General features: G+C 48.7%; 3 protein-coding genes across 4 annotated transcripts in view; 2 read left to right on the forward strand and 1 right to left on the reverse strand.

Moving 5' to 3' along the window:
- Window positions 1–1,036: 1,036 nt before the first annotated feature.
- Window positions 1,037–26,856, forward strand: Anp32b (acidic nuclear phosphoprotein 32 family member B). Its single transcript, XM_059254304.1, has 7 exons — window positions 1,037–1,422; window positions 11,232–11,381; window positions 15,997–16,119; window positions 21,089–21,317; window positions 23,600–23,724; window positions 25,650–25,719; window positions 26,419–26,856. Exons 1-7 carry the CDS (start codon window positions 1,369–1,371, stop codon window positions 26,484–26,486), a joined length of 819 nt encoding a protein of 272 aa, XP_059110287.1. The 5' UTR covers window positions 1,037–1,368; the 3' UTR covers window positions 26,487–26,856.
- A 16,048-nt stretch (window positions 26,857–42,904) lies between these two features.
- Window positions 42,905–60,586, forward strand: Nans (N-acetylneuraminate synthase). Of its 2 annotated transcripts, none has more exons than XM_059254306.1 (6): window positions 42,905–43,083; window positions 46,895–47,110; window positions 53,807–53,906; window positions 54,773–54,927; window positions 57,490–57,756; window positions 59,264–59,511. In XM_059254306.1, the coding sequence occupies exons 1-6, from the start codon at window positions 42,952–42,954 to the stop codon at window positions 59,408–59,410; spliced, it is 1,017 nt and encodes a 338-aa protein (XP_059110289.1). In that variant the 5' UTR covers window positions 42,905–42,951; the 3' UTR covers window positions 59,411–59,511. The 2 variants fall into 2 exon arrangements, with proteins under 2 accessions (XP_059110289.1, XP_059110288.1); XM_059254305.1 differs by having other exon boundaries at window positions 42,906–43,083; window positions 59,307–60,586.
- A 4,438-nt stretch (window positions 60,587–65,024) lies between these two features.
- The window catches only part of Trim14 (tripartite motif containing 14), a 22,575-nt gene continuing 21,004 nt past the window's right edge, over window positions 65,025–66,595 (reverse strand). Inside the window, exon 6 of the mRNA XM_059254307.1 lies at window positions 65,025–66,167. Within this exon, the coding sequence (XP_059110290.1) occupies window positions 65,632–66,167 (536 nt within the window). The 3' untranslated portion in view covers window positions 65,025–65,631. The remainder of the gene's footprint in view (window positions 66,168–66,595) is intronic.

Below are 66,595 nucleotides of genomic sequence, written 5' to 3' on the forward strand. Positions count from 1 at the left end.
AAACTTTTTCTCTTGAAATGTTATTTCTGAAATTGATAATCCATTTAAAAGTTTGAGCCCCTAAAGCAAAATGGAATAGAGAGAGGCTTCTTCAATTAAAAATCTTAGGGTGACGCATAGGCTTTTTTTTTTTCCCCTCTAGTAAACTGTGCTTAATCCTTGGTACCTCTGGTTAATATCAGAAGCAAATAGGCACCTAATTAACACACTGAACCCTCACCCTAAGGTTGCGCTTTAAATCCTAGAAATTAGGCCTGCCCAGGATTCACGTTAAAGGAGACCAAGAATTTATACACCTTCCATGGGTGCCCCAAGAAGAGATAAAAGTCAGAGGGTGGAGACTGAGGCATCTTTAAAATTGCTAATGATTTCCTTTGCTAGTAGCTCACATTAAAATCTTTAAAAATAGTATTTACGTATGGTTCTTTTGTTTCTTCCTGGCTAGCTTGTAGTTTATGTACCGATGAAGAAATAAAAGTTTTAAGGCATTATTTCTAAAAATATTTAAAACAAGCGCCAAGGGTTAAGTCTCCTGAACTGGGATGCCCGATGCTGCTGCCCGCGTCGTAGTGCAGCCCCTTTGCTGGTGCCACGCGGTACAACACGACCGGGCAGCGATCGCACCCTCACGAGGGTCCTCGAAGGCACTTCCAACATCACTGGACCTAAAAGGCTGTGGGGTCAGGCTGTTAACCCCAGCCGGGGGGATGGGGTGAACCCCAAAGCCACAGCCTCTGAGGGCGTCGGAAGGCTAGGGCGAGGGTCAGCGAGTGGAATTAGGTCCGGGAGACCACCACCCCCCACACCCCACCCGAGGGCGCGAGGCAAAGCCTGGCGCACAGACGTGCCGGCGGCGAGTGGGGGGTCCCCGGGCCCCGGAAGGTCTTACATCAGCCAGCCCACGTGCGACCCGAGGGCCGGGAGGCGCGCGCGGCCCGGGAGGCGGTGCCGCAGTCCGGGCTGAGCTGGAGGCGGCCCCGCCCCGCCCTCCGTGCGCCTCCCCAGTCCGCGCTGCAGCCCGGGTCCTGAGCCGAGCGGCGCCGCGCAGGGCCGAGTGGAGCCGAGCAGCCGCCGCGTCGCGTCGCCGGTTTAAAGCGCAGTGCGGGGCCTTGGCCGGGGGCGGCGGTAGTGAGGCCAGCGCCGCGCTCCAGCCCCCTTTTCCCTCCATGGTTTCTCTCCGCTCCCGCGAGTAACTTGGCTCCGGGGGCTCCGCTCGCCCGCACGCCCGCACGCCGCACGCCGCTCGGGACCACGCCGCCTCCGCCAGCCGCCTCCTTCCGACGGCCCTCGCCGCGCAGGCCGGGTCGCCTCTCCCCCCTCCGCCCCCGCCGCGGAAAGTTAAGTTTGAAGAGGGGGGACGAGGGGAACATGGACATGAAGAAGAGGATCCACCTGGAGCTGAGGAACCGGACCCCGGCAGCAGTAAGCAGAACCCCCTCGGGGCGCCCGCGCCCCCCGATGACTTGCAAGTAATGGTGGCCACCTGCGGGCCACCGGGCTCCGGCCACGGCGCGGGGAAGGCGCTGCTCGCAGCTCGGACGGGGACAGGGAAGGCGGGCGGAAGGCGCGGAGGGGGGAGCGAGCGCGCGGGCATTAACTCTTTGGCGCCCGCGGGCCCCCGTGGCCACGGGGAGGACGGCGGGTGGAAAAGCAAACTTTGAGCCGCTCGCCCGCTCGGTCCTCTCCCGGAGGGGAGCGCGTGTGCGTGTGGCCGGCGGCGAGGGCGGGCGCGGGGGTTGTGTAACGCTGGGAGCCATGTTTGCAGCCTCCCGGGATGCGCGGCCGGGCGGAGGCCGGGCCTGCCGAGGAGCCGCGCCGCGGGGCCGGGCCGGGTTCCACGCGCCCCCGCGGCCGGCGGGGAAGCGGTCCGGGAGGCCTCGCGGGCCGCGCCGAGGAGGGGGTTCGGGTCCCCGAGGGGGCGCGGAGCCCCTCGGGCGCGGCCTGGCGCGGAACGGGGGAGGGGCGGGCCTGGCGGCGGAGGTGGCGCAACCGCCGCCCCTCCCGAGGCCAAGTTTGAAAAAAGGATGCGCTTCCCGCCATTTTTCAAGCCCTAAAAATACAACTCCCCCCCCCCCTCCTCTGCCCGGCTCGCCTTCGCCCTCGGCCTTGCCCACGCGGGCCTCCCGGGTCGGCCGGGCACCGTCACCGCGGCGGCGGCGGCAGCGGCTTCGCCCTCCCCCGCGCCGCCGCCCGGGGCCTTGCCCGAGAGGGAGGCCGGCCCCTCGGTGTGGGCGGCCGGCGGCTCCGCGCGCCAGCCGGGGCGCGCCACAGCGCCATGTTGGCGGGCGCCGTCTTCCTCCGCCGGGTGAGCCGGCCGCCCTCGCGCTGCCTGCCGGGTCCCCGGGCTGCCCCCGCCCCGCGGGCTCGGCTGGGCGCGCACTGGAAGCGCGGCACTCGGCCGCCGCCGCCGCCACCACCGCCGCCGCCGCCTCGTCCCCTCGCGGGCGCCCTCCCCCTTCTTAAAAGGGCAACGGTGGCCGGCGCGGGGCTGGGGTGGCCTGGGCCCCGCACGTGCTCCGCGCGGCCTCGGCCACCGACCGTGCCCAGGCCGCGGGCCCGACGCCGCCCTCGCGCGTGCGCCGCGGCGCGGGTGGGCACGACCCCGGGCCCCGACTGGCGCCCGCCCGCCCGCCCGCAGGTGGCGGTGGCTAACAAGTTGGGAACTTGGCGGAGGTGGCCTGCCTCGGTGCGCCCGGCGTGCCCGAGGCTTTGTGTGCCTGCCACCGGGCCTTGAGGTCGGCACCGGCGAGGTGTGGGGCGGTCCCTGAGGACTGATTGGGTGGTGTCCCTCCCTGTTCCCGGGGCCCTGAGGATTCCGCCGGCACGTGTCCCTTCCATCCCTCAGTCAGACATTTTGTGCCCACCACGTGCTGGGGAATCGAGTTGTTAAAACCAGCTTCTTCCTTCAACTTGAGAAGATGAGTTGGTGATACCTGGAGCCTTTCATTCCAGGCCAGCCCCAGAAAATCAACAAGAGTATGAAATAACTACATTTAGATAAGGGACCCGTGTTCAACTTAAACCCTTTTGCCAGAGTCAGGCCATGGAAATAAAAGTGAGTTTGGGACTGCACGTGTAAAGCGCCCCAAAGCAACAAGTGGTTGGTGGATACAGCGTTGGACATCCTTGGTCTCTAGAATCACCGATTGACTGCATATTTACCTACAGTATGCCAGGGCCTGAGAAACCAGCGTAAACAAGACATGGAGTATCTATCCCCTGCCCTCCTGGGCCTCAGATTCAGGGGCCGCACTGATTCCTCTCGTACCTGGCGGGCCTAGAGGGGCCTTGTGAAAGTATCTTTTTGAGATTGCCACTAAGATTGTAGGTCTGTGAGGGGGAATCTACCTAGGGGGAACCAGGCCATTGGCAGATGCTTTTTTTGGAAGAACTTTGACCTAAAACTGAAGGGTGTGAAGGGGAAGATGCTGTAGATGTGTGTGTGTGTGTGTGTGTGTGTGTGTGTGTGTGTGTGTGTTCCTTTTTTAAGACAAGGTCTCAATAAGTAGGTAGTCTTGCTTCTAAGTCGGCATCCCCTGCCTCAGCCTCCTGAGTGCTGATATAAATCACCAAGCAGTGCTGTAGTTTGGAGGTGACTGAAAAGTTTCACTGAGTGTCATAAGGCAAATGTTAAGTTCCAAGATGGCGCCTTTTAAATGAGCTCATCTCTTTTGAGTGTGGTAGTGCATGCCTTTTGATCCCAGCACTCAGGAGACAGAAGCAGGCAGATATCAGTAAATGTAAGGTCAGCCCGGTCCCATGTAGCAAGACCTTGCCTCAAAAAAAAAAACAAAACCATAGTGTAATGTCTCAACATACTGCAGAAACTTATACTTCCAATTGGTAGGGAGTAAGGTTGGTCCCTGGGACCCTACAGACTTGTCATGGGGTGCCAAAAAGTTCACAGTCCCAGCTGAATGTGCTTTTTAAAAAAATATTTATTTTTCTGTTCATTGATGTTTTGCCTCTGTAAGGGTGTCGGGTTCCCTGGGAACTGTAGTTACAGACAGTTGTGAGCCGCCATGTGGGTGCTGCAAATTGAACCTGGGCCTCTTGAAGAGCAGTCAGTGTTCCTAACCTCTGAGCCATGTCTCCAGCCCCTGAATGGTTTTAGTCAAGTGAGATCTAGGTGAAGGGGCTGAATGGAGATTTGATACTTAAATACATATTGGTGTTTAAAACTCTGTGTGTGTGTGTGTGTGTGTGTGTGTGTGTGTGTGTGTATGTGTGTGTGTTTATGGTGGTTCTTCTTCCGGGTTTTTTGTTTGTTTGAATCTTGGACACCTCTGAAACATTATTTACCATCTTGGTGGTTGGCCCTTTTTCCTTCAAAGTACATAAGGCCCAAGATAATGTGTTAGGTCCATATGCTACACCTCTGTTAGCTATAAACATGGGTGTCCTCCTTTCCTCCAGGGAGATTTTAAAGCCCAAACGAACTCTTGTAGAAGAGTGTATTTTTCACAGTGGGGGAAATGGCATAAAATGACATTTTACCACATCCCCCCTAAAAAAAGAAAGATACATACTATTTCAGAAGATTTTATGGGCAAGAATAGAATGGAGGGTATTAGGGATTGAACCAAGGGCGTCTGCTCTATCAATAAGCTTATTCCCTAGGAACTTCAGTTTGTGTAAATAGGGATGTCTCTCGGTGCCAGACCTCACTCAGTATGTGTGAGGCCAAGGTTCATTCCCCAGCATTGCCACCCCCCAAAAATAGGAAAGAAAAATGTATATTAAAAGTTTTCACTGAGAAGAAATTGACCAGAACATACTATGTGTGCCACAAACACTGGTGAGATTGTCAATAAGGTGAGAAAGCAGTGGCACACAGTAGCAAGACATACCTCAGGTCAGGCAGCTGCTCTGCTCCGAAGTTGGAAGGGCCTCTTCTGATGTGAGCGTCTCAGCTTCCTTCCATTTGTGAACACAGGCTGCTCTGTGTGTGCCCCTTCTCACCCCACAGCCAGGGACAGCTAACCCTCTAACCAGAATTGGAAAACCAAGTCGCTTCTTACTGGAGTTTAAAAAATCAAGAGAGAATCCTGCCCCCCAACCTGGGTGTGCTGTATGCTTACACTGCTCACCAGTCTGTCTCACATCTTGTTCACTGGAGGAGGCCGACTCTGAAGACACACGTCCTCCTTGTACTGTTGTGGCCCCCACCCTCGACTTTTGGCGTCTGTTGTTGAGTGTGATATAATTCTGAGCTCTATGGGATATTCTAATTGGTTGCATAGCAACTAATTGGGGTTGTTTTCTTTTGTACAGTAATACATCTGTAAAGAAAATTAGATGCAGATAAGCCAAAAACGGTTGATTAAAAATACGCAATACACACTTAACCTTTCCGTGCATTTTGGTGTGTGGCCTAAAATTGCTTAATTTTTTTCCCCATTGGATCATGTTATAAACATGTACTGTCTGTTTGCTTAAAGAAGAGCCCCAGTGACCGTCTAATTGCTTTTCAGAATTGTTCCCTTTAGTCCACACTTAGGACACAGGCATTTCCTTTTCTGGGGTGGGGTATCTTTCTCAACTTTCCTGCCATCTGAACACATTGAAGGGCTGCTACTATGAATATCAGCCCAGTGTGCTCTTTGAGGGACAGGATGAAATTAGTTATCTTTGGATTTTACTTGTGTGTGTGTGCGTGTAAAGTCAGAAGACAACTTGTGGGAGTTGGTTCTCTCCCCCATGTGGGGCTCCAATTGTTAGGCTTGGCAGCAAGCATTTTCACTCCTGGGCCGTCACCCTGGCTGTCCTCGAACTTGCTGTGTAGACCAGCCTGTCCTTAAACTCAGTTTCAAAACCTGTTTCTGCTGGGTTCTGGACTGCAATGGTGTGCCTCCATGCCCAGCCTCAGTCTCATTTTGTGGCTGGAAAGGACCTTCTCACTCTATTCTCCCCCCAAATTCTGGGATTGCAGGTCTGTATCACTGTTGTGGATTTTAGGGGTGCCAGGGATCAGACCCAGGGTCTTATGTATACTAAGCAAGCACCCTTTTTTTTTTTTTTTTTTTTTTTTTTTAATTTTTCGAGACAGGGTTTCTCTGTGTAGCTTTGTGCCTCTCCTGGAACTCACTTGGTATCCCAGGCTGGCCTCGAACTCACAGAGATCCGCCTGGCTCTGCCTCCCGAGTGCTGGGATTAAAGGCGTGCGCCACCACCGCCCGGCAAGCAAGCACTAACAGAGTTCCATTTCCAGCCTTGTCTTTTTTGTTCTTGTTTGTTTCTTTGTTTTTCTGAGATAGAGTTTCTCCAAGTAGCCTATGGCTCTGCCTCCCAAGTGCTGAAATTAAAGGTGTGTTCTGCCATACCCACCTAGCCTTGTCATTTTATTGTGGTTTTGTGATTGAATTCAGGGCTCCCAGCACACTGCTTAGCACTGCCACCCAGCTCTACCCCCTTGCCCACTGGGAACACATTGTAAGCATTCTTGTCTTCATTTTTGAAATTAAAAAAACAATGTGTATTCCACTGTAAGTTTATGTGGGGGTCAGAGGACAACTTGGGGAATCTGTTCTCCCCTGTTTGAGTCTGTTTGGGGTGTTTAGTATGGGGCAGTCTCTTCAGAAAACAAGTTTATTAGCCCACTACGGAGAGAAGCGGGCATGGCAGTAGCAAACCACTGTACTTGGATGTCACGGGGCTGTGACCTGCACTAGGCAGAAGGATTGCTGTGAGCGTGGAGACCTAGCATGGATCTTTGGAACCTCAAAGCCCGTTTCCAGTGACACACACTTCCTCCAGCAAGGCCCACCCCCTAATACTTCTCAATCTCCCTGGTGACCAAACGTTCACATACATCAGCCTGTGGGGGGCATTTTCGAAAATTCAAGCCACCACGACTCAATTTGATTTAATTTCTTTGCCTTTCTCCTCTCCTAGGACAAGTTAGTAGCTGGGGACGATTGCCCAACCCTGACCATAGGCAGAACTGGCCATTTTCCAGAGTAGCTGAAGGGATGAATGGAACTGAGAAAGGGTTGGAAAGAGGAAAGGAGAAACTTGGGGAAGAAGAAGTGCTGAATACTTGACATTACTCGTGACTAGAAAACCCAGTGCAAGAGTGAAGGAAAGCTGGTGGTGCACACCTTCAGTCCTGACCCTCGGGGGGGCAGAGGCCAGCTGGGGCTATACAGTGAGCTGTCGTAAAAGTAATTAAATACCCCAGCCTGGCATTAAACTCTGAGGATGACCTTCAACTCTTTTTGTTGTTGTTGTTGTTTTATTTTTTTGTTTTTCGAGACAAGGTTTCTCTGTGTTGTTTGGATCTCGCTCTGTAGACCAGGCTGGCCTCGAACTCACAGAGATCCGCCTGGCTCTGCCTTCTGAGTGCTGGGATTAAAGGCTGACCTTCAACTCTTGATCTTGCTGCCTTTTTTGTTTTTTGTTTGTTTTATTGTTTTCTTAAACATTTACTTTATTCACATTTGAGGAAGAAGCAAGTTCAATTGGAGAATGACTAATAAAACTAAATTTGGCCTTAAAAATTAAACTTTCCACCTTTGAGCAGAAGGCTCCCTTGCTGTGTTTTGGGCCACAGGACTCTCCAGTCTGCACAGTGCAGGTTGGGGCTGGCTTTCCCTCCTTAGGGTTTATTTGTGTTGTGTGAAACTGCATCTTCCTATGTAGCCAGCCCTGAATGTCCAGGAACTCACAGTAAACGTTCGATTAGTGGTGTGTGCCACCATGTCTGGCTGCTTATGAAATGAATTTAGTATTTTTATTTGTGTATGTCTGCATGCCTGCCGCACCTGGTAAGGTCCTTCCAGAGGCCAGAAAGAGGATGTCAGATCCCCTGGAGCTGGAATTGCAGGCCGTTGTGAGCTGCCTGATTTGGCACTGGAACTGGACTCAGGTCCTGGAGGAGCAGCAAGTGCTCTTAAACTCTGAGCCATCTCCCCAGGCGCATATTTTTTGTTTTCTTCAAGAGTTTGTGTCTCATGAACTGAGGCTCCCCTAGAACTCTATCTAAGCCATCAAGGTTGAGCTCAAACTTGCCTATCCCACACCTTTGCCTGTGTGCTAAGATTACGGCATGTACCATCTTTTCCTGAGATGATCTTGAACCTGTGGTCCTACTGCCCCTGCCTCCTGAGGAGCTGGCGTGGCAGGCTGGAACCACCACGGCCTCTGTTGAGAACCTTCCACAGACTTGAAGGCAGCTAGCCAGTGGCACTCTGAGACCTTTCCCTGAGCATAGCGCTGAGGCTTGGCCTTGCCGAGACTCAACCACCGTTCTAGGCTTACTCTTGGTGGCTTATCCTGGCTGTGCCTCTGAGCTCCAGGGTGAGACACTTCCTTACATTCTCAGCATTTCTGGAAGAGTCAAGGGTCTGCCTTTTTTTAGCCGTACTACCTTCTGCTCAGAGTCTTCCCTTGCTTGCCTGTTTCCTGAACTTCTTGTCCTCCACTTTGGAACTTAGCTGTGGAACCTGTGCTCATCTTGGTAGCACCAGAGAGAGATCTGTTAGACCTGTTTCACCTTTTCCAGAAGTTCAGTGTTTTCCCAGCCCCTTCCATTTTTCTTACCTAAATTAAAAAAAAAAAAAAAAACAAAACATGTATGTATGACGTGTGTCATGTGTTTGCCACAGTGTGCATGTGGAGGTCAGAGGTCAGTTCTCTGCTACTTTTTTGTTTGTTTGTTTTGGGGGGCTATTTTGAGACAGGGTGTATGTAGTTCTTTGTGTAGACCAAGCTGACCTCAAACTCAAGAGATTTCACCTGCCTCTGTCTCCTGAGTGCTGGGGTTAAAGGTGTGTGCCACCACCACCAGCCCTCTGCTACTTTTTTATGTGAGTGACACGGATTGAACTCAGGTGTTCAGGCGTAAACAGCAGTGCTTTCCTGAGGACCAATCTTGATGGCTTGGTACAGGCCTATTTTACCTCCCAGGTGTGACATCACATGCCTGCTGTGTTCAGGGTCATCTTTTTTTTATTTGTTTGTTTGTTTGTTTGTAGACAGGGTTTCTCTGTGTAACTGTCCTGGCTGTCCTACAACTCACTCTGTAAACCAGGCTGGCCTCGAACTCACCGAGATCCACCTGCCTCTGCTTCCCAAGTGCTGGGATTAAAGGCATGCACCACCACTGGCCGGCGTCATCTTACTTTTATTTATATGTACTTTTGAAGGTTTGCTTTGTAGTTGAGGCTGGCTGGGACTGACTGTTAGCTCAGGCTATCCTTCAGCTTTCGGTCCCCTGCCTCAGCCTCCCAAGTGCTGGGATGACAGGTGTGTGTCACTGCTCCCACCTTTTTTTCCTTAATGAGCTTTCCAAGTGTTTAAAATGAAATTTTTGTTTTGGGCACCATGCCCTTCCTCCCTCCCTCCCTCCTTCCCTCCTTCCCTCCTTCCCTCCTTCCCTCCCTCCCTCCCTCCCTCCTTCCCTCCTTCCCTCCTTCCTTCCTTCCTTAATTGCCAGAGGTCCATCCTTGATGCTTTTCCTAGGAATACCATATCCTGCCACTTCCTCTTCCCTGATGACTCCCAAATACAGACGTGTATCCCAGACCTCCATTGAAACTCTGGGTCTGTGTGTCCAGCTGCCTGTGCCTGTACTTCCTGTGGTACTCATTTCTCCTTAAAAAAAAAAAAAAAAAAACCTGTTCCTTGTAGGTTCTCATTTCTCTAACCCAGAACCTAAAACTTCTCTGATCATCCATACCACCCTCAAACTCAGGCCTCCATGTGTCAACCACTTTGACAGCCCCTTCTCCCAGCTGCCTCTTGAAGAGTCTCCATTTTGCTATTTGCCTTAGCAAATGTTTTCCAGCCTACATTTGAGTGTCTTGTGTTATTTGTTATGGCAGAGTTTCTTTGTATAGAAGCGACGTTGACTTTGAATTCAGACTGCACCTGCCTCTGCCCCAGTGATGAAGTTGCCGTGGAATTTGGTGGTCCTCCCCACCCCTGTGGTAGTTTCTCATGACCCCTCATAGTAGTTAAAGTAGAAACTTGACAATTGACCGAACTTTCCAGGAAGTAATTTTTATCCCAGTCTGGGAGGCAAAATATGGCATTCTCTTTAATTCCACCTTGCTTATTTTGGACATCATAGTGTCATTCTTTTAATAGTGTCATTTTGTATGACATTTTAATTTTATTGTTACACAGGAAGTGGAAAGATTCTTAGTTGGGCATGGTGGTGTACATCTGTAATACCAACTTGACTCAGGAGGCAGAGGCAGAGGCAGTCCCATCTCTGAGTTAGAAGACAGCCAGCTTCATATTGAATTCTGGTAAACCAGGGCTACATAGTGAGACCCTGTCTAAAACAAAACAACAAAACAAAAGATCTGAAATTGGAAAGTGTACTGGTGTAAAAATCCTTAGCTAGGATTTATTTGTGACTTTTTCTTTGGGGAAGGAAAGCCAGGCATGGTGGTGCATGGCTTTAATCCTAGCACTCAGGAGGCAGAGAAAGGCAGGTGGAACTCTTGAGTTGGGGCCTGTTTGGTCTACATAGTGAGTTTCAGGACAGCCAAGGTTATGTAGAGAGACCTTGTCTCAAAAAAAAAAAAAAAAAAAAAAAAATTGGCCGGGCGGTGGTGGCGCACGCCTTTAATCCCAGCACTCGGGAGGCAGAGCCAGGCGGATCTCTGTGAGTTCGAGGCCAGCCTGGGCTACCAAGTGAGTTCCAGGAAAAGGCGCAAAACTATACAGAGAAACCCTGTCTTGAAAAACAAAACAAAACAAAAAAAATGGCAAGGGAACTATTCAAAAGCTGAGTGGTAGTAAGATCAGTTCCCCTGATTCAGAGCGGCAGGCTCCTTGAGTTCAAGTGCTCAGTGCCTTGATGATCTTGATGGCAAAGTAGAGTGTTCCTCTCCCTGTGGTTGTGCCCTTCCTGGGCTTTAAGAGTCCGGGAGGGTTTCTTCACTCTGTCCTTGAACTTAGACAATGCTCCTTGGAGGCACAGCCGTGGAAAGACATAGCGTCGCTTATGCTCTGAGAACTGTGGGATATGGAATATACACCATTATTATTATTATTATTATTATTATTATTTTAGCATGAATTAACAGTGGTCTTTGGGTCTTACTATGTTACTGCTATAAGGCTATCATGCTTTGTTTCTTTGTAGTTGAACCTCCTCTTAAGTAAAGACTGTCCTTAAATATGGGTGTTTTGTGGGGTCAGGTTTAGAGTTTTTGCTTTTTTATTGTCTCCTGTTATGGTTTTTTAAAGCTTACTCCCTTTTTTGTTTGTATCCACAGGTTCGAGAACTTGTCTTGGACAATTGCAAAGCAAATGATGGAAAAATTGAGGGGTTAACAGATGAGTTTGTGAACCTAGAGTTCCTCAGTTTAATAAGTGTAGGCTTGTTTTCAGTGTCCGATCTCCCCAAGCTACCGAAATTGAAAAAGGTAAGTTTTCTTTCTTGCTTTTTGTTTTCTGAGACAGGGTTTCTTTGTGTAACAGCTCTGGCTGTCCTGGAACTCACAGACATCCATCCACTCTGCCTCCTGAGTGCTGGGATTAAAGGCGTGTGCCCCACCCCACCAGCCTGCACATGGTTTAATTTTTAAGAAAGGAGAGCTAGGGGATGGAGAGATGGCTCAGAGATTAAGAGACTGCTCTTCCAGAGGACCTGGGTTCAATTCCCAACACCCACATCGCAGCTCACAACTGTCTGTAACTCCAGTTCCAGGGGGATCCGGCACCCTCACACAGACATACATGCAGACAGAACACCAATACACATAAAATAAAAATAAATTAATAATTAAAAAAAAAGGAAAAAGGAGAGCTATTGTGAAGAGAAACGCACAGGTTTGGTTTGTGTGGCAGAAGCTTGAGCTTTAGTGGGCTGTGGCACTGCGAGGTTGCTGGGCTGTCTATCTTCCTTTCTAAGATGGTTCACAGCTTTATCACCTGTGGTAGCTACACCTGACCTGCAGGGTTGCAGCAATACTTTGGAAATAATACCTGTTGGATTATGAACTGCTCTAGAAATAATTGGTTAATTGTTGAAAGTTTTGTTTTCCTTAGCTAGGTTTTGCTCTTAGGCTCTGGCTCAGGAGTCAAAAGAGCCTCCTTTCTGTGCTTTAACATATCTGTAGATGAAGAGGAAACTGATGCCTGTCTTACCTGTGTAGGGCATGCATGTGTTTATGTGTGCCTCAGAGGCACCGGATCTGGAGGTGGAGTTACAGACAGTTGTCAGCCGCCCTGTGGGTGCTGAGAACTGAACCCAACTTCTGCAAGGACAGCAAGTGCTCTTAACTGCCGAATCATCTCTAGCCCTGCCTTGTAATTCTCAGTAACTAGAGTTTGAAATGTGCTGTGGGTGACTAGGAAAGTCCTGTGTAACAAAGCCATGTGGTATCTGCCTGTAATCCAGCTCTTAGGAGGCAGCAACATGTGAAGGACTGTGAGTCCCAGGCCAGGCAGAGCACTGTCCTATGTCTGTGGGCTCCCCATCTACCCTGCCCCCCCCAAAAAAAACCCAAAAGACCCCCAAGAAATAACCCTGCTCTGTTTCTCTTTGGCCATTGTTAGTTTACCTCCCTCTAGTCACGGTCTCTTGCCTTCTAGTCCTCCCTTAAAAGGCAGAATACTTAAAAAAGGTTTTCTCTTGTCTGTTTGTCAAGGAGGTGGAAGAAACTTTACTCCTGCGGACTGTTTATTGGTAGGTGTGGCCACAGGCCCACCAAGAAAGAAACAGCTGTTTTCCTTTTTTTCTTTCTCTTTCCTTTTTTTTCGAGACAGGGTTTCTCTGTGTAGCTTTGTGCCTTTCCTGGAACTCACTTGGTAGCCCAGGCTGGCCTCGAACTCACAGAGATCCACCTGGCTCTGCCTCCCGAGTGCTGGGATTAAAGGCGTGCGCCACCACCGCCTGGTGAAACAGCTATTTTCCTAAAGCCACCCACAGAACTCTGGTGTTAGGGTCAAATAAGAATCTTTTTGCATTGTTAAAGGAGAGGAGATGTGTGGTTCACAAATTCTTACCTCCATGGGCACTAGACACACATGTGATATGCAGACATACTACAAACACACTCATACACAAAATCTAAAAAAACATTTAAGAAGTTATATGTGTGGGTGGTCAGTGACATTGGAAAGATACGGATCATCTGGAGACCCTTACAAAGATTTCAGCATCTGTTTTGCATGAATTTGATCTGTAAGTTCGTGTTTTGTTCTTACCATCCTGATAAATCAAGAGCTCATTTGGGCTTATGTAGTAGAGATTTTTGTAGGAATCGCTGACTCCCAAATAACTACACAGGGCCTTAATATTAATTATAAATGCTCAGCCGATAGCTCAAGCTTGTCTTTAGCTAGCTCTTATAACTTAAATTAACCCATTTCTATTCATCTGTGTGCTGCCCTGAGGCTGGTGTACCTCATGTACACACTTTCCATCCTGCTGTCTCTCATCTGCGTCTCATAGTGTCGTCTCGAATCTCGAACTCCACTCTTCTTCCCAGTGTCCCCTTAGTCTGATTCTCCTGCCCACCTGTAGGCCAGTCAGCTTCTTTATGAAACCAGTCGCAGTGACATCTTCACACAGTGTGAAGGAGTTGTGCCACAGGCTCACATTGAGGGAGGGCACAGTCACAGTCAGTGTGGTGAGGAGGTGTGCCGGGGCAGTGGCACACCTGGCGTGGTGGATGCATACAGTGCAGGGTGTGCAGTTGGGAGAAGAGACATGGATCCTTCTGTTTGGTTCCGTCTGGGCTTCAGGCCATGAGAGTGGGCCACGTGTGTTCAGCATGGTTCCCTCCATTAGCCCTCTCTGGAAACCCTCAGACAGCAGCGTGTCCCTCACCAATTCCAAATCTGTCACGTCAGCAATGAGATTAAGCACCACAATGACTTTATTCAGTCTTTCTCAGATGTTCGGTTCTTTGAGACAGGGTCTCACTGTGTGTGCAGCTAGGATGAACTAGAGCACAGTCTCCTGCCTCAGCCTCCCAAGTGCTGAGATTGCAAGCTTGCACCATACTGGGCTTTTTCTGAAGAGTTTAAACACTGATCGCTCACAGGGTTGATGAGAAGGTGATCATACTTAAAAGGCAGATTGAATGTTCTCACAGCTGGTAAGGACTGTATGTTCTTCCTACCTCAGAGCACACACAGACTCTTAATAAGAAACAAGTACTAAGAAAATTGATACATAAATGGCTTTAAATGTCATGCTAGTAAATGCTTTGGGTTGTCTTATTGTCTCTTCATGGAGGAAGATGTGATATTCTAGCTATATGATCTAAACATAGAAGGGAAGTTTCTATTAGTTTCCAAAAATCATGAGAGTCAGTGCTTGAGTCTGTATTGGTTTGACTAGCATGGGGTTTGTTTTGCTTTCTCCTGAAAATGTACTTGTGAATGGGGCACAAACCACAGCATTCGAATGGCGGTCAAAGAACAACTCCAAACTCGGTCCTCAGGCTTGGGGTGTGTGCTGTTGTTTACACTCACTGCCCTCCTAGACTAGTATTCTATTCATGACATGCCAAAGCCTTTAGTTCATTGTTTGCTTGGTTTTCTTTGTTTTTTGGCTGTTTTGTCTTGTGTACTGGGGATTGAACTCAAGGGTCTTAGGAAACCTAGACAAGCACTCTACACACTGGCCATATTCCCAGGTCTTTTGTAACCTTTAAAAACTTGGAAACTAGGTCTCTAAGTTGTATAGGGTGGCATGCTACCTCAGCCTCCTGGGTAGGTGGGTTCCAAGCCTCTGTCACCATGCCCATCCACATGAAATTTCCACAGTTAGCACACCAGGCATATATGGAGCACAGTGGGTGGACCAGGAGTTCTTTAGCAGCTCGAGTATGTGGAGTCACCAGTCACATTTTTGCAGTTTATTTCCCTGCCTGTAATGGGAAGATGAGTTTATTGTAAGAGCAAATGAGGTGATGTGCTCTGAAAAGTGACCAGCACCCAAGCACTACATGATGCTTGACTACCTTTTTATCTTGTCACCAGCATACAAAATTTGAGCCATCTGTGTGGCCTAGGGTATCTGTCCATCTGTTCTTCCTTCCTGTCTATCTGTTTGTCTTTATTTACGTGTGGGGGGATGCCCTTAGGGGTCAGAAGAAGACATTGGATTCCCTGGAGCTGGAGTTATAAGTGGTTGTGAGCCTTCCAACATGGGTGCTAGGAACTGAACTCTGTCCTGGAAGAGTAACACCTGCTCTGGACTGCTGGGTCCCGTGGCCTGAGTGTTTATCTGCAAAAGGAAGACTTTCATTTACATCTCCACTTATACTCTGAGACACCAGCAATTTTTAGTGAGTGCTCACACTTTTTGTGGGTACACCATTGCCTGTATGAGAAACTAAAGTAGCTTACCATGGAGGTTAGTGCCAGGTTTACAAAAGCAGCGGCCTCTGAGGATAAGGCTTTATAAACCCCTAAGTAACGCCCAGGCACCCCCTTGTCATAACACATACTTGGTGCTAGGTGTTGAGTGCATGGCCTCTTCTAGCCTCCACAGGCACTACATGCACATGGTGCCTATACAAAGCACACATAAAATCTTTTTTAAAAAACTTCCTACCTTCTGGCATAGCTGCCTGACTCATCCCAAGTGTTGCTGGTATCTATAAACTACTTGATTTGGATTTAGTCAAATAAAATAATGTTTATAATCTAACAAACAGGGCTTCTAGGGGAGCAGTTCTGCATGTTACACATGTAGAAATCTGAGAACAACCTAGGAAGTCATTTCTCTCCACCAAGTGGGTCCCAGGGTTGGACTGTCAGCCTCGGCAGGAGTCACTTACCTGAGGAGTCACTTCACCAGCGCTTGTGGTTTTGCTGCTATTACTTGTTTTTGTTAGGAGAAAAGATCTCTCTCTGTAGCCCAGGCTGGCCTAGAACTCTGGTTCCTCTTGCCTTGGCCTTCTACTGAGTTGTGGGGTTGCAGGTGTGTGCAGTGCCGGCTGCCTGATTCTTTGATATGGGTATTTGCTTTTTATCCCAATTCAGTCGTGAGTGATTCTCTGTACGTGTGTTTCCTTTTAGCTTGAGCTCAGCGATAATAGGATCTTTGGAGGTCTGGACAGACTAGCAGAAGATCTTCCAAGCCTCACACATCTGAACCTGAGTGGAAATAAGCTGAAAGACATCAGCACCTTGGAACCTTTGGTGAGTGATTGGGAATTTAGAGAATGGGTTGTGTCATGTTCATTTTCATATTTCTAGTGGGAGAAATGATTGAGAAGAATAAATGGCTTTTAAAAATGCCATCATTCTACTCTTCGTAGAGTGGCTTTTAAAGGTCACAGTCTCTACAGTGTAGTCCTGGGACTTTGCTCCCTGACTGAAACTGTGATGGTATCATGCAGTAGAGACGTTTTCATGGTCTTTTATCCTTTTTTAAATATATAGTTACTATAACCTTAAACATGTCTTCTAATTTTTCCCACTAGACTGGCCAAGCTATTCTGTGTTGTAACAGAACAGTCTGTCTTAGGTGACATTTCAGCACAGTCAAGAAGGGCAGCTCCAGTGGTTGTGGGTCTTGTGGTTGGTGATCTTAGGCTTCCCTAGATCACTGTTGCAGAGTTTTAGGTAGACACAGATCTTCAGTCTTATTGTAGATGAGTTAAAGAGACCAAATTTTAAGTGCCTTTTGGGTTGTAAACCTGGTATATGGACTTACGCAAACTGAGCAGAGAAGACAGTATTCCCTGCCTTACTTAAGAGCTCAGGACAGTCAGGAGGAAGACATCTTATTTTGTAGATTGGAAAACTGTTGCAGGGAGAGCTCAGCCACTGTGGAGGTTCTGGGGGCAGGGTTAGTAATAGGAGAGAGGCAGCCCTCAGGCTGGACTGCGAGAGCGGGTTAGACAGCGGGTTTTCTCTCACTGGAAGAGTGCTCTGTTGGGGGCTGTGGGTTTGGCTCAGTTGGCAGAATGCTCGCACAAAATGCATGAAGCCCCGGGCTCCATAGACTGAAGCATGCCTCAGTCCCAGGGGGATCAAGAGTTCAAGGTCATCCACCATGCATAGCAAGTTTGAGGCCAGCCTGAACTGGATTATGGGAAACTCTGTTAAACAAAAATAGAACCCTGCTCTCTTGGTACTCTGGAGGTGAAGGGCCTCCTCCTCCTCCTCCTCCTCCCTTCGGCAGTGTCGGGATGGTTTCAGTCATTTTGCGTGCCCCTTTACTTCTGTATTCCTGTTTGAGCTTCTCTTTGTTGTAGGTGTTGAGAGCTCATTTCTTACCTTGTTCTGCAGATCTTGCTTTTTTTCTACTGTCCATGGCTAGATGATCCCACTCCTTGAGTTTTGCCAGTTTCAGTTTTTTCTGTGTAGAGCAGCCCGTTTCCAAGTTAAAGATAATGCACTGCATTTTGCTGTATCCAAGGCCATTTAATATTTGTTCATTGTAGGCTGGTAGCCCAGAGAACAGAGAATGGTTGTCCTGTTTAGAGAGGAAACAGAGTGTAGAAAGCCTAAGTAATTGTTTGGAATTAATGGCAGGATCAAATCCAAATTCACTTAATTTTCCATTGCCCTGGGGACCTGTTTTCTTTCTACATGTGAATTGATTCCATACCTGAATATCAGGAAAACGGAATTCCCAAAGGAATACTCAGGCTAACATTCCCCCGTGGTCAGTGCCAAGCCTGTGTTTATTGCTTGGTGACAGATCTCTTATTCTGGGCTATGCCAAGCTGAGTAGTACCCCTGTACAGAAGTGTGTGTGTGTATTTGTTTTAAACAGAGGACCGTAGAGTGTCTTTCCTTGCTGGATAACCAGCTGCTCCTGATTCTCCTGGAGACTGAATCCTCTGGGAATCCTGTGTTGGTGTTAACTGCCACCGAAGCAGAGCACAGACAAATACTGAGCAGGGATTGTTTGCTTAAGGCTTCTTGTTCTGGGCTGTAACAGATTAGGGTCCCAAGACAGTGAAGGAGGAGAAGTAATCTTGGTTGCTATGCTTGTACCACTGTGGTGGATGTGTGATGCTTGGTGCCCTGTAGATCCTATGGTAGTGTTGAAAAAGTATCTACAAAGTGAATAGAGATAGTATGGCCCTTGTTTTACATTGAGGGAACTGAGGCTTAGATGATACTGACACCGTGTGGCAGAGCTACATGGCTCCATACACCCCAGGCTGCTTGGAAAAGCCTGAGCTAGGTTGGCCTCCTGGTTCTCACTTGGAATAAAGGAAATCTGTAAGAAAGGTGAAGGGAGAAGACTCTGGGTCCAGTGTTGACTTCTGAATGTTCTAGAGCGGGGAAAACACCATCCTCATCCTCATCACCACACATTGTGAACACTGCATTGAGCCCAGTTTTGACAGGCAATGCAATGATTGTGAATGCCTCTGCTTGCTACAGGGACATTAACGAGAGACAAAGAAGGCATCAGTTCAGACTTCCTGGGACACCTTTTTTAAGAGACCTGGGCCATCCAAATCATCCCCCAAAGCCCTTCTAAATTCTAAGAAGGCAAGCAAAATTATTGTTAATAAATGTTTTATGTTTATTATGGCTAGCCTATTAGCTTAGGTCAAGTTTCTGGCATGATATGGTTGCTAAGTTTTTAGCAGTGTTTACACATCAAATCGGGATCCTGTATAATCTGTATTTTGAGCCTGCTGGGCTGTAAGTACCATTTTACTGCTTTAAACAGTCTACAGAGTACTGTCGTTAGGTAGGATTTGTTATTGTCAACTTGCTTCTATTTCATTTCCTACCATACTGTTTGGCATGTCCGAGTTATTTGATAATGGGTGCTTTGTCAAACATCTAAGATTCATGCCGTTCAGAATAGGATGGCCTTGATGGCCCTGTACAGTAGATTAATCAGTGGCCCAGTCCATTAATAAACAATTTTAGGCAATCCAAGGGTGGTGGTATGTGCCATCGTCCCAGCTGCTGAGGGGCCAAAAAGCAAGCAGACTGAGACAAAGGCTGCATGCTGAGACATGCGTTTGAGAAAAAGGAGGTGGAAGAGCACATAGAGGAGACCTTTCTAGGAAGCTGCTCAAACTGATTGTCCTTTTTATGTCTCACTTGGTATAGAGTCGGCTCTTTCTGTAGCCAGGTACAGTATAGAACTCTGAGACCTTGAGTTTGAGGTTAGGGGATTGGGAGTTCTAGGCCAACCTAGGCAGAAAAGCTGTCTCCAAAAAGAGTGGAGCTGTTATTTGGGATGGTATTACAGCATTTTTTTCTTCTTTGGCAAGAAATTATACCTGGGTTTCTGAAATTGCCCGCTAGGAAACCTAATCTGAAAGTTGCATGCTAGAAAGTCAGCCACCCCTAGAACTGGCAGGGCTAGGCCTGCCTTCTTAAGACATCTGGGGTTGGCTTTCATAAGCACGTTATTGGGTGGACAACTTAAGTCATTGTACACCCTGTGTTTGATGGGCAGGTATAACTGCCTGCAGTCCTGCTGCTGGGTCTTCCCTGGTTCTGCTCTGAGAATGAAACTCAGGTGAGCCCTTTCCTTATGAGGGGATGAAGTCAGCAGCCCTTTCCTTAAGGGTCAGATAGTGAAGACATGAAGCTTGGTGGGCAGGAGAGTCTGTATCACAGCCTCTCGCCTGTCAGTACAGTCTGAGAGGAGATATGTGTGATAGATGAGCAGATGAATGTTGTGTGCCAGTAAAACTTTTTTAGCTGAGCATGGTGACACACGCCTTTACTCCTAGCACTTGAGAGGCAGGTGCAGGCTGATGATCTCTCTGAGTTTGGGGCCAGCTAGGGCCATATAGAGAGACCCTGTCTTAAAAACAAACAAAACTGCTGGGTGGCAGTGGCACATGCCTTTAATCCCAGCACGCGGGAGGCAGAGGCAGGTGGATCTCTGTGAGTTTGAGGCCAGCCTGAGTTACAGCATTTGTTCCAGGAAAGGCTCCAAAGCTATGCAGAGAAACCCTGTCTCAAAAAAACAAAAAACAAAACTCCAGTTTACAAAAATAGCTAGTGAGCCAGATTAGCCAGTGCACTGGTTTACCAGCACATTCTGGAGTTTTAAAGCCAACTTTGAAAGCAGAGAATTACAAAGACGCCTTCAATCCCGAAAGCAAAGTTTTGTTGGATCCACATTTCTTCTAGGCTGTGTGAATGTGGCAGTCACTTTGCAAATGAAGCATCACTGTTGGATTTGTTAGGACTTGCTTCTTCAGAGTTTTTTGAGTGAGAGGGTCACATGTGACAATGACCTTGACCTGATGATCATCTAGCCTCCTACATACTGAGATCACAGGCCTGCACTACCACACCTGGTTTATGTGGTTCTGGGGATCAAATCCATGGCTCTGGGCAAGCACTCTATCAAATAAGCTACTTCCTTGCCCCCTCCCCCCATATTGATGTTTTTTGTTTAGTTTTGTGAATACCAAACTTTGATTTTACAGTTAATAAAAGTTACATGTGTCTGTCTGTACACACACATAGAAATGTCACTTGCACTCTAGTAGGCTGTTTGTACTATTCTAGAAGGTAGCAGGCTGTATGTGATGATGCCTTAAGTTTACTTTAGAAAAGTCTGGTAATGTTAACCTCTTCCAAAGATCTTAAAAGAGACAAAAGGAGTGTGAGGTTTCTCTGTTCGTGCAATCTAAGCTCTGTGTACCCTTCTGCCCATGCTGGCACACCGCATGCCAGGTTTCACTCCATTCTCCAGACCTGCTCATGAGTGGACCTGTGTACAGTTCAGCTAGGTCAAACTTAGACTCCTATTGCTACTAGGAAAGGCATTGTTCTCGTTCTTGTTCTCTCTCTCTCTCTCTTTCTCTCTCTCTCTCTCTCTCTCTCTCTCTCTCTCTCTCTCTCTCGGTTCGTTTTTCAAGACAGGATTTCTCTGTGTAACAGTCCTAGCTGTCCTAGAACTAGCTCTGTAGACCAGGCTGGCCTCGAACTCAGAGATCCACCTGCCTCTGCCTCCTGAGTGCTGGGATTAAAGGCGTGCGCCACCACCACCTGGCCACAAGACATTGTTCTCTAGGGGAGCCAGAAGCATAGTGTTTTCCTGTGTACAGGGATGAATGGGTAGCAGCTAACTGATGGGGAGCCTAGACTTTTACCTCTTGAAAATGGTTTGGTGACATGTTCTTTTGATTTAGGAATCGTGGTTTTTGGTTCTTTCCTTTAGAAAAAGTTGGATTGTCTGAAAAGCCTGGATCTGTTTGGCTGCGAGGTCACTGACCTGAATGATTACCGAGAGAGTGTCTTCAAGCTCCTGCCCCAGCTGTCCTATCTGGATGGCTATGACCGAGAGGACCAGGAAGCCCCTGACTCAGACGTGGAGGTGGATGGTGTAGAGGAAGCTCCTGACTCAGATGCAGAGGTGGATGGTGTGGACAAAGAAGAGGAGGATGAAGGTGGGTAGACTGAGCCTCTCGTGACCTGACGTCTGCCTTGTCACAGTCCTGGTGGTGCTCTGCTCGTGTGCGTGCCTGTGCTCCTGTTCAGCTCTATAACCCTAAAATGCTTGAAAATCAAGTGCTTTTATTAGCCAGTAGGGTTTTTCATTTTTCCGTGGAGCCAAGTGTTAAGTGGCTGCTTCACACAGCCCCTGGATCCTTCATGTGCTTGAGGAGCTTGTTATCTCTGTCTCCTTGACTCTGTCTGCTGTCCTTCCTAGCGTAGTGCCTGGCCCGGAAACTTCAAGACACGTTTGTCTTAGGTTCCGCTTTTTATTCATGGAAGTATAATCGCTGGGTATAACACTGAGTTCACTTTTTTTTTTTTTTCAGGTGGGTGTGGTGGCACACTTAAAATCGCAGCACTCCAAAGATGGAGTGAGGTTCACAGTTGGAGGTCAACCTAGTCTATAGAGCAAATATCTTATGCAAAAAAGGACTAATCTTTCAGAAATTTTAGTATTGGTCAAAGTTTTTTTTTCTTTTTTTGAGATTTATTTATTTATTATGCATACAGTGTTGTGTCTGCACACCAGATAAGGCACCAGCTCTCATTCTGGACGGCTGTAATCTACCATGTGGGTGCTGGGAATTGAACTCAGGACCTCTGGAAGAGCAGCCAGTGCTCTTAACCCTGAGCCGTCTCTTCAGCTCCTAATCAAAGTTTTTCATGTGCTTAGGTGTTGGTATTTTCAAGTCCGTCTGGGTAAAGTCTTTGAAATTGAAAGCCATGAGTGGTAGCTTAGTACTTTGGAAAACATACACGATAGTAATGGCCAGCAAAGCACAAGAGGTTGCAGTTAGACGGGGTTATTTTGCAAAAGCTGGAGACGGGCAAATTAATGAGATACGAGGGGACAGTGGGCAGAAAGGGTAGTTGACCCTGTTGCAGTTTCTATGTCCAGTTACTCCTAAGTTATTCGTGGTGGCTATGTAAGTTTGCTGGAAACAACACATTATGCCGTTGAGCTATCTCCTTAGCCCAAGGTGAGGATGTAGCTCAGTGGTAGAAGGCTTGCTTGACTTGTGGAGGCCCTGGAGTCTGTCCTCAGCACAGCAAAAGAAAATGAAGCAAGACGGGACTCCAGTCAGCACTGCACCGAGCACAAGTGAAGGAAGGGTGCTGAAGTGAGGGGGTGGGGAGGGGCAGAGGGGAGAGCATGTGAGCGCCCTCAGCTAGGTAAAGAGCCCCAGGTCTGTCTGAAGGGGCTGAAAGTCAGTTTGTGGCAGTAGGCGTGTGGAATGGGAAGGACAGAGGCAGGAGACCACAGGGAACTGCAGGCTGGTAGAGGGGAAACCGCCTCTAGGCTGGGCACCCAGGAGTTTGGACTATTCTATGGCCTGGGATTAATCTTTTAGAGTTCTGATTTGACAACTGCTCTCAGCACTGATCCTAATAGAGTGGCTTGCCGCTTTTGTTTGGAGGGGCAGGTGTTGACATTGTCTCGGGTAGCTGGGGCTGGTCATAAACTCCTGGTCATCCTTCCACTGTCCTGGGCACTTGCTTAGACCATCACATCATGCTTCTCTTTTAAAAAAGACAACCAAACAGAAACCCAGGTGCTTTCAGCATGGCAAGAGTAGAAAGCCCTCCTCCGGTGTGAAGTTGAGGCAGGTTTTATTCAGTAAGAGTAGGTAAGCATGTAGTACTTGACGCTTCTTGATTTTCAGATACTCTCTTGGGATTAAGGACTGGTAGAAAGAGGGCAGCTGTAAGTCTCCTGATGTTTGTGGTGCTGACCAGCTTATTGTAGGCCAGCTTTGGGCTCTCTGACCTTTTCAGTTAGACCCTATGGGTCGTCAAGGTTATTTAGTAATTTCTTCCCTTTTTTTTTTTTTTTTTTTTTTTTTTTGTTGTTGTTGTTGTTGTTGTTGTTGTTGTTATTGTTTTGTTTTTTGTTTTTCGAGACAGGGTTTCTCTATGTAGCTTTGTGCCTTTCCAGGAACTCGCTTTGTAGACCACTCTGGCCTCAAACTCACAGAGATCCGCCTGCCTCTGCCTCCCAAGTGCTGGGATTAAAGGCGTGCGCCATCACCGCCCAGCTCTTCCTTTCTTTTTTTGTTTTGTTTTGCACATTTTTAGTGAGTGTTTTCTCTTTGTAGCAGCCCTTGGCTGCCCTGGAACTCTCTGTAGACGAGGCTGGCCTTGAACTCCCAGGGATCTGCTTGCCTCTGCCTCCCGAGAACTGGGATTAAAAGTGTGCCCAGCCTTAGTAATTTCTCTTTTGGACTCTTTTCAGAAGGAGAAGAGGAAGATGAAGAGGAAGATGAGGACGGTGAAGAAGAGGAGGATGATGAAGAGGAGGATGAAGATGAAGACGAAGATGTAGAAGGCGAAGAGGATGAAGATGAAGTCAGTGGGGAGGTAATGTAACTCTTTTCTTCCTTCTGTTAGGGTAAAGGCAAAGAAAGAGGTCAAGGCTGATAATGGCAGCTTTTGTCTGCATATGGGATATGCCTGCTTAATGCTGCCTAGATACAGCACTTATGTCTGAGTTGCCTTTAAAATTACCAAAGAAGGGATGTAGAGTTGTGGTTGGAAGTTCAAGGTTAAATGTATGTACTTCTGCCTTGAAAGAGCAGATGACTGAGTTTTGTTTAAGAGTGTATTCCTGTAATCCCAGGAACATCACTGGGCTAAACCATAACCAGCCTAGGCTAAATAAGGCTGCATCTTCAAAATTGTATGCACAGTGTCCTAGGTTACAACCTGACCCCACATACACAGAGAAATCTGTCCAAACCAGTACTGCAATATAAGATTATAAAAACATTTACTGAAGCTTCCATTTTAAGTTGCATGATAATTAGTGCTTACCTAATGAACCGCTTACTTCTGAACATTGATGGTTTTTTGTTTTGTTTTGTTTTTAAGATTTATTTATTTATTATGTATACATAAGAGGGCACCAGATCTCATTACAGGTGGTTGTGAGCCACCATGTGGGTGCTGGGAATTGAACTCAGGACCTCTGGAAGAGCAGTTGGTACTCTTAACCTCTGAGCCATCTCTCCAGCCTGAAACAAGTAGTTCTCGCCCCCCCGCCCCCACCACAGGGTTTCTCTGTGTAGCTTTGCGCCTTGCCTGGATCTCGCTCTGTAGACCAGGCTGGCCTTGAACTCACAAAGATCCGCCTGCCTCTTGCCTCTGCCTCCCAAGTGCTGGGATTAAAGGCGTGCGCCACCACCGTCTGGCTGAACATTGATATTTTAATAATTTTATTTTTATTTTACTTACTTATTGAACTGAGGTCTTTGTAGCTCAGGATAGACTAAACTGTTTGACTACCTGCCCACCCCCACCCCTTTGTAATGGATGGTGTAACAGGTGTGTGCAAACATACCTGGCTTAAAGGGCAATTTTATTTTAGTTTTTAAACCAGAGCCTAAGGGGAGGTGTTCTGTTCCTCGGTTACCCCTCCCCCCACTTTAAAGATTTATTTTTATTTGTGTGCATGCATGTGTGCCTGCATGTGTGTATGAGTTGCTTGCATATATGTCTACATACATGCCTGGTGCCCTTTGAAGTCAGAAGAGAGAGCACTAGATTTCCTAGGAGTGGAGTTAAGCTACCAGGTGGGTGCTAGGAATTGAATGTAGGTCTTATGGAAGAACATCCAAGACTCTTTAATTTCTAAGTCATCTCTCCAGACTGTTGCTCATTTAAAAAGAAAATTAGGGGGCTGGAGAGATGGCTCAGTGGTTAAGAGCACTGACTGCTCTTCTAGAGGACTCGTTCAAGTCCCAGCACCCACATGGCAGCTCACAACTGTCTGTAATTCCAGTTCCAGGGGACCCGATATCCATGGCAAAGCACCAACATACATAAAATAAAAATAAATTTAAAATAATAATAAAAAAGAAAGAACATGTTGATTTTTTAAAAAATTAGCATCTCTGTGCAGCCAAGTATGTAAAAATAACAATTTTCCCTCTAATGTGTTGTTACAACTATTTGAAAGTATATTCCTCTTTGCATTTTTATTTTTCTTTTATGAGGGATTGATGAGTAAGGGCTTATGTAGCCCAGGCTAGCCTGAATTCCTGGTCTTCCTGTCTCCATATCCAATTGCTAGAATAACAGTTGTAAGCCATCAAGCCTGTGTGTGTGTGTGTATGTTTTCATACCCATAGCACAACCTGCATGGAGACATAGAACCACTTTTGAGAGCTCCTTGATTCTCCCATTGTGTCTGTGTGGGTTCTTAGGTTGCCAAGGTTTCATCTTTATTGGTTGAGCCATGTGTCTTAGCAGAATCCAGTGATGTTACACTATTCTCTGTTGTTTAGGAAGAAGAATTTGGACATGATGGAGAAGTTGATGAAGATGAAGAAGATGAGGATGAAGATGAGGATGAAGGTGGGTCTGATGTATATAATTTCTGTTTCCCCTCTTCGTCAAAGATTACAGGAAAATGCTCCCAAGTTAGTTTTTTTGTTTTGTTTTGTTTTGTTTTTGGACAAGTGCTACTTGCTCAGCTTGTCTTTAATAAACTCCGCATTCCTGCTTTGGCTTCCAGAGTAATTAGAGATTGTGTCTGTGAGACTTTGGTCACACTGAGCATGTGGTATTCTTGGTACTGATGATCTAGCTTTATGAGTGCAGCAGGCATAGAACACCAGACCCAAACCCTTCTTTATTACGTGCACTTGGACAGTGCCCCTGTGTCACGCTCAGCCTTGTGCTATCTTACTTACCTCTCAGAACAACTCCGTTGTGTCATTCCTTCCTGTTGTGTCTTAAGTGGTTTGTCCAAGGTCACTTATGAGTCAGTGGCTTAGAAACAGGCTGGGTAAGTGGAGTTGTTGTTGTGTATTTTCGGACATGCTAGGTTGGTACCCAAAAGCTTAAGAAAAAAACATGGGGAAGGAAAAACCTCAGTCATTAGCCGTGTCAGTTGAGGTGCTACTGTGCCTTTTGCCTGTCTGGCCTCAGTGGCCTGTTTATTTAAAGTGTCTGTCTTTGCTAGTTCCTAACCATCAGAAGGTAGTTACCTCTGTTAGCAGTGTCCCGGGCAGAATGCTGTTCCGTGGCCTCACAACTTATTTTGTATTGCAGAGGAGGAAGAAAGTGGGAAAGGTGAAAAGAGGAAGAGAGAGACAGACGATGAAGGAGAAGATGATTAAGACCCGAAACAATCTGCAGGAAACAGAACTGTTGAGTACTGGTTGGACTGCTCATGGATTTGGTAGCTGTTTTAAAAAGGTAGCTGTGATACAAGCCCCAGGACACCCCCACCCAAAGAGCCAAAGAATAGTTCCCGAGACATTCCGCCTTCCTCCGTTTAGCCCCTTGGTAATCCACCACCAAGCCTGGGGACTTCACCCCAACAAAATTGTAAACGTTGTTAGGTTTTCGTGTAAGACTCTTGCTGTATCGTGACAGCTGTGATTGGTGAGTTGACCGTCCTGGCTGCCAGTTACACTGCGATTGTAACAACATTTTTACTTTCTGTACAACAAGGAAAAGCTTTGTAAATAAAATCTTAACATTTTGGGTCTGTTTTCTCATGCTTTTCTTTCTTTTTTTGAGACATTAGGACATTTTATGTGATGACTGCCAAAAAACATATTTTCTAAAACTAAGGAAAATAAACTCATTACTCTTTGGTAAAGCCTAGTTGTACTCTACGTTTCTAAATTAGGCTCCAATTGTAGCTTGCCTTGTGTCTCTGAGAACAGGATCGGGATCTTTGGTCTTTTAGTGGTGAAGAACATCACTGCTCGTGACCCCGGGGAGTACGTGAGTTAGTTACTTTGTAAAAATGGTTTGGAATCTGGAATAGTGGCAGAGCACTTACCTACTGTGCATAAGGCCCTGGGTTAGAGTCCCAGCACCAGAAAAGAATACAGCAATTGAATAATCTGGAGCCTCTGCAAACCAGTACATGAGTCAAGGGGAAAGCCTTAACCATATGTTGACTCAGGGTCCCTTTTAGTCTAAAATTTAGCCTAAAAATGACTAAAGACTTGAGATAAATAATGGACTTGGAGACAAGGCTAGAGTGCGTATGTTAGACTGGCTGAGCTGAGCTCATAGTTTATTATCAAGACAAGCCTCTGAGCAGGAGTGCTGTGGAAAAAAAAAAACAACCTTGCCAAGCAAGGGATGGGCAGGTCCGGTGCTCAGCTCACTGTGAGGGTGCCAATGTTCCCTGTTCTTACGGGGCTGGGTGAAGGGGTGATACTCTGCAGTGTGGGTAATGCGGGTTTAGGCGATTTGGAGGTGTGGTATGTCGAGCTATGCCATATAAAATGAATATGAAAGATTAGAACCTGAGTTTATAACTTAAGAAAAGTCTCAGTGTCAATGGAGCTTCCAAATTAGATATTTAAAAATCCAAGTCTCATGATTTAAGATGTTTTTATCTTTTGCAAAGGAAATGTTGGTTGGACCTGTATGATTTTCCTCAACCACAAGGCCTTATTCCTTCCATAGCAAATCTTCAGTATATTTTTCATTGGTTTCTTCAGCCTAGACATCTTTACTGCAGTCTGGGGCAATAGAGGGAGCTCAGCAATTAAGAACATTTGCTGTACAATCATGAGGGTCAGAATTGGGTAGAATCCTAACACACAACAAGCAGGATTCCTGCCAAGTGCCTAGAACTTCAGCCCAGGGGATCGGATGCCCTCTTCTGGCTTCCGTGAGCACAGACTTTCACCTGACCTCCATACATATATTCAGACAGACGGTTTGCGTACCTTGTCAGATACCAAAGACAGTAACTTTATGATTCACAGAACTTGACAGTGTCTGTCCTAGGATACGCCAGGTTCCTTAGCTGGGCACGAAGGAGGGCCATGGTAAACAGAATAGAGGTGGGACCATGTTGAGAAGGCAGATTTGACCAGGGAGTTAGAACAGAGGGCTTGAGAGGCGAGGCTGGAGACAACAATATCACTGGCCAAGGCTTTCTGTGCTCACTGTGGTGCTAGCTTCTGCCTCTGATGTGGCCTTTCAGGTGCTTAGGTAAATCTTCAGCCAGGAGTTGGTTTTATTGATTTTCTTTTCAAACTGGGTTTACCAGAAGCCTCTGACATGATTCTATCTCTTGGATGGGGCTTAAGGCTCAGCCACCCTTGGCTGAAGAGTGTTAGTTCTAGGAAGCAAGTTTTATGGTAACATGATCGTGGAGCCAACTATTTCTACTTGTTGCCCACATGAAGGACTTCACTGAGTGGGTTTACTTCCAGCGACTGGAGAATAAGACATGACTGTGCTGGAGTGCATAGCCAGGTGTGGCCGGCTCCAGTGGGGCCATGGGTATACCTGAGTGAAATGCCAGCAGAGGTGAGGAAACAGAGCTGAGGCCTGTTGGAAGGACCTGGGTAAAAGGCCTGCTACAACCCTGTGTTCTTACCTTGAGTTCACTCTAGTACAGGAATCTAGCCACAGTAGTAATGACACTTAGGAACTACTGTTTTCCAGGGGATCCCCAGAACCCACATAATGGTGTGATCTCCACGCTTATAAAACCTAACTGTCCACAGCCATCTATCTGTGGACATTCAGGCTGCTAAGCACAGTGGAGCTTTTGCTCTCTGGCATCTCTGTTGGGCTACACTACCCTAGCATAAGGAGGATTGGACAGAACCACTAAACACTGCCCTTTTCTGTGACCTTCTGCTTTCTCCAGCCCTGTCAGGTTGTGCTGACATCAATTTTAATGAGGCAGATGGGACCGCTGCGTTGACAGTTTGGAAGGGGAGTCAAGTTACCAGCCTGTTTCCGGGTGCCAAGCAGTCAGGAAAGATTGCAGTGAGCATGAAAGTCCTTCCCAGAGCCTCTTCGCCAGCCTGGTAGATAATCTGATGAGGCTACATGCTAGAGAGGGTGTCTGAGGGTTCACTCTCTTAGAGGAAGGGGCTTGAGAACTTTGGATATATTTATAAGCACTGTCCTATCCCGATCACAGAGTGGAGAAGCAAGGTCTCTCAGTCCCAGAGCCCGGGGCTCTGGCAGCTTTGCTGGTGTTAGACCCCTTGAACCCCTTTCTGTTGAGCTGGCAGATCCCCAGGTGCCAGTGAGGACCACCCTGAATTCTGTCTAACCTGCAACAGGGTATTTCTAGTGCCCTTCCAGTGCCTCACCATCCAGAAGAGCAGATAAGGGTTTGGGTTAGTGCATGAGGCTCATGGAGACGGGCAGATCAGAAGTGGGAGGCCAGTGAAGAGGTGGTTGGTTTATCTGGACAGACCAGACTGGGGCTCTGAGTGAATGAGATGTCTCTAGAAAACTGTTGCTGACTTAGTTCATTGTGCTGGCCAGTCTAGGAGAGTCTGGACATGAATTAGTGAACATTAACATCGTGGGCTTTCAGTCGGAGGAGGAGAGGGCGGTGGCGGTGGATTTGACTGTTTAGTCTTTCACTTCCTTGCAAACAGTGAGTAAGTCCTGTTACAGGTGCTGAAGCGGGAATTTGGAGGCAGCCACACAGCCAGTTACGGCCCCCAATCCAAACTGGCTTCCGGCTCAGTTCTGCTTCTGTTTTGTTTTGAAGACAGGGTTTTTCTGTGTAGCCCTGATTGTCCTAGAACTCACTCTGTAGACCAGGCTGGGCCTCATACTCACAGATATCTCCTGAGTGCTGGGACCAAAGGCGTGCGCCATCACACCTGGCTCTGGCTCAGTTCTCATGGGGGACATCCTAGGGCTTTCTTTTTTTTTTTTTTTTTTTTCCTCGAGACAGGGTTTTTCTGTGTAGCTTTGCGCCTTTCCTGGAACTCACTTGGTAGCCCAGGCTGGCCACGAGCTCACAGAGATCCGCCTGGCTTTGCCTCCCGAGTGCTGGGATTAAAGGCGTGCGCCACCACCGCCCAGCTAGGGCTTTCTTTTTAATTAAAGGAGAATGGGTTTATTTTGCATATGGTTTCAAAGATTTCAGCTTATAATCTTTCCTCTTGATGCAAGGCCCTTGGTGAAGCGTAAGTGAAGGCCAGGGGAGTGAGTGGATAAGGCTCCTCACCTCACGGTGGCCTGAGAAGTCGGTGTCCACACTGGCTCACAAGACCTTGTTTGTAGTCAGGTTTTCCTTTGGGCTGCCAGCTCACAATGACATGGAGACTTATTAATTATGAAATCTTAGCCATAGCTTAGGCTTGTCCCACTAGCTCTTGTAACTTAACCCATTTATTTTCATCTAAATCTTAGCCATAGTTTAGGCTTGTCCCACTAGCTCTTGTAACTTAACCCATTTATTTTCATCTACACTCTGTCGTGTGGCTCGTCACCTCTCTGCACTGCCCATGCTGCTTCCTCTGAGACTGGCTGGCAACTCGGCCTTTTTTTCAGAGTTCTCTTTCTGCCCAGAAGTCCCACCTATACCTCCTGCCCAGCTATTGGCTGTTAAGCGCTTTTTTTTTTCCCCCTTTTTCTTTTTTGTGGCTGGAGAGACAGCCATGGGTGCTGGGAACCGAACTCATTTTTGGTTGTGAGCTTAGCCTTTAATGGCTGAGCCATCTCTCCAGCCCGGCTGTTCAGTTTTTTTTTATTACACCAATCATAGCAATATATTTTCACACAGTGTACAAATATTCCACATTTGTTTCCAATTTTTTTAAAATAATTTGTATTTTATGTACATTGATGTTTGCCTACATGTATGTCTGTGTGAGGGTGTTGAATCCCCTGGAACAGAAATTACAGACAGTTGTGAGCCACCATGTGGTTGCTGGGAATTGAACTCAGGACCTCTGGAAGAGCAGTCGGTGCTCTTAACCTCTGAGCCATCTCTCCAGCCCTTGTTTCCAAAATTTAAGGGCTAGGAGAACAGCTGAAGTCTGTGGAGCTACAGCCAGGGACCCCTTAGGATGCACACAGTGTAAGTACTGGCCAGACTGCCATCCTCCTTGAGGTGGCCTGTGGGGACACCTTGGTGAACTCCATTCTCCATCTGTGAATTGGGGCTGCCCTTGGTGAGCCCCAGTGCCTTGACAGGGCTGTATGCTTAAGGGCTACTGTTCAGAAGGGCTGGGAACATTCTTTCCAGGGGCTTTTGTTGGTAATGGACTATGAGTGTGCATTCAGCTGTGGCCTGGGCATGTGAGGATTCCTTCATTCTCTAAGATTGGTCCGGGCCCTCAGCATGTGGGAACTATGACAGTGGAAGGAAGGGAAGAGGGAAGCCAGTGTCTGGACAATAGCTGTGTGGCACTGTCACTGGGGAACCTGATGGAAGGGACACAACCCTTGGTGTGGGAATCCCTGTCAGGCCATTGTCTTGATCAAGTCCAGGGAGCAACAGGACCTTGATCTGCCCATGAGCTGTCACTGGTTCCCTGGTCTAGTCACTCCTGTCCTCATAGCCACATGCTTAGGCCTGTCTACAACCAGCTGCACCCTGACCTGTCCTGAGCAGCTTCTGTTTCTAAATGGAGTCTGGCCATGTTAGTCATGCTCATCTTTAACTCCTGGTTCAAACAGTCCTCCAGCCTCAGCTTCCTGAGTAACTGGGACTACAGGTGCATGTCTCTGCTTGGCTTGAGGCCTGTTTCTGCAGATGGCAGCTCCTGATGTGTCCATGGCATGTCACGTTTTACCTGGTTCTTCCAGATTATCTGCGCTAAGGAGGTGGTGTGAAGATTCTCACATCTGGAAGATGAGGGAATTAAGGCTCACAGAGACTTGCAAAGTCCCAGCGCGCAGAACAAGGGCACTGTCTCTTCCTGCCTTGTGCCATTTTCAGGGAGAAACCTGGGGGTGTAGGGAGTCTTCCAGACCTTGGCCTGAAAACTCACGGCAGAGGGGCACTTAGGAGAATTTGGAAGCCGAGAACTCTGCATGATGCAGGTGGTCCAGCAGGTGAACGACATAAAAGAAGGATGAAGAAATTCAGATGCCCAGTGGCATCATCCCTGGGCACCACAGTGGGCATGGCCCACCCCAGTTTGTCCTCTCTACCCTGCTGCCCCATAGCTACTGTCCAGTGAAACTCCACCAAGGAGCTTTCTATAACCTAGGGTCTGCAGGGCACTCCTGACAAGGAGTCCCACCACAGCTGCTCCCACCTTTCCTAGACATTCTTCCTGCCCTGCCCTGCTTCCTCATGTCCTGTGGGGAGAGCTATACATTCCTGAGCACTTTGCTTTCGTTACTGCTACCTCTACAGTCTAGACACTTTTCCTTCATCGGCACAAGAAAAACCTCTCCCTCTCTTACACACACACACACAACCAGAGCAAAGGCATTGGCTGCACAGTATTCTGCAGGAAGTTTCTGCAGGCTCCCTATCGGATGCCCTAATGGTACCACCTCAGGCCCCTGGCCAAGCTGTCTTCTAGTCTTGTCTCCCTTGCCTGATGGTGAGGAACACTATGGGCTGTGTCTGCCTCCTGCGGATCTCTGCATGATGCAGGTGGTCCAGCAGGAGAATGACATAAAAGAAGGCTGAGGAAACTCAGGTACCCAGTGGTTATCATCCCTAGGAACTACAGTGGTTGTGACCCACCTCAGCTTGCCTTCCCTACCCCAGGACACTGGTGTGCACTTGCCTCCATGGCTAAATGCAGTGGATTCCCGGGGCCACCCTAAGAAACAGCTGTGACAGCCACATACAGGGATTCTCCCCAAGACTTGCAGAGGCAGCTGCTAGTGTCGGAGGCTGAAGGCAGCTCCAGGCCTCTTTTTTTTGGCCCATAGATGTCTGTGTGTACATGAATTCATGGGAACATGCAAACTCCTCCCCTTTAGAAGGATAGCAGCCAGTTTGGAGTGGCCCACTCTGAGAGATGTGGTCACTGACCCGTTATCTCTGCTGGAGCCTTGTACAGCAAGGTAGTCTGATCATTTTTTTTTTCACTATTTGTATGTTTGATTTTATTTATTTCCTTTATTATTTGTGTGTGTGTGTGTGTGTGTGTGTGCGTGCGCGTGCACACCTGCATAGAGATGCCAATGTACTGGAGTGGAGCTCAGATGACAGATTTTGGGGGTTGGTTTTCTCCTTCCACCATGTGAATCCTAAGGATCAATCTCAGGTTGTCAGACTTGGCAGCAGGCACCCGTACCTGATGAGACAGTCTGGTCATTTTTCAATGTGTTAACCTCTGAGGGCTGAACCTTCATGGGTACTTGTCCTCATGATGGAGAGGGATCTGTCCTTGAAGTGTTGTTTTTCCTGAAAGACAATGTGACTCGGAGGAAAGGTTACTAGATCTCTTCGGCTGTGGCTGGAGAATGCTTGCCCAGCATGCCCAGTAAAAAGCTGGCATGGTGGTGCGTGCTCATCAGGCTAGCACTGGGAGGTGGAGGCAGGAGGATCAGGAGTCTAAGGCCAGCCTGTGCTACACAGAGTTCAAGACCAGCCTGAGCTACATGAGGTCCCATCTCAGTAACAAGAAAGGCAGCCGTTACAAGCCTCAGGCCTTTTCCTTCTGACCCACCTTTGGTTCGTTCGATTGCTTTGCTAGTGTGGCTCACGGAACCCCAGGAGAGCCCATCTGCTGTGAAGGGTGTTGCAAAGGAGCATGGGAGCAGATGCGTAGGGCGAGATATGGAGAAGGGCACAGTGCTTCAGAGGGTGACCACACAGAGGAGGGATTCTGCTCTCTGTGGCCTGCCTCGGGAGGGAACATCATAAACCACACAGGCTCTTTAGGCTAACTTTCATCTGATCACTGTTCAATGTTGGCCTCTCCTCAGCAACAGGGTCACCTGTTTTTTGTCAAATGCCTGGTGGGGGGTAGCTTACTCCTTACAGAGCTGTGTATATACACACACACATGCCCCAAAGCTGGGGTGAAACCCAGGGAGTCACACAGGCCAGGCAAACAGTCTCCTACTGAGTCATAGCCAATGTACTATATGACCATTGTCAAAAAAAATTGTTTTCCCTCTGGGATATTAAGGAAGCTTTAGCCCTATTATTTTTATTATCGTTTATTTTATTATTAATGTAACTGTGATAAGCAATCTTTTTTTAATGTGTGTATAGGTGTTTGGCCTGACCACATGTGCCACAGAGGCCAGAAAAGGACATCTGATCCTCTGGAACTAGAATTACAGTCGGTTGTGAGCTGCCATGTGGGTGCTGGAATCAGACCCGGGTCCTGGAAGAACAGCCAGCGCTCTTAACCACTGAGCCATTTATCCAGCAATCTTTGTAAAATGCTCTTAAGGGTAGAGTACAGCTCAGTGGATGGGTACATGCCTAGTTGATACAAGGCCCTAGGTCCTATTCCCAGTACCACCAAATGAATAAAATGCTTTGAGCTGTCTAATTTCCTTTTGAATCTGCCTTTGATTTTTCCCCATGGAGACAAAAGGATGGATGTATCCAACTTTTTTTTTTTTTTGGTTTTTCGAGACAGGGTTTCTCTGTGTAGTTTTGGTGTCTGTCCTAGATCTCGCTCTGTAGACCAGGCTGGCCTCGAACTCACAGAGATTCGCCTGGCTCTGCTTCCCGAGTGCTGGGATTAAAGGCGTGCGCCAACACCGCTGCCGCCGCCGCCGCCGCCGCCGCCGCCGCCGCCACCACCACCACCTAACTTTTCTTTCTTTCTTTTTTTTTTTTAAGAGAGCCCTTTAAATAGTTGATAATCACAGGGTGGTGGTGGCACATGCCTTTAATCTCAGCACTCGGGAGGCAGAGGCAGGTGGATCTCTGTGAGTTTGAGGCCAGCCTGGTCTCCAAAGCGAGTTCCAGGAAAGGCGCAAAGCTACACAGAGAAACCCTGTCTCAGAAAAAAAACAAAACAAAACAAAACAAACAAAAAAAAAAAACCCAACCAAACAAAAACAACCCGAGCCAGTGAGATAGCCCAGTGGGTAAAGATGCTTGTTAACCCTGAGCATTTGAGTTCAATTCCTGGGCCCCAGGAGGTGAAGAGAGAGAACTGAGTCCTGCAAGTTGTCTTCTGATCACAGCAGGAGCGCCCTGGCATGAGTGTGCTCACACATAAATGCACACATACCCACACAAAATAAATTAAAATGTAATTTAAGCCATTTGGTGGTGCCTCATGCCTTTAATCCCAGTACTCAGGAGGCACAGGCAGGCAGACCTCTGTGAGTTTGAGGCCAGCTTGGTCTACAGAGCGAGTTCCAGGACAGGCACCAAAACAACACAGAGAAACCCTGTTTCGAGAAAAAAAAATATGTAATTAGAAAAAAACTAACTAATTGGGAAAAGGAAAACCTTTAGAATCTAGATCCAGGAAAGAGCTACACCCCAAGGCATGATCCATAAAGGGAAACATTAATAAACTTTACTTGATTAAAATTAAAAGCCTTTGTTTTGCAATAGACTTTGTACAGAAGACTAAGAAACAGTTGTAGCTATGGACTGGGAGAAAATGCCTCCAACCTACAGAGCCGATGAAAGGGCTAGAATCTAAACATACAGAATGAAAACTCGGTAGGAAAAAACCCAATAGCATTAGGAGATGGGGGGTGGGGAGAAGGCTCAGTGGTTAAGAGCACAGACTGCTCTGCCAGAGGATCAGAGTGCAGCTCCCAGCACCCACATCAGATGCTGGGAGCCGTAGAAATAGGAAGTAGGAATTCAGCTGACTATGGCAAAAGCTAATACCTGGAAGAACCCAGGGCCTTCCAGAGTTAAAGCCAAGGCTCAAGGAGTCTTGATGATATTGTCTCTTGAATATTAAGCCATTTTCCTGCTATGAATTTCTCATATGCTATTGCAGCATATTGATCATTCTTTGGGCATAGTTTTTCCATATGCAATTAAGGTATTTGGATAACAGTCACACAGGCAAGGTTTCCTTCTTCCAGGGTCCCTCCCACCACCGAGACAGAGTTTCTCTGTACAGTTTTGGTGCCTGTCCTGGATCTCGCTCTGTAGACCAGGCTGGCCTCAAACTCACATACATCCACCTGGCTCTGCCTCCCAAGTGCTGAGATTAAAGGCATGTGCCACCACCACCACCACCACCACCACCACCACCACCACCACCACCACCACCACCGGCTCTTCCAGGCTTTTTGTTTCTCTTCTTTAGCATTAGAATCTGCAGGATGAACAGTTAGGTAAACTGTGCTTGCTGAGCAGAAGCCAACTCCAAGAGTAATGTTCAGTGAAAAAGTTCACCCAGAAGTTTGGGTGTGGTAACCACACACCTATAATCCCACCAATTAGAAAGCAGAGGCAGGAGGATTGTGGATGAGTTTGAAGCCAACCTAGTCTACATAGGAAGTTCCAGGTCAGCCAGGGTGGCATAGCCAAACCTTGATAGAAAAAAAAAAAAAAAAAAAAAAGTCCATCACAAAACTCCTATACTATAGGATTCCATTGATATAATATTCCTGAAATGACACAATTGTAGTCATGGCTGCCAAGGGATGAGGCATTGTGGATGGGGTAGGACTGAAGGGAAATTGAGATGGACAGACAAAAGTGAAATTGGATGGTCCCTGTGGCTTATTGGTGGGAGTCAGAGAATTCGTGGAAGCGTCTCAAGGAGAGATGGGCTTGGTGCCTGAGAGATGGCTCAGCCATGAAGAGCACTCAGGATGCTCACAATTGCCTGTAACTACAGCTGTAGGGGATCCGATGCCCTCTTTTGCCTCTTTGGGCACCTACACACACACACACACACACACACACACACACACACACACACACACACACAGAAAGAAAGGAAACCTGGAGAGTGTAGGGAAGCCAGGAAGCACTTAGGAATGCTGAGTCAGCAGGACTGTGAGTTTGAGGCCACCTTAGGCTACAATAGGGGTGGTGTGTGTGTGTGTGTGTGTGTGTGTGTGTGTGTGTGTGTGTAGAAGCCATATTTGACATCCGGAAGCCCTTTAGGAAAGAAGAGCAAAGGTTGAAAGCAGAGGAGATGGGAACTTCATTGAGTGAGGGTCCTCCCGGGGCTGCAGGGAGGGGGACAGGACCCAGCTGGGGACATTAGCGACCCTATGTATGGTGAAGCCTGAGGACCAGAAGGTGGCAGCAGGGGGCACCAGGCTTCTCTGGTGATCCTCACCACTGCCCTCTGGTGGCCCCACCCCACAGGAAGACGTTCCCCAGCTCGAGGGACCCTGTGTCTGACTTAGTCCTGATGCTCTGGTTTTGGGGGGTGTGCGTCCAGCTCCACACACCTAGGCAAGCACTCTTTCCCGAGCTACGCCCCCACCCCCAGAGAGAGCCTTTGCACTGTCCTGCAGAGAAGCCAGGGTGGGAAGGGATTATCATCATTAGGAAGGAATCATCCAGGCGGTCGGGTAGGTGGAGTCTGGGTCTAAAATGTTGACTCTTCAGAGCCTCTTCCTGAGACCAGCAGACACCTTCCGTGTGTGTGTGTGTGTGTGTGTGTGTGTGTGTGTGTGTGTGTGTGTGTGTGTTCTACTGTATTTAATTGGGATCAGGAGTATGGATGGGAGGTAATTTACTTGAGCAAGTGAGGTATACTCTTGCCCTCTGTTTAAACCTAAACCTCATGCTAGCTAGCACCCTGACAGAGGGGTCACTAGGCCTCTTTATTTGTGTCTCTTCTCAAGGCAGCCACCCTGGGAAACCCTTTCTCTGTGTTTCCCTATTACTTCTATTTTGTTTCTTATTTTTAATTAATTTTTTTTTACTTACAGCAAGGAGTTGGTGGCGCACGCCTTTAATCCCAGCACTCAGGAGGCAGAGGCAGGCGAATCTCTGTGAGTTCAAGGCCAGCCTGGGCTACAGAGTGAGTTCTAGGACAGCCAGGGCTACACAGAGAAACCCTGTCTTAAAAACCAAAACAAAACAAAATAATTTTTTTTTACTTTGTGTTCACATGTTTTGCACACACACACACATACACACATATATATATATATGTATGTATGTATGTATACCTTGAGCATGCCTGGTACCCACAGAGCCAGAAGAGGACCTTTGATCCCCTAGAACTGGATGATGAGCCACCATACGGGTGCTGGAAGGTCCTCTGGAAGAGCAGCCAGAGCTTTTACCACTGAGCCAGCTCTGCGGCTTTTCACTTATTTTTTTCATTGGCATATTGAGGCGGGTAGCCACGTGTGCACCTCGTTATGGCAGCCAGGGCCCAGGCTTACATGGTAAAAATCTCCGGTAACAAGATTGCCATCATTTGTGGGCTATTTTGTTTGTTTATTTGTTTTGTTTGAGACACGGTTTCTTTGTGTGTAGCCCTGGCTGTCCTGGAACTCACTCTGTAGACCAGGCTGGCCTCGAACTCACAGAGATCCGCCTGCCTCCGGAGTGCTGGGATTGAAGTCTTGAACCACCACGCCCTGCTCATTTGTTGGCTTCTAAAGCAGAGTAAGTTTGCGGTTTTCATTGCCTTCTGTGTGATTTGCCATCGGACATTCATGTGTGAATATAATTTACTTTCACTGCAAACGCCTTTGGTTTTACTGCAGTTTACAGGAAAGGACCACAGCCTCTTGCTTCCCATTCTGTTCCCTGGCACACAGCAGGCAGTCGGGAATGAGTTTCTGGATGGAAGAGTGAGGTACCTGCAGGACATGGGGGCAAGCAAAGTTGTCAAAGGTCAAAATCCTACAAGCAGGGGACACCCACTGTTGACTTTCAGCTTCCAGATCACCCGAGGATGGGATGGGGATTTGTCTGCCTGGAGACAACTGAGAAACTAGCTTTATGCCACAGGGAGATGCCCAAGGCAGAGGAAGCAGGAAGTGAGTGTTCGTATGACTGGTAATGATGCCTATAAATGGAACAGAGAACATTGGAAGATCACACTCTGGCCACTTGACATCAAAGCAGGTCCTTGGCAGCTCGGCTGGGGACCCATGCGTGGTTTGATAACTCACTTCTTCCTCAGATGAACTTGCCAGAAAGTTGACTTCAGTCATGTTCTCCCAAGACGCGGAATGAGGTCAGTGAATCCTCAGACTTCCGGAACACAGCACCCAACTGTCCAGGCTGTGTTCTGCAGTACTGAGATGACAGGCATGTGAAGACCCCTCTCCCCGATCCCCGCCCTACCCCTGGCTCCAGAACACAGTTCCGATACATGGCTCTGCACGACGACGTAAAGCGGAGCAGGAGCAGGTCGCTATCTCTTTCCGGGCTCTGCATATCCCCAGGGCTGCCCTGGCTTTGGAGTTTTGTATCGGTGTCCCAGATGGTTCCTGACCCCAAGTACCTCAGGATCTCAGGGGGACATCAAAGAGGGACAGCTAATTAAAATGTAAGAAGTGGGCAGAAAAAGACGGTTCCCTGAGAGCTTAGAGAAGGCTGCCGCCGGGAGAGGAGAGAAGGTCTGAGGGGGGGTGACGAAGGCACTGAGGAGCAGACAGAAGATGGCGAGGCTTAGAATGCTGGGGGAGAGGAGAGTGGAACGAACCCTACCAGGAAACAGCCTGGGCCACGGCCTGGAGGTGACAGAATATGATCCCCAGGGGACCCAAAATAGTTCAGTGTAGCTGGACCACACAGCGGCAGCAGGTTAGGCAGGAGCCATCGGCTACAGGAAGCTTTGCCAAAGCCAAGTTCAAGAGAGCCTTGGCATAGTCTGGGTGGCCCCAGGGCCTCGGGTCTAACACAGCCAGGGCTCTCTAGTTTCTCCAAAACAAAGGAGTTCTTCCTTGCCCTTTTCTGCCAGCCACAGGAAAGGGTTCCGGGCTGGGTTTTTTTTTTAGTTTGTTTTGAAAACCCTTCCCACGCAGTCTCACCCATTTGGACAGATTACACATTGATTCATCAGCCAACCAGAAAGGGCCACAGAAAGCACCAGAAACACAAGACTGAGAGTGGGGTAGACTGCCACCGAGCTGTTCAGTGGTAGGCCACTTGCCCAGTACATCCGGCTGCTGGGCTTCATCTGCAAAAAGCAGGGACAGAAACAAGAAAAGACCGCTTTCTGCTTACTGTAGCTGGGGAAGTAACCGTTTAATTCACTCCAAGTTTTTATCTAGGAACATCAGCCTAATTGGCTTTTTGTGGGATGGCTTCTTTTTTAAAAAAACATTTATTTTATGTGTATGGATGTTTTGCCTGCATGCATTTCTTCTGTGCACTACCTGTGTGCCAGTGCCCACAGAGGTCAGAAGAGGGTGTCAGATCCCTCAGGGCTGGAGTTATAGACAGTTATGAACTATCATATAGGTTCTGGGAATTGAACCCTGGTCCTCTGAAAGAGCAGCCAGTGCTCTTAACTGCTGAGCCATCTCTCCAGCAATGCCCCCCCACCCCCTTTTTAGCTCTTTTGAGACAGGGATGGCTCATTATGTAGCGATGGCTATTTTTAAATCTGATTTCTCTTCATTGGAGAGTTTTCTATTTCTTTCTTTTTGCCGGAGATAAGATCTCTCTGTGTAGCTCTGGCCTGGAACTATGTAGACCAGGCTAGCTTAGAACTCACAGGGTGGTGGTGGCATACACCTTTAAGCCTTTAATTCCAACACTTGGGAGGGAGCCAGGCAGATGTCTGTGAGTTCTAGCCCAGCCTGGTCGTCTACCGAGCAAGATCCAGGACAGGCACCAAAACTACACAGAGAAACCCTGTCTTGGAAAAACAAAAAACAAAAACAAAACAAAACAAAAAAACCCACAGGGATCTGTCTGCTTCTGCCTCCTGAGTGCAGGATTAAAGGCACATGCTACAAGCCCAGGTTAATTTTCACAGATTATGTAAAGTTACAATGATTTTTATTTCTTTTCTTTTTTTCTTAAATTTCATTTTTTCTTAAGTTAGACATAGTGGTACACGCGAGTAAACCCAGCACTTAGGTGGATCAGGAGCTCATGGCCATCTCCCACTATGTAGCAGGTCCGAAATCAGCCTGGGCTACATGAGACCCTTTCTCAAAACAAAAACAAACCCCACAACAATAAATAAATAATAGAGTAACACCCCACCTCCGCTTCTCTGCAGCCCTGACTGACGTGGAATTCACTGTGTGGCAGCAATTCTGGCAATCACTGTGATTAAGGGCAGGAGCCACCATGCTTGGCTGAAATTGTTTTCTTTAGCCAAAAGTGACTGCATTTCTTTAGTGTCGTATTTCATACTCGCTGTGATCAGGGTCTGTGGCTCTGCCAACTTAACTGAGGCAGTAATTCCTGCCAACTAATAGAGCACACCTATGTCCTGTCCGGCCTCGAGCCCAGCTTCCATCTACTTTCTCCTCATTCTCCAGCTACCGGCCTCCATTGTTGTCGCCCCCTTTGGGGCACACACTAGTTCTCTGTGGGTGTGGTCTGCTCTCTGCTTTCTTCACTCTGCTCACACACACACACACACACACACACACACACACACACCCGCCCTTCCCCCTAGCTCCACCCCACCCCACCCCCCAGCTCCACGTTTATTACAGTGTGTTCCAACCTCGTCCTCCTCCACTTCCGGTTGCTCCTTTGCTCCTCAGCTCTGTGTAGTCAAACAGGCAATCGATCCAACTCTTGGGTCTCAACTTGGTCTGAAATTGAGGGAGTGCACTGTAGGAGCCCTGGGCTGGGAGACACCCTAGGGCCTCAGTCTGAGCCAGAAGTCTGAGTTCAAGATGGCTTTGGCCAAATCAGTGAAACTCCCAGACCCCACTGCCTCTCCTACAGTAGGAACAGCTATGGCTATTTCAAACGTACAACACTAGGGATGCCCGGAGGGATGACTCAGTGATTAAGAACATTAGCTGCTTTTGCAGAGGACCTAGGCTCAGTTCCCAGCATCCACACGGTAGCTCACAATCATCTGTACTCCAGTTCTAGGAGATCTGATTCCCTCTTTTCACTTCTGTGGGTACTGGGTACACATGTGGTGCACAGACATACATGCAAGCAAAACACTCATACACATAAAAATAAAAAAAGGTTTTTCAGTGCCACACCAATTATTGTGATCATGGTTTTTTTTTAATTTATTTTTATTTTTTGTATTTTTGTATTTTATAATTTAATTTAATTTTACATATCAGCCACGGATTCCCTTGTGTGTCGTTCCCCCCCCCTCCATCATGTTTTTTTATACACCGTCTTATGTGGCTGTTTCAGGGAAGAATGTAAAATGCTCCAGAAGACTGGAAAGTCATAATTGTCTTAGCACTAGCCATTAAGTACCATTTTGGTGCCTTCAAGTTCTATCTCAAAAGGTTACTAGGGACCCTTTCCCTGTTTTCCTTCTCTCGTGGTAAGTGAGGTGGCTCCTTGGATGGAGTTATAACCAAATAAGACAGAACCGGGAGCCACTAGGGTCGCATGAGGCATTTGCTATCTGCCCTTTCCCTCTTACCAGCGCAGAAGCTCTTGCTAGGCTGCTGATTAGAAGTGTCACCTGTATTTCTGGCGAGATGCTCTTTTTCCTTTTCATGTTCGCAAGATTTCTATGTCTTTCTGTTCCAGCTCAGAATCAGCAGCCGTGGGATTCGAACTCTATATCACCTATTTTCCGGGGCACTCTCTCCTCGCCCTTGGTATCTAGCTTAGATCCTTTGCCTGGAGGCGTGGCCAAAACCCGAGATCCGGCCTACGCGCCTCGCGGAGCAGACGGGGCGGGGCTAGCTCTTCTCGGGCTCCGATTGGCCGTCGAGAGAGACGGGGCCCGTGGATTGGCTGCGCGGCGGCCGCCGGCTGACGTGGCGGGGCCGGGACTTGCTGGCTCGCACGGCGGGTGCGGAAACGCCACGGAAAGCGTGCGGGCGCGGGTAGACATCATGCCGCTGGAGCTGGAGCTGTGTCCTGGGCGCTGGGTGGGTGGGCAGCACCCGTGCTTCATCATCGCGGAGATCGGCCAGAACCACCAGGGCGACCTGGATGTGGCCAAACGCATGATCCGCACGGCCAAGGTGAGGGGCGGGGCCCGCGGAGGGTTAACCGGGGGGATTTGGGAGGAGCCGAGGGGGCGAGTTAACAGAGTGGCCTGGGAGAGTTCACGGAGAGGCTCGGGAAAGCGCGCTCGCGAGACCTTTCTGGTTCTGCGCTCCGTGTCTCACTTGCCTCGGCTCCCCAGCTCGGGTCTTCCAGGAGCTCTTGCTCGCCCTCTCCGCCTCCCTGCGCACCCGACCTCTTTCTTCCCCATTCTGGTTAGATCAGCTTCTACCCGTGCCTGGGACCGTCCGTGCGCGCTCCCTACCTGACCAGGATCTTAGGGACCCAGCCCCTTCCTGCTTGTCATATGTCACCTCGGAGATCCTCTCCTGACATTGGTTTCCAAGAACTACAGTCGTTGGAAGTTGCTGTGGCTTTTTTTTTTTCTTCTCTTTTCTTTTTTTCACCCGCCAGTCCGAGTGTTGGAATTGCTAAACGGTGAAAAGTGCAGGTCTCTGAGTGCAGATCCTGCTAGGGATCCTCTGTACCCCTCGGCTGCCTGATTTGAAAACCCGGCTTCGTGGAGTTGTAATGAGCACCAAATGAGGAAAGGAGTGGAAAGCAGGAGCACAGAGCTCCTTAGGCGACCACTATTACCCCTAAGATGCCAGTGAGCATGCTCTCTCCCACTTCTCAGAGTTAATCTCCACTCTTTTTTCAGTCAGGACTACGAGGATGATTTCTTCCAGCCACTCCCACCCGCAGCCCCCAGCCCTAGAACTCACACGGTTTTGTTTTTAGTCTTGAAACAGGGTCTCATTCTAACCTGGGCTAGCCTGGGCCTTCACCGTGTATCCCAGGCTTTCCCTTAGTCCTTCTGCTTCTGTCTTTCAAGTGGTGGGATTACGTGTGCAAGCCTCCTTTGGGGCGTGTCATACTTTATTTAGACCTTTGTCTGTTATGAATCGGTCTTTGAAGAGAGACTGTAGTGTCCGTCATTGTGACTCTAGCCTTCGACTTTATTAAAGTCTGCCCTGTGATTTCTTACTTTATTTATTTATTTTGGTTTTTTTGAGACAGGGTTTTTCTATGTAGCTTTGGTGCCTGTCCTGGATCTCACTCTGTAGACCAGGCTGGCCTCGAATTCACAGAGATCCACCTGGCTCTGCCTCCTGAGTGCTGGGATTAAAGGTGTGCGCCACCACTGCCCCGCAGGTTTATCATTTTTTTAATTGATTGATTTTTTGTTGTTGTTTTTGGAGATAGAGTTTCTCTCATTCTGTATTGTAGATTGGCTTGGAAATTACTGTGTAGATCAGACTAGGCTCAAACTTGTGGCAGTCCTCCTGCCTCAGTCTTCCAAGTTCTGGCATTATAGGCATGGGCCATTACACTCAGCAGTTCCTGGAGCTGGAAAGATGGCTCAGTGGTAAGAGTGCTGGCTTCTCTTCCAGAGGACCTGAGTTCAATTCCCAACACCCACCTGGACACTCACTACTGTGTCTAACCTCAGTTCTAGGGGATCTGACACCCTCTTCTCACCTCTGCTTACTCCAGACATGTGCATGGTGCACAGACATACATGGTGCACAGACATACATGCAGACAAAACATCACACACATAAAGTAAGTAAATGAATTTTTTTAAAAAAGAGGTAGCTCCTGCCAATGTTTATTAATGCTGACCACCTAACTTCATATCATCTGAAATTGAGCTTTGTCTTACCCTGAATCTTGTGAATGTAGTACCATTGAATCACAAAAGGACTAACAAGTTTTAGATTCTCACTGAGATACCGAGCTAAGAGCTGTTTAGTGTCATCTCCTTTAATTTCTACAACAGTCTGCCATCAGCTTCATTTTGAAAACTTGAAGAAGGCTAATTGTGGTGGCGCACGCCTTTGATCCCAGCGCTTGGAAGGCAGAGTCAGGCAGATCTCTGTGATTTCCAGGCTAGCCTGGTCTGCAGAGAAAGTGCTACATAATGAGACCTTGTCTGAAAAACTTACAATTTCTAATCTTTGCTTTCAGACACAGGTCTCTGGCCTTTGTCTTAAAGGGGGAAATTCCTGCTTTTAATTCAGAGGAACAGCCTGTTTGCCCAAGGTGTGACCACCTTGTATGATGAGGTTGTAAAGATATCTAGAGATATAAAAACCATGCAAACAGAGTTATAGTTTTTCTCTCACGGGTTCTGGAGGGCTCTGGGGCTGGAGGACACAGTGACAAGTTTTGGGAGGTGCTGTGGTGCAAGAGGCCTGGCCTAGAGTCAGGACAGTCACTGGTTCAGTGGTCTTGAGCAGGTGACTTGGCTAGGCCTCCGAATTTTCTTGTTTCCCTCTCTTTCTGTGGTGTTTTAAAGCAGGGGGATTTCTACAACCCCCACATTTTGACTTTGCTGCCATTTGTAGCAGGAGGCACATGCGTAAGTTTAGTCCTTAGGGTTTGGAGTGTACAAGCTCACTTGCTCACGTGATGAATCTGTTGTTGGTGTTATTATATTTAGAGTGCATTCGCACACGTGTGGGTTGCAGGAGTTGAACTCAGGTCGTCAGGCTTGGTGGTCTGAGCATTTACCTGCTGAGACATTTCACCAGCCCAATAAAGCACATTTTTAAAAGGACTTTTTATTTTTGTTTTTCTTTCTTTTCTTTTTAAGACAGGATCAAACTGTGTAGTCCTGGAACTTGCTTTGTAGACCAGGCTGGCCTCCAATTTAGAGTTCCACCACCTACCTCTACCTCTGCTTTCTAAATACTTGGGATCAAAGGCACACATTATTTATTATACCTGGTTTAAAGATTTTTTTTTTGGACAAAGTTTCTCTGTGTAACTCTGACTGTCCTGGAACTCACTCTGTAGACCAGGCTTAAATTCAGAGATCTGCCTGCCTCTGCCTCCTGAGAGATGAGACTAAAGGTGTGCACTACCACTGCCCTCTTTTTCTTTTTAAAAAGAACTTTTATCTAAGCCTGTTGTAGTGGTCCACACTTTTAATCCTAGCACTCAGGAAACAGAGGCAGGAGGATCACTGTATGTTTGAGGCTTCTTGGTCTACATAGCAATTTCCAGGCCAGTCCAGGCTATTTAGTGAGAACTTATCTCACTATGCACTTATTTTAAAATATTTTCTTAGCATGTATTTGCATATAGAGGACAGAGGTCAATGCTGGGTGTTTGCTTCAGTTCTTCTCTACCTTTAATTGTGTGTGTCTTTTTTTTTTGTCTTTCGAGACAGGGTTTCTCTGTGTAGCTTTGCACCTTTCCTGGAACTCACTTTGTAGACCAGGCCGGCCTCGAACTCACAGAGATCCGCCTGGCTCTGCCTCCCGAGTGCTGGGATTAAAGACATGCGCCACCACCACCCGGCTTGCGCCACCACCACCCAGTTTTCTGTGTGTGTATGTGTGTGTCTTGAACACACTTCCAAGAACACTATGTATTTGGGTATATGCCATAGTGCTTGTTTGGAGGTCTGGACACAGCTTTGAGGAATTCTTCTACTGTGTGGGACCTGGGATCGAACTCAGTTGTCAGGCTTGATGGCAGGCACCTTTATCCAATGAGTCATTTTACCTGCCCACCACCTTATTTTGTGACAAGGTTTCTCCCTGAACATATTGCTCATGATTTGGCTAGACTGGCTGGCCAGCAAGCCCCAGGATGGCGCTATAGGCACATGCTACCATGTCTGGCTCTTCTTTACATGGGTGGTGAGGCATGACCTCACTTTACCCACTGAGCATCTCTTCGGCCCCAGTCCATTTTGTCTAAATAGAATGATGTCATATCATTGTCTCCTAGTATTTCTGCTCCAGTTCACTGAAAATGTCCTACTGTGTGTTACAGGAGTGCGGGGCTGACTGCGCTAAGTTTCAGAAGAGTGAGTTGGAGTTCAAGTTTAACCGGAAGGCCCTGGAGAGACCGTATACTTCGAAGCATTCGTGGGGGTCGACATATGGGGAGCATAAACGGCACCTAGAATTCAGCCACGCCCAGTACAAGGAGCTGCAGCGCTATGCGCAGGAGATTGGCATCTTCTTCACTGCCTCTGGCATGGACGAGGTGAGCTCTCAGCCACTATGGGGATGCAGGCAGCTGTTGGTGTAAAGCCAGCTCTAGCTCTGCTCACCTTAACTATGTCCGCCTAAGTGGAAGCCCACAGGCCGGAGGCCCAGAGGAGGGGTTTTCAGAGAAGGGTACCATAACTTAAAAACAATGCCTCTATATCAGAGCAGCCACACTGGACCCCAGCATCCTTCACACCGTGGGACAGTGAGCAGGGCCAGGCCTTCCCATTGCAATGTGGTTTAGATTGGGAGCCAGTTTGCTTCACAGCCAGCTCTGACTGGCTCCCTGGGGTGCCGTTGGCATCACCCACAGGAAAGTAGCTCAGAGGCTGGCTGTGCTGACATCCTGGAGGAGTTCAGCTGGTACTAGGCTTCAGGTCCATTGAGATCTGCCTGCCTCTGCCTCCCGAGTGCTGGGACTAAAGGCGTGCGCCACCACTGTCAGGTGTGACTTCTGTCCTTTCATGATCCTATGTTCTCTCTTTTCTGAATGCCAAAAACTTTGGTCTTAGAAAACAAGGCAATGGTACAGAAAGTTTATGTCACAGGGTTTCTATTCCAGGAGGAGACACCATGACCATGGCAATTCTTATAAAGGAAAACATTTAACTGGGGCTGGCTTACAGTTCAGAGGTTGAGTCCATTGTCATCATGATGGGAAGCATGGAGACACACAGGCAGACATGGTGTGGAGAGGAGCTGAGAAATCTACATCTGGGATCCAAAAGCCACAGGAAGAGACTGAGACACTTCCTCCAACAAGGCCACGCCTCCTAATAGTGCCACTCCCTATGAGCCTATGAGGAGGGCATTTTCTTTCCAACCACTACAGTTTAGTAAGCGGGAACGAGAGGGAATGGCCTATGATTCCCATGTGTTGTCTCTGTGGGTTTCCTCTGTGAGTCTTGGAGTGTGTGTTGCTGCTGGTTACTTCCTGGCGTGTCCCGTTTGGTTTGCTGTATTCTTTTTCCAGTTAGTGTGAGCACAGCTTTGATTCCACCCGTGCAAAGGCTTTGAAAGCAGTGTGGTGTTTGTTTTGGAGGATATACTAGAATGCTATTTGTTATTGTTGTTGTTTTGTTTTTTGAGACAGGGTCTCAGTATGGAGCATTGGCTGCTGTGGAACTTACTATATAGACCAGGGTGGCCTCATGATCCTCCAACCCCAGAATCCTGACTGTTGGGATTACAGGTTTTTTCCCCCCTCTTTGGTTTTTTTCCAGATAGGGTTTCTCTGTGTAACAACCCTGGAACTCACTTTGTAGATCAGGCTGGCCTCGAACTCACAGAGATCTATCTGCCTCTGCCTTCCGAGTGCTGGGATTAAAGCATGCGCACCACCGCCTGACTATTACTTTTAGTTTTTTTATACTGATAAATGATGCTGAACCAGGCTTGGTGGTGCCCACTTGTAACTCTAGTATTTGGGGATTGGAGGTAGGAGAATTAGTTCAGGCCAGCATCAGCTACAAAGTAAGTTTGAGGCCAGCCTGAAGTACATGCGGCTGTCTCAAAACAAAACAAATGTCGAGGTGAGCATCTTTTCCATGTATCCTCAGTTGCTCCTTAGAGTTGCTTTCTAGAAATGGGCATTAGGGTGGACTTTAGAGATGTGCTTCTACTGTCCTGGGGATAGTTTCTCGTTGCTTTAGTTGGATTGTTGAAATTGTGTACAAGCATATGCATGTGCACGCATACACACACACACACACACACACACACACGCACACGCACACGCACACGCACGCATACTGTCTGTCTCTGTCTTTCACTACCTCTTACTATGTAACCCTAGTGGAACCCTCTGTGTAGATGAGGCTGACCTGGAACTCACAGAGAGCCTCCTGCACCTGCCTCTACCTCCGGATGCTGGGGTTGAAAGTGTGCCCTACCACACCTGGTTCATAAAACATACCTCTGTCTTTGTTAGTCTTCCAGACTTCAGAATATGTTTGTAATTGTAAGCATTGGTCCTTGTCAAAGGGAGGAAGTCCCATATGGTGGCTTGTGCCTTTCATTCCAGCACTGGTCAGTATAGGCAGGAAGATGGTTGTAAGTTCAAAACCAGGCTGCACTGTATAGTGGGTTTCAGACAGTCAGAGCTACAATGTGAGGTCCTGTTGTTTTCTCCTTCCATCATGGAAACAACAAACAAAAACCCCAAAAGCAAACAATAAAAAGTAAACCGACTAAGAGTCCCAGCGCTTGGTGGCCAGCCTCGGGCAGCACAGCCTACAAACCAGAAACAGTAGTGTGCTTTTCTCTGCTGAAGCGTGCTGGGTCTCTGCTGCCGGTGTGGGAAGGCGGTTCCTCTGGCGTTTGTTTGCAGCTGGTCTCATGGCTGGGCCGGGCACAGGTAGGGAGGAGAGAGGGCAGTGAGGGGAAGTGGGTCCATAAAGTCTTTACAAAGAGTAAGTCTTTCTTTGCCAAGCCAGCATTTCCTGCCCAGCCTCCTCAGAGCTGGCTTGATTGGGTTCTGTCTGTCCCTCCGTGTCCCCCACCCCGTTTCCGAAGCAGGTGGCTCCCGGTGTTCACCTTCCTGACTTCGTCCTGACAGCCAGCGTTTCCCCACGGCCTCCTTTCTCTGCTCTGCGTGCTGTTCTCGGGTGTTCTCTGTGTGCTCAGGAAAGGTTAAGGAAGGTGTGGCAGAATTTTATGGAGACTGAAAGAGTTCCCAGGACACCTCTCAGGAAGGTGCAGAGGTGGACCTCAGCCGAAGACAGCTTAGTGTTGAGGCAGCCAGCAGAGGCCATGAGCCTGGGGCCCCTGGAGGGCACCTGCTCAGTGACAGTCACCACAGAGCTGTGGTCACCAGAGAGCCACCTTCCCTCCGCGCCCGGCCCTGCCCTCTACTTCTCCACCTCCTTCCCCGGCTGCCTGCTGCCTGGGACGGGGCTGGCCTGTGCTGTTTGGTTCTGTGCTCTGTCAACATAAAAACCGTAGCTCTCATCTTAAGTGGAACAAGAGATAGTTTATTCTGGACCCATTCTGAATGATCAGGACCTGAGAACACAGATTTAGGTTACCCCAATTCCATGTTCCAACATGGAAGCAGTTTCCCAGGGTTTTTAGAATTTTACAGAACAAAGACAGTCATAAATCAAAGCAATTTTAAGATGTATTGATGTGTACACCAGAGAGGCAGGCATAATGAGATGGGGGAGCCGTTCTGTAGGCCCGAGATGCTCTCTGATGATGTTTAGGTCTTGGATTGGCAGAATCTACTGTTCTGCTAAGAGCTTCTAAGAGGTATTTATTTACTCACTTATTTTTGGTTTTTCAAGACAGGGTTTCTCTCTGTAGCCCTTGCTGTCCTGGAACTCAATCTGTAGCCCAGGCTGGCCTTGAACTCACAGAGATCCACCTGCCTCTGCCTCCCGAGTGCTGGGACTAAAGGTGTGTGCCACCACTGCCTGGCTGAGGTTTTTATTTATTACCATGAGGTGTTAGTTCAGATATACAGTAGGGTAGGCATGGCTGTTCCAAGACAAGGCTAAAACCAGCCCAAGGTAAAGTAATTAGTCTCTGAACCTAAAAATTCCAATCTGTCCACAGCACTGAAATTCCAATTGGTTCTTCAGTCTCTGCAGACATAGAAGCTCCTTCCAGGCTTTTTGTTTGTTTTGTTGTTGTTTATAGCCAGACACACTTTTTTAAAGGAATTTTTGTTCACAGCTCCCCAGCAGTCACTCACCTCTGCTCGCCCCAGCTCATCATCACGGGCTTCTTTTTTCTGTCCTGCATGATCTCAGCCAAAGGGGCTTTAGAGAAGTCCCAATTTCCCAATGTGGCCGAGCGTGCCTGGAATCCCAGCACTCAAAGCAGGGATAGGAGGAAGGCAGTTTTGAGGCTAGCCTGGGCTACATATGGTGCTGTTATTTTCAAGAAAGAGAAGTCCTGATCTTCCTTTCTGGACCAGTAGTTTCTCTTAGTGTGCACACAGAAAGGTTCTGTGAACACCTGCTGTCTGTTTGTATTTTATTTGTGTGTTTATTTTTGAGGCAGGGTCTTGAACTCACAGAGATCCACCTGCCTCTGCCTTCCGAGTACTGGGATCAAAGGCATGCGCCACCATATCTCACTGTCTGCTTTTACTAAAGTTTAAACGGTTCTGAGTCAGTCAACCAGGCATGGGGGTACATGTCTGTAATCCTAGCCCTTGGGAGACTAAGGCAAGAGAATCAAAAGTTGGAGGCCAAGCCAGGCGGGGGTGGTGGTGGCTCATGCCTTTGATCCCAGCACTCGGGGAGGCAGAGCCAGGTGGATCTCTGTGAGTTCGAGGCCAGCCTGGGCTACAGAGTGACTTCCAGTAAAGGTGCAAAGCTACACAGAGAAACCCCGTCTCGAAAAACAAAAAAACAAAACAAAACAAAAAAAAAGTTGGAGGCCAGTGTAGGCTACATAGCAAGTTCCAGGACAGCCTAGAATATGAGCATGTCTCAAAAAGCAAAGAAACACATCCTAAGTCAAACCAGTTTGCTAGACGTAGGTTTGAAATCAGACAGGTTTATCTCCAGGACCCTCCCTCCTGGGAGCCATAGCTGGGCAAAGTTTCCTTGATGCCAGTCTCCTGGGGGTGGCCTCTTCCATGTCCCGAACCCCAGTCAGGCGTCTGAGGAGCTATGTATTGATTGCATTACTTTAAGGAAAACTGAAAAGAGGAAGTGAGCTGTCTGGCTTGAGCCAGGGAAGGATCTAACCGCAGGAGGGCAGGTCAGAAGCTAGCAGGCCTCGGGAAAGAAAGCCACTGTGCTGTGACCAAGCCTGAAGGGCTGCAGGGCCTGAAGCTGGATCTTGAAGGTGGCAGGATGATGAACCAAAGGGACAGTTTTCAGAATGGCCACTAGACGGCAGTGATTCTCCAGGTGGGCTGCAAAATGAGGTGTTTGCTCTCTTTCCTCCTAGCAGGAACTCCCCTGCCCCACCTCATTAAAAAAAAAAAAAAACAGCTTGAAGATGATAGAATTTCATGCAAATTTCACAATCCTCGTGGGTAAATCTTTGAATGGTTTTTGTTTGTTCGTTGTCTGCACTAGGCCTCCTTTAGCTCTGATTGCTCGGTCCTTCTCCTGAGCCCACACTGCCTGCTCATGCTTCAGAAGATCAGCGTCCCACTAGTTGAACATTATCTGAACATATTAATTATGTTTAAAAAGGATCATTTTTGTTCTTTTCTTTTTTTAAGTCCCATCTCAGGGCTGTTTAGCAGAGTGACATGTGCAGGGAAGAGAGGAAATGTGGATGGGAAAAGAAAAGAACAAACAAAAAAAATGGACCCAGGGAAAGAGCAGCCAGAACCGCAGAGATGGTGGGACACTGGGGGTGAGCAGTCCCTGGGTCATGTGACATGGTGTCTTTTGGACTTGAGAGGTTACAGAAAGCTTTGAATTCTTGTGCACAGGCTGACTAGCCACTCTTCTTTTTGGTGGGGTGCTAACTGTTTTGGGGATTGACCCAGGGTCTTGCATATGCTAAGGCAAGCTTTCTACCCAGAGCTCCAGCCCCAGCCCCTGACTTAGCACCTCCCACCCTGTGTTATTGAGAACTGAGTACTGAAGGATAAAGTCGGCTTGAGACACATTAAACTGACCTCAGCCATGGTGTTTGGAGAGGTTCCAAACCTTCTAGGAAAGTGGGTAGAGGTCTGTTACAGTGGGTTAATTTAAAGGTGTCTTTTATTTTTCAATTTTTAAAAAACATAATGTGTTTTTATTTATGTGGTATGGATGTTTTGCTTGCATAAATGTCTGTGTACCATTTGTATGCCAGGTACCCTTAGAGGCCGGAAGAGGGCATGAGATTCCCTAGAACTGGAGTTACAGATGGTTGTGAGCCCCCAAGCAGGTGCCGGGTCCTCTGGAAGAGCAGCCAATGCTCTTAACCACTGAGCCATCTCTCCAGCCCTTGTTTTCCTTTTTGAGACAGGTTCTTACCATGTCGTCCCGTCTGACCTGGAACTTGCCGTGTAGACCAGGCTGGTCTACAACTCACAGAGATCCACCCTTAGTTCTCGCTCATTAACAGAATGTGAGATTTTACTTTTCTGTGTAGTGTGTGTGGTGCTAGGGATCAAACCCAGGGCCTCACACATGCTAGGGAAGTACTTGGCCATCTCCGTCAGTCCTGAGATTATCCTGGACCCATTTGCTAACACCTTGCAGTTTCTGGAATCTACCGGATGAACCCCACTTTGCAGTGTTGAGGGTAACTTCACGCCGTGGTGTTGAGTCTGAATGGTGACTGGCTGGCTTTCCTGCGGGCAGCACACGCAGTTCAAGGTCCAAAAGGACCAGCTGATGACCAGCGAGGCAAACTGGGACAGAGATTGCTCCATTCGCCCCGCTGGGCAAGGATTCAATGTCTTCTTTCTGTCTTTTGACCTTTGAGGGCCAGTCCCTTTCTTTCTGCCTGGGTTCTGGGTCATGCTTAGGTCACAGCCCTTTTGCATCTGTTCACAAGTTCCGGGGGAAGGAAGAGTCTGGCCAGAAGCGATCTTTCCCTTGCAGATTCTTGTAGCCTTGGATGGCCAGCTCATGCAGAGCAAGTCCTGGGTGTGCACTGGACAGATGGGTGGGTGGACATATGATGACCTGTTCTCTGGTCTCCTGCACTGGGTTCCTCTAGTACTTATCCTGTACCACAGGGCACTGTTTCTGAACAATGGTGAAAAGATTCTCTGGTTTTCTTGTAGATGGCGGTTGAGTTTCTGCATGAACTGAATGTTCCATTTTTCAAAGTTGGATCTGGCGACACTAACAATTTTCCTTACCTGGAGAAGACGGCCAAGAAAGGTAAGTGCCTTTTTTTCTTAAAACCGGAGTCCAAGCTTTGTGTTTCTGCCCCCTAGTGGCCACTCACCGTGATAGCATTCATGGAGACTCATCTGTTTTTGCATTGTTTTGTTTTTTGAGACAGTCTCACCAGGTAGCATGGCTGTCCTGGTCCTTGCTCTGGAGCCAGGCTGGTTTCAGACTCTAGAGATCTGCCTGCCTCTGCCTCCCGGGTGCTACCACACTCAGCTTTGGAGACGCATTTTAGAAACCTTCTCCCTTTCATTTTGGGTCAGTGCTAGGGATTGAACCCAGTGTTCTATGCACCTGATGTGAGTATTCCACCACTGAGCCACATCGCCAGCCCCTGTAGGGATCTCCTCCCTAATGTCTCCACTTGACACCTGGTAAATGGATTTCCCGACGTGAATGATCTCAGTTGACCCTCATCGCAAACCTGGGGTGGCAGCAGGTCATACCTCTGGGATATTCTCTACTTTTTCATAGGCAAGGAGTCAGAGCCCTAAGGACAGTGTTCTGTGCCAGCCAGCACCAGAGCTGGTAGCTCCCGGCCTCTCTCAGCTGTGCTGTGCAGCAGCTTGTGTGTCCCTTACCCAGAATGCTTGCGAGCATGAGTGTTCCAGAATTTGGAGTCTTTTGGATTTGTAGACTAAGAGGAAGCCTGCTCGGTACTGCGCAGCCTCTCGATGTATAGAGACGCCTCTCTTCCCCTCAAGATCAGGGGATCCCCTGGTGTACTTCCCTTTGCTGCAGCATGCTGCTGAGGAGGTGTTGGTCCCCATCAGTCACTACCCATCAGTCACTACGGTGTCTTAGGAGGTGTCGGGGGGAGTCTGGGCCCTGTGAAGAAGGTGCTGATTCTCCAGGTCGTCCTATGGTGATCTCCAGTGGGATGCAGTCAATGGACACCATGAAGCAGGTCTATCGGCTCGTGAAACCCCTCAACCCCAACTTCTGCTTCCTGCAGTGCACCAGCGCCTACCCGCTGCAGCCGGAGGATGCCAACCTGCGCGTCATCTCGGTGAGCGTGGAGTGACGGTCTTACTGACCCGATTCCTTGTTGTCTGTTCGTTTGCAGTGCTGGGGATTGAACCCAGGGCCGTGGCATGCCAGCCATGCCCTAGCCCCACCCTTTGTTATAACCAAAATTGTAACCAACTGTGGCACACTTTGTATAAATTTACAGGCCCTGTCTTAGTGTGACAGAATTAAAGTAGACCCAGGCAGCCAGGGAAATACAGCATTCCAAAGAAGGGGACAGTTATATATTAAAACATATAACACCAATCTAAGTTTCTTGTGTGTGTGTGTGTGTATGTGTGTGTGTGTGTATGCATGCCATGCATGCCTCGTGATTTGTCTTCGTATACTTTTTAGTTGTTTTTTTTTTTTTTTTTTTAAAAGCAAGGTCTCACTGATCTGTCTGGCCTATAACTCCCTCTGTAGCCCAGGCTGGCCTCAAAGAAATTTGCCTGCTTCTGACTCCTAATGCTGGGATTAAAGGTCTCCATAGATTAATATAATTAATAATTTAGTGTCTTGGACTCCAGGTACTCTCTCTGATTTTCTACTCTCACTGGAAATCCTACCACATCCTCCATTCTGGACATGGCTACAGGGAGAGAGTGACTTTGCCAGCCCACCCAGTCACAGCAGAATTCTTTGGCCTAGTATCCTGTATTCTCTATCTCTTTTTTTTTTGGGGGGGGGGTGTCTTTTTTGAGACAGGGTTTCTCTGTGCAACCCTGGTTGTCCTGGAACTCACTCTGTAGACCAGGCTAGTCTTGAACTCGTTACTGCCGCCCTCTGCCTCCGGGTGCTGAGATTAAAGGCGTGCGGCGCCACCGCCACCGGGCACGGATGCAGCCTATACTCTTATCACAGATCTGTAGGCGGGGTCTCAGGCTTTAGCCATCCAGCACCCCCCTGCACCCCACCTGCATCTTCCTGCTGGGTTTCAGCCTTCTGGCCCCCGTCACTGACCGCACTCACTTGTCTGAGAAGGGCTTTGGTGCACTAGGTGAATTACAGATAACGTTAATGATTCAGCACTCCCCCAACAGAATGTTTTGGGCCTAGGCTGTGCGTGTGATGGATATTTTTGTGGATAGCACACTTGGTTTCAGCAGTACAAGCTCACTAAATGTGACAAGTGCTTTTGGGGTGAGGCCAGTCGTTCCGTTTCAGTTAGGTTGGTATTCTTGGTCTGCACAGGACTAAACAGTCACACGAGGTGTTGGTTTATTCAAATGGTTGGAACTGAGTGTGTGTGTGAATATGCATGTGTGTGTACACCGTGGTAAGTGTACAGCGGTCAGAAGACAGCCTGTGGGAGCTGTTTCTCTCCTGTCATCAGATGGCTTCCAGGGATCAACCTTACGTCCTTGGGCTTCATGGCAGATGTAACATGAATCTTAAAAGGTCTTATTAATAAAAACAAACCTGAGCCAGGTATTGGGGTTAAAGCTGAATGATCAGAGAAGCAGAACAAACCACAGCCACCTCACCTCGCCAGTTCCTCAGCTGATCCTGTTTCCTCAGACTGGAAGCCTCTGAGTCCTCATCCAAATGGATCTCAGCTGAACTGCTGCTCAAAAGCCTAAACGCTTAACCAGGTTCTAGTTCTTGGTCCTCACGCCTTATATACCTTTCTGCTTCCTGCCATCACTTCCTGGGATTAAAGGCGTGTGTCACCATGCCTGGCTGTTTTCAGTGTGGCTTTGAACTCACAGATCCAGATGGAGCTCTGTCTCCAGAATGCTAGGATTAAAGGTGTGTGTGCCATCATTTTCTGGCCTCTGTATCTAGTGACTGTTCTGTTCTTTGACTCCAGATAAGTTTATTAGGGTGCACAATATATTGGGGGACACAATATCACCACAGGCAGGTGCTTGCCTTCACCCTCTGAGCTGTCTTGATGACCACAGAAGGCATTCTCAATGCCAGCAGTAACTTTTACAGTATGGTGGGTGTCTTAATTAGGGTTTCTATTGCTGCAGCAAAACACCGTGACCAAATAACTTGGGGAGCAAAGGCTTTATTTCACTCACAGTTCCATATAACAGCTCATCATCAAAAGCAGTGAGGACAGGAACTCAAACAGGGCGGGAACCTGGAGGCAGGAGCTGATGCAGAGGCCATGGAGCGGTGCTGCTTAGTGGCTTTGCTCCCCATGGCTTGCTCAGCCTGCTTCCTTATAGGACCCAGGGGCACCAGCCCAGAGATGGCACCACCCACAGTGAGCTGGGCCCTCCCCCAATGATCACTAAGTAAGAAAATTTCTTACAGCCAGGTCTTATGGAGGCATTGTCTCAGTTGAGGCTCCCTCCTCTCTGGTGACTCTAGCCTCTGTCAGTTGACATAAACCCAGCCAGTACAGCAGTGTCCTCCCTGTTCCCAGCAACCCTCAATGGCCACTTTTATTCTTCCCACAAAGGGGGGGCTCAGAGTGCCTGCCTTACAGTCTCACCTCTGTCTGCTCTGCTCAGGAGTGGCTGAAATGGGGTGCCGTTCAGATCTCCCTGACTAAGAGAACAAGTGTGAAGCCCCAGAAGGGTAACCACTCCCCTTTTCTATTTTACAGGAATACCAGAAACTCTTTCCCGACATCCCCATAGGGTATTCTGGACATGAGACAGGCATCGCCATATCCGTGGCTGCAGTGGCTCTGGGGGCCAAGGTGTTGGAACGTCACATAACTTTGGACAAAACTTGGAAGGGGAGCGACCACTCAGCCTCGCTGGAGCCTGGCGAACTGGCAGAGCTGGTGCGCTCTGTGCGCCTGGTGGAGCGGGCATTGGGCTCTCCAACCAAGCAGCTGCTGCCCTGTGAGATGGCCTGTAATGAGAAGGTGAGTGCTGCCGGACTGTGCCTAGCCTTGCTGTCCTGAGGCCGGGGTGGCCTCTGAGCCTGACGGATGAGCCGGGGAAAGAATGTCAACCATCCTTCTGAGCGCCGTTAGGCTGTGGTGTGTGTGTGTGTGTGTGTGTGTGTGTGTTACATAAGAGCAATTCAGGCTTTTCAGCCACCTCTGGTCACATTAGCTTTTCCACTAAGTCTCTGAAGCCTGTGACCTCAGGGCTCTGAACCCTAGGAGATAAGAGTGAAGTCCTAAGATGGCCAAGCCTGGTCACTTGCAAGCCTGGTCTGAGGCATTAGGAAGAGAGCTTGGGCAGTCCTAAGTACAAGGGGGCATTGTGTGGGGCTGCTGGGCAGTGATGGTGAGGCTGAGGCATGCCTCCCAGATTCCTGGAAGCTGTGGCCTGGACCTTTCTGCCCTTGTGAGTTTAGTGCCAGGAGTCCTAGGAGTTCTAGGTGCGGGACTTCTCCCCTGCAGTTGTATGGGTCGGGGCAGAGGCCAGATACTGGGTATACGTGAGAAACGTGGTCTTTTATTCTGAGGGAGACCGCCTGCTGCACACACACACACATACACACACACACATACACACACACACACACACACACACACGCACACACACACACACACACACACACACACACACACACACACACACGCCAGACACTGGGTATACGTGAGAAACGTTGTGGTCTTTTATTCTGAGGGAGACCGCCTGCTGCACACACACACACACACACACACACACACACACACACACACACACACACACCGTTACAGGTGCGCATGTGCAGGGAAGTCAGCAGTAAAAGAGTGTGACTGCAAATGAGGTGGGAGTTACAGGGTTGGGTGTGCCGCGCAGTGCTCAGAGCGGAGGGTGACACACAGCAAGGGCCACGGTATGATACCCGGTGCTAAGTTCCAGGCAGAATTAGAACTCGGAGACTCTTACGTATAAACTGGAGGATAGCAAAGGCCGCGTCACAGTATTTGTGGGGAGGCAGAGACGCTGGGTGTGAGCCAGCCCTTGGTCTCTACATCTGCCTGTCCTGTCTGTCCCCTTCCTGGGCACCCCTTGTCATGAGCCCTCCATAACCCTGTTTAATAGAACGAAGTGGCAACAGGGTTCTACACACGCTGGACCAGGATCAGGAGTTTCCTCCTTTAGGTTCTTACCTTGGTTATTGGCAGCTTGGCCAAACTGCCCGCCTTCTTTTGACCTTTTTCCCGTAAGACATTGACTAGACGGGGACAGAAGTAATCATAGCACGCTCTGTCTCTGTTAATACTCTGACAAGGTGCCAGCACCTTCCGCAGGGACACCACACAGCACCCCGGCCAGCAGGTGTTGAACCCGGGTCCTACCTGGTGGCCCAGCCGGAGCCTGTCCTCGGTGTTGTCTTAGTCTGTGATGTCACCTGACACGGCCGTGTCTTTCCTTCTATGAGGTGCTGCCCTGGGCATGGTGGTGAGTAACGTCCCTGTGGGACGGTCCCAGGAGTTCCTTCTAGGATCTGACACTGACCTTCCTGTGTCCACAGCTGGGCAAGTCTGTGGTGGCCAAAGTGAGAATCCCAGAAGGCACCGTCCTGACCCTGGACATGCTCACTGTGAAGGTGGGGGAGCCCAAAGGCTATCCTCCTGAAGACATCTTCAACCTAGTGGGCAAGAAGGTGCTGGTCACTGTTGAAGAGGATGATACAATCATGGAAGACTCTGTGGAAAGTCACAGCAAGAAAATCAAGTCTTAAAATAAAGTCACCCCCGCCTTCTCAGCCGCCCTGCTGTGACCGTCCGGTGTGCTGGGGGCAGGGGCCAGGCGCGTGGACCTCCAGGCCTCCCTGTCACAGTGGCCACCTGTGTCCAGCCCATCGGAAAGGAAGAGCCAATGAGGCCTGTCTGCTTTGAGGTGTCCAGCCAGAGAAGGCGGCCCAGAGCAAAAGTAGCTTCTTTAGGTTTTCTGTGTGGCTCTGTTGTTGTCTTAATCCTTCATGTTCCCACCCTACAAAGCAACTCCAGGAAGCTGAGGTCTTGATTCCTCACAGACAGCTGACTTCCCTCCTACCCCTCCTGGCCTGGGTTCCTCACAATACTGAACAGTGGTCCCTTTGCATTAGACTGTCTGAGGCCCTGTGTGCAGAGGCAAGCACTCCTGTCTCTGTGAGTAAAGGTTGGGAGGAGCAGTTGATTTCCCTTTGGCAAATCCTCGGGGTATGCTCGGTGTCAGTTACCACCAGAGGCCTAGGGACATGGCTCTAAGCAGCCAGTTCCTTCTCAGAGGGCTTGTCCTCAGATGAGGCAGGTGCACGCTAACCCATGGGACCGTTGGTCAGTGAGACAGCTGTTAGGAGGCGAATGTGAAGCAGGGAAGAACACAGTCTGAATAAGGGGGTGGCGTGTGGGGTGTGGAGCTTGCACCTCTTAAGTGTGAAGGGGAATGCAGAAATCATCCCTGCCATAATCACCAGAGTGTCTTGTCACATATGACAGATTACAAACCCAGACACAAAGACTCCATTGTTCAACTTCTTCAAGCTGCATGAACTTTTTATAGAGGTTCATTGTCACATTTCACTTTGTTCTTTGGATCAATGCTGAGATTAATCATTTTGTTCTTTTCAAATATCTTCTCGTCTTCATTTTATTAAAAAAAAAAAAAAGAAAGAAAGAAAAAAAAACATTTTTTTTTCCCCCTGAGACAGGATCTCACTCTATATCCCTGGCTGTCCTGGAACTTGCTATGTAGACCAGACTGGACTCAGACTCTGAGATCTGCTTGCCTCTGCCTCCTGAGTGCTGAAATTAAAGGTGTGCACCGCCACATGTGACCTGCATTTATTTGTGTGTGTGTGTGTGTGTGTGTATGGCCTACAAAGAGTGACTTGTGGGAGTCGGTTCTCTCGCGCCACCTTGTTGGTCCCAAGGATCACACTGGGGGCACCAGGCATGGCAGCAGTCTCCTTTACCAGCTGGCCGGTGTCACTGCCCATCAGCGACTCCCACCACCATTTGTGTGTTTGTGTATGTTTTCGGAGGTCAGATGTCCTGCTGTATCACTGTCCACTTGACCGAGACAGCATTAGCTGTGCAGGCCTCTAGCAGGCTCCAGATATCTCTGTCTCTGCCAGGCCAGGCTTTTTACTTGGGTGCTGAGATCCGAACTCAGGCCCCAGTGCTTGAGCAGCAAGCACCCTTCTCTGTCAACCATCTTGAGCCCTTTTCAAGCCTTTCTTTTTTTAAAGATTTTTTGTTTTGTTTTGTTTTTCGAGACAAGGTTTCTCCGTGTAGTTTTTGGTGCCTGTCCTGGATCTCGCTCTGTAGACCAGGCTGGCCTCAAACTCACAGCGATCCTCCTGGCCCTGCTTCCCGAGTGCTGGGATCAAAGGCGTGCACCAACACCGCCTGGCCTAGTTTGTTTTTCTTTTATATGTATATGTATATATGTACAATACCAATGGAGGTCAAAAGGGCATCAGATCTCCCTAGTGGAATTACAGTTATGAGCTTCTACACATATGAGAACTGAACCCAGGATTTCTGCAAGAGCAGAAAATGCTCTTAACCAGTCGCTTCTTTTCAAAGTAAGTGTTTGTGTGTGTGTGTGTGTGTGTGTTTTGATGTTTCTAGACAGGGTTACTCTGTATAGCTCTGGCTGTCCTAGAACTCACTTTGTAGACCAGGCTGACTTCAAACTCAGAGATCCACCTGACTCTGCTTCCTGAGTGCTGGGATTGAAGTCTTGCACCACCACTGCCCGGTGCTGTGTGTGTGTGTGTGTGTGTGTGTGTGTGTGTGTGTGTGTGTTGGTGTTTTGCTTGCACATATGTCTGTGAGGGTCTTGGATCTCCTGGAACTAGAGTTACAGTTGTGAGCTGCCATGTGACTGCTGGAAATTGAACCCAGGTCCTCTGAAAGAACAGTGAGTTCTTTCACTGTTAAGAGATGGCTCTTGGGTTGGGGATTTAGCTCAGTGGTAGAGTGCTTGGAGGCCCTGGGTTCGATCCTCAGCTCAAGAAAAAAAAAAAAAAAAAAAAGAGAGAGAGATGGCTCTTAACCTCTGAGCCATCTCTCCAGTCCCCTTTTCAAGTTCTTAATCTTTGTGTTCATACTTACTTGACCTTATTTTTTTAAGGCGCGTGCCCACAGAGGCCACAGGTGTTGGATCCCCTGGAGCTGGAGTCATAAGCAGTGAGCTGCCTGATATGTGTGCTGGGTCCCAAACTTGAGTTCTCTGCCACATCCTCTCCAGGCCCAATCTAATGTTATTTACTGTATCATTCCTATTTGAAAGTGTATAGTCAAGTCTCTTCTCAGTGCACAGTTAGCCCTGAGAGGTTTATTTGTGAATTAGGACTTCCCTTCTCTTGGAACCTAGAATAACTTCTGGGGTGGTGGGAGTGAGGGGTGTTCTGGTTTGAGCTGGACTGGTACCTAGGCACATTCCCAGCCTACTCACAGTTGGAGAACTTTGGAAGTTTGGAAGACACGCCTAAGCACTTGGAGGTGGGCTGTGCAGTGCTGGCCCATGACACTTCCACAGACAGGGTCCACTGAGCTGACCTTCACTGTAGAGCGGTGGGGCACTGACCTGCCAAGTCTCCCAGGAGTTACGGCTGGTTTAGCCTTGTAGATTGAGCAGTGGCTGAGGGATGCACTGTGCAGGCTTGGGCACTGCCCGGAAGCTGGAAGGTGTTTGGTAGGAGCGGCATGTGGGGAAGGAGGGCTCAGTGGTGAGCCAGGATTCAGTTGCTCTTTTCTACATTTGTGTGTATGGTCTTGCCTGCATGTGTGTCTGTGCATCACACGTGTGACTGGTGCCACCAGGAGCCAGAGGGCAGTGTGTTTAATCTCGTGGAATGGATACAGATGTGAGCCGCCATGTGCTTGGTGGAAACTGAATTTGGGTCCTCTGCGAGAACAGCCAGCACTCTTAGCCACTGAGACATCTCTCCAGCCTCTACATTTTGTGTGTATATGTACGGTGGTGTGCACTCTGTGTAGAGGTCAGAGGACAGGTTTTAGGGGTTGCTTCTCTCCGTCCGCCACATGGACCCTGGGGGTTGAATTCAGGTTGCCGGGCTTGGAGGCAAGCACCTTGACCTGCTGTACCATCTCACCAGCCTCCCCACGCTTCATCCCCCCCACCCTAGAAAATTTCTGATCAGAACGTGATAGAATCTGGCCTAGGCCCTCCACTCACAATCATGCCCTATCATAAACACCATGCTGTCTTGAGCAGGCTGTCCCTCACAACACCGACCGCTTCTATCCGCTGACACCTGTATGGGGTTACCACAAGGCCAATGTCACTGACAAAGTAGGATTTGGGGTAGAACAGTTGGCACTGTAGGCAAAAGAGCCCTGACTTCTCTAAAAGCCAGAGACCACTGGAGGCTTCCCTGGTGCTAAAGGATGACCACAAACACATCCCACAGTATTTGTGGCTGAGAGTTGGGTTGCTTCCATGAAAAATGTAGGGGCCATTGGGATGGCCCAGCAGGTAGATGGCTGTCATCATCCTGATAACCTGAATTTGATCCCCAGAACCCACGTGGTGGAAGGATAAAACTGACTTCCACCAGTTGTCCCCTGACATCCACATGTACTATGATACTTAAGGTCCCCTCACCTCTTTAAAATGAATGAGGAAAAGAACTTGGCTATCTTCATGAGTAGTGAGCTCCCCATCACTGGAAGTGTTCAATTTAGGACCCACTGACTATTTCAAGAAATCTGTGAAGGGGATGGCAGATGAATGAGGTCTTATCCAGGCCTGTATGCTATGCACTTGACTCCCAATGAAGAACACAGTTACAAGGGAGAGTATTCGTATTTTATTAACACATATATTAGAAAACTTGTCATTTAAAAATATGATTGTCTCTAGTCAACATGGACTGAAACCATGTGCCCAAGGAAATGGTACATGAGCTTCTCTGGGAGACAGTGCCCAGAAATCACAGCAAGTGGCCCCAGAAGGTCTGAGAACCCTCTGAAGAGCCAGCCCCTGCCTAGCCCAGTCTCAGGAAATTCTTAAGTCCCACACTCCCTGGCCCTCCATTTCCCTCAGGGCTGGCCTGGACTAAGCCTTTTTCTTAAAAACCATCTGCTGAGGCTGGAGTATAGTTCCACGGAACACATGCTTAGGATGTGCAGGGCCCAGACTGGTTCTAGCCCAGGCACCATAGGAAAATAATTTGTGGTTTACCTTTGAGGTAAATTCTGCGAAACTAAAAGCATCAAGACACATGCTTTCTACCTTCAAGAACATGGCTGCTGGGTGTCCATGGTCCAGCGCTCTGACAGGTACAAGGGAGAATCTGTTGGAGATGCTAACAGACCCTAGCCCGACATAGTTATTAAGGCGATTTCATTAGCTTCGGCCCGTTTGAGCTTCCTGTTGGTAACCCACATTTTACAGGTCGGGGTCACAAGTAGAAAGTGTGTTGCCCGAGGCCACACAGCTGATGGGAAGGAAACCAGTCTTTCAGCCAGCGCAAACCTTGGCCCAGAACTGGTCTTTGTGCTTTATACTCAAATCACAGCCTCTCAAAACAATTCCATCCCCCGTGAAGGGTGTGAAACCTGTTTCAGAGACCAGTGAAAGTAATCTAGAGGTAGGTTCGGCCCAAGGAAGTAGGTGAAAAACAAAACAAAACAACAAAAAAAACCAGGCAGCTACTACTGAGAGGAAGGCGCCATGTCCACAGTACAGCCTGGTGGGAGCGCAGACCGACTGCAACACCAGTTCCATTATTTTGGCTAGTCAACAGACTCAAGTGTACCGACTCTGCCGCGTGTACAATGGGATCACTTCCCACCTTCGAGGGATGTAAGGATCAAGTGTGTGTGTGCAACTACGTGTGACAATCGTTAAGAGATGCCAGGGTTGGCCCCTGCAGTGGTGCGCATGGGAAAAGCTATTGGTCTTTTGTGAATGAAGGCGATGTAGTATCAAGTATACATCTCCCATGTTAGCTATGTCCTGTCAGGTCGACCTTTGAGCCATTCTCGATAGTTTCCCTTTCTGTGAGTAGATGCCTACTGATCATTCTTTGCCTGGAAGGGTACTTTCTGAACCATTTTTTGGAAGGAAAGAACACAGATGTTCTTAGAAAGCAGCTGGAATGGCAGCCTCGTAGGTTTTTTTTTTTTGGGGGGGGGCAGGGGGAGGTGGTTTCTCGGTGCAGATAAGCCTGAGGAGTGAGACAGGCAGAGACGGTTTAAAATGCAAAACTGGCCTGGCTGGCGGTGGCGCATGCCTTTAATCCCAGCACTGGGGAGGCAGAGCCAGGCAGATCTCTGTGAGTTCGAGGCCAGCCTGGTTTACAAGAGCGAGATCCAGGACAGGCTTTAAAGCTACACACAGAGAAATCCTGTCTCGGGGAAAAAATAAAAAATAAAAAAGGTGCAAAGCTGTGAACTAGCTTCTGACTGAAGCGTGTTTGAAAAGACTGCCAGGGTAGGCCGTCAAAGAGCAGGCTGGGAAGGCTAAGGAGAAAGGCTTTCCTGTTTTGTTCTCGTACCTCTCAAGAGACCGAGCTAAGTTTCAGGTTGCTCACCCTGGTTTTAGTGTAGAAGATGAAGATGGGAGAGGATGCAGGGCAGGAGACGAGAAACCCTTTCAAGTGCTCTGGATTGAGGTGACCTGGACAATCAATCTTAAGTGGCTGGAGAGCAGTTGGCTCAAATGGGGACCTTTAAGGAGATGAAGTGCCTCTGTTAGGAAACTTTCACTGAAATTTACTGTGTGCCTACTGTGTGCCGGGAGGCTCTAGGCGCTGCATGATGGTGTCCCAGACACAGGCAGCGTGGGGTTGCCTGAACGGAGCCTGTAGACTAGCCTGGGAAAGGAAGCATGCTCGCCTAGGGCAGCCGGGGGATGCTGATGGCCCCCTCCCAGAGGCGCAGGGCCGGGTAGAGCGGCTCCTGGAAGACTGCGTGGAAAGTGTGCAAATGGCTCATGCCGCCCGCCACGTCGTAGAAGGCCAGAACGCCGGCTTCGTAGTCCAGGAAGACGCCGAGCCGGTGGGGGTCGCGGCGGGGCCGCAGGCGGCTTCGCTGGCAGTCGTGGAAGGCCCAGTACTCCAGGTCGTAGCGCTTCACGCACCACGACTCGCGGTTGCAGCCCAGGCGGGAGGCGGCGGTGGCCCCGTGGCGCCGCAGCGACGGGTAGGCGGCGCCCACCCACCAGCCCACGCCCGCCTCCTGCACGTCCACCTCCCAGTAGTGGCGTCCGGCTGCGAAGCCGTCGCGGCCCAGCACCTGACGCAGGGCGTCGAATTGTGGCGCGGGGCGCGGCCCCAGGCGGCCCAGCAGCGCGCAGCGGACGGTCAGTCCGTCCGTCGACAGACGCAGGCGGCTGTGCATCGTGTCCGGGTCCAGCGTAGGCGTGCGGGCGTCTGCGGAGGGAGCCGGAGAGACAGCCGTCGGAATGGTGGGCGGGGCCACGAGCCCGCGAGCCCCGCCCACCCCCTCCCTTTTCCTGTCCTGATGCCCAGCCTGGGGTAGGTACCAAAGCAAGATAGAAGGTTTATTACATGCACTATACGGCTTGACTTTGGATTGTGGAATTTATTGCTAATTAAAAAAATAAATAAATAAGGTAAGCCAGGCGGTGGTGGCACACGCCTTTAATCCCAGCACTCGGTATGCAGAGGCAGGCAGATCTCTGAGTTCGAGGCCAGCCTGGTCTACAAAGTGAGTTCCAGGACGGCCAAAGCTACACAGAGAAACCCTGTCTTGAAAAACCAAAACCAACCCTCCCCTCCCCACCACCCCCCAAAAAAAAAACAAACAAAAAATTTACTGCCCAGAAAGGTGGAGCACG

This window comes from Peromyscus eremicus, chromosome 2 (genome assembly GCF_949786415.1).
Source record: "Peromyscus eremicus chromosome 2, PerEre_H2_v1, whole genome shotgun sequence".
NCBI lineage: Eukaryota > Metazoa > Chordata > Mammalia > Rodentia > Cricetidae > Peromyscus > Peromyscus eremicus.

What these genes read in the sequence shown, in the direction of transcription:
- Anp32b (XM_059254304.1), top strand. Translation starts at nt 1,369, where the DNA reads ATGGACATGAAGAAGAGGATCCACCTGGAGCTGAGGAACCGGACCCCG. An exon ending in AGCTACCGAAATTGAAAAAG is followed by an intron (nt 11,382 to 15,996) that starts GTAAGTTTTCTT and finishes GTTTCCTTTTAG; the next exon opens with CTTGAGCTCAGCGATAATAG. An exon ending in GGATGAAGATGAGGATGAAG is followed by an intron (nt 25,720 to 26,418) that starts GTGGGTCTGATG and finishes TTTGTATTGCAG; the next exon opens with AGGAGGAAGAAAGTGGGAAA.
- Nans (XM_059254305.1), top strand. Translation starts at nt 42,952, where the DNA reads ATGCCGCTGGAGCTGGAGCTGTGTCCTGGGCGCTGGGTGGGTGGGCAG. An exon ending in GGAGAAGACGGCCAAGAAAG is followed by an intron (nt 53,907 to 54,772) that starts GTAAGTGCCTTT and finishes CTGATTCTCCAG; the next exon opens with GTCGTCCTATGGTGATCTCC. An exon ending in CCAACCTGCGCGTCATCTCG is followed by an intron (nt 54,928 to 57,489) that starts GTGAGCGTGGAG and finishes TCTATTTTACAG; the next exon opens with GAATACCAGAAACTCTTTCC.